The sequence below is a fragment of the Nicotiana tabacum genome, chromosome 20 (genome assembly GCF_000715075.1).
Source record: "Nicotiana tabacum cultivar K326 chromosome 20, ASM71507v2, whole genome shotgun sequence".
Lineage (NCBI taxonomy): Eukaryota > Viridiplantae > Streptophyta > Magnoliopsida > Solanales > Solanaceae > Nicotiana > Nicotiana tabacum.
Window position 1 is genome coordinate 73,085,206 of NC_134099.1, and position 72,089 is coordinate 73,157,294.

The 72,089-nt window shown below is 40.8% G+C and overlaps 1 protein-coding gene across 1 annotated transcript; it reads left to right on the forward strand.

Moving 5' to 3' along the window:
• The first annotated feature begins 47,703 nt into the window (after positions 1-47,703).
• On the forward strand, positions 47,704-59,934 carry LOC107828638 (tubulin gamma-1 chain-like). Its single transcript, XM_016655989.2, has 11 exons — positions 47,704-48,031; positions 55,250-55,450; positions 56,130-56,241; positions 56,371-56,771; positions 57,549-57,602; positions 57,685-57,789; positions 58,114-58,188; positions 58,312-58,356; positions 59,015-59,143; positions 59,595-59,699; positions 59,777-59,934. The coding sequence occupies exons 1-11, from the start codon at positions 47,903-47,905 to the stop codon at positions 59,843-59,845; spliced, it is 1,425 nt and encodes a 474-aa protein (XP_016511475.2). The 5' UTR covers positions 47,704-47,902; the 3' UTR covers positions 59,846-59,934.
• The last annotated feature ends 12,155 nt before the right edge of the window (positions 59,935-72,089 follow it).

The following is a 72,089-nucleotide window of genomic DNA, read 5'->3' on the forward strand; positions in this document are numbered from 1 at the left end:
AATCTCTGAGTTGAGATTTTTAGACATAGGCCTCCATTACCTAGTCGCCCTTTTGCCAACATTAGAGTTCCAATCCCCGAGTTGAGATTTTTAGACATAGGGCCTCCATTCCCTAGTCGCCTTTTTGCCAACATTAGGGCTCCAAACCCTGAGTTGAGATTTTTAGACATAGGACCTCTATTCTCTAGTCGCCTTTTTGCCAACATTAGGGCTCCAATCCCTAAGTTGAGATTTTTAGACATAGGGCCTCCATTCCCTAGTTGCCTTTTTTTGCCAACGTTAAGGCTCCAATCCCTCAGTTGAGATTTTTAGACATAGGGCCTCCATTCCCTAGTCACCTTTTTGCCAACATTAGGGCTCTAATCCCTGAGTTGAGTTTTTAGACATAGGGCCTACTTCCCTAGTTGACTTTTTGCCAACATTAGGGATCCAACCCCTAAGTTGAAATTTTTAGACTTAGGGCCTCCATTCTATAGTCGCCTTTTTTTATCCAAAATTAGGGCTCCAATCATTGAGTTCAGATTTTTAGACATAGGGCCTCCATTCCCTAGTCGCCTTTTTGCCAACATTAGGGCTCCAATCCCTGAGTTGAGATTTTTTGACATAGGGTCTCCATTCCCTAGTCGCCTTTTTTCAACATTAGGGCTCTAATCCCTGAGTTGAGATTTTTAGACATAGGGCCTCCATTCCCTACTCACCTTTTTTGACAACATTAGAGATCCAATTCGTGAGTTGAGATTTTTAGACATAGGGCTTGCATTCCCTAGTCACCTTTTTTTGGCAAACATTAGGGCTCCAACCCCTGAATTCAGATTTTTAGACTTAGGGCCTCCATTCCCTAGTCACCTTTTTTACCAACATTAGGGCTCCAGTCCCTGAGTTGAGATTTTAACACAGAGGGCCTCCATTCCCTAGTCACCTTGTTTGCCAACATTAGGGCTCCACTCCCTGAGTTGAGATTTTTAGACATAGTGCCTCTATTCCCTAGTCGCCTTTTTGCAAACATTAGGCCTCCAATCCTTGAGTTGAGATTTTTAGACTTAGGGCCTCCATTTCCTAGTCGTCTTTTTTGTCAACATTAGGGCTTCAGTCCCTGAGTTGAGATTTTTAAACATAGGGCCTCCAATCCCTAGTCTTCTTGTTTGCCAACAATGGGGCTCCAATCCCTGAGTTGAGATTTTTATACATAGAGCCTCCATTCCAGTCGACTTTTTGCCAACATTAGGGCTCCAACCCATGAGTTGAGATTTTTAGACATAGGGCCTCCATTCCCTAGTCGCCTTTTTGCCAACATTAAGGCTCCGATCCCTGAGTTGAGATTTTTAGACATAGGGCCTACATTCCCTAGTCGCCTTTTTTGCCAACATTAGGGCTCCAATCCCTGAGTTGAGATTTTTAGACATAGGAACTCCATTTCCTAGTCGCCTTTTGCCAACATTAGTGTTCCAACCCCTGAGTTGAGATTTTTAGACATAGGACTAACATTCCCTAGTCGCATTTTTGCCAACATTAGGGCTCCAATCCCTCAGTTGAGATTTTTAGACATAGGGTCTCCATTACCTAGTCGCCTTTTTGACAACATTAGGGCTCCAACTCCTGAGTTGAGATTTTTAGACATTGGACCTCCATTCCCTAGTCGCTTTTTTGCCAACATTAGAGCTCCAATCCCTGAGTTTAGATTTTTAGACATAAGGCCTCCATTACCTAGTCGCCTTTTTGCCAACATTAGGGTTCCAATCCCTGAGTTGAGATTTTTAGACATAGGGCCTCCATTCCCTAGTCGCCTTTTTGCCAACATTTGGGCTCCAACCCCTGAGTTGCTATTTTTAGACATAGGACCTCTATTCTCTAGTCGCCTTTTTGCCAACATTAGGGCTCCAATCCCTGAGTTGAGAGTTTTAGACATAGGGCCTCCATTCCCTACTCGCCTTTTTTGCCAACATTAGGGCTCCAATCCCTGAGTTGAGTTTTTAGACATAGGGCCTCCATTCCCTAGTCGCCTTTTTGCCAACATTAGGGCTCCAATCCCTGAGTTGAGATTTTTAGACATAGGGCTTCCATTCCCTAGTCGGCTTTATGCCAACATTAGGGCTCCAATCCCTGAGTTGAGATTTTTAGACATAGGGCCTCCATTCCCTAGTCGCCTTTTTTGCCAATATTAGAGCTTCAATCCCTGAGTTGAGATTTTTAGACATAGGGCCTACATTCCCTAGTCGCCTTTTTGCCAACATTAGGGTTCCAACCCCTAGGTTGAGATTTTTAGACTTAGGGCCTCCATTCTATAGTCGCCTTTTTTAATCCAAAATTAGGGCTCCAATCCTTGAGTTGAGATATTTAGACATAGGGCCTCCATTCCCTAGTTGCCTTTTTTTTATCATTAGGGCTCCAACCCCTGAGTTGAGATTTTTAGACATAGGGCCTCCATTCCCTAGTTGCCATTTTTTGCCAACGTTAGGGCTCTAATCCCTCAGTTGAGAATTTTAGACATAGGGCCAACATTCCCTAGTCGCCTTTTTTGCCAACATTAGGGCTCCAATCCCTGAGTTGAGATTTCAACACATAGGGCCTACATTCCCTAGTCGACTTTTTGCCAACATTAGGGTTCCAACCCCTAAGTTGAGATTTTTAGACTTAGGGCCTCCATTCTATAGTCGCCTTTTTTATCCAAAATTAGGGCTCCAATCCCTGAGTTGAGATATTTAGACATAGGGCCTCCATTCCCTAGTTGCCTTTTTTTGATCATTAGGGCTCCAACCCCTGAGTTGAGATTTTTAGACATAGGGCTTCCATTCCCTAGTCGCCATTTTGCCAACATTAGGGCTCCAATACATGATTTGAGATTTTTCTTTATATCGCGCCTCCATTCCCTAGTTGCCTTTTTCTCCAACATTAGGGCTCCAATCCCTGAGTTGAGATTTTTAGACATAGGGCCTGCATTCCCTAGTCACCTTTTTTTGCAAAACATTAGGGATCCAACCCCTGAGTTGAGATTTTTAGACTTAGGGCCTTCATTCCCTAGTCGTCCTTTTTTGCCAATATTAGGGCTCCAATCCCTGAGTTGAGATTTTTAAACATAGGGCCTCCATAGGCTCCAATCCCTGAGTTGTGATTTTTGGACATAGAGCCTCCATTCTCTAGTCGCCTTTTTTTCCTACATTAGGGCTCCAATCCCTGAATTGAGATTTTTAGACATAGGGACTACATTCCCTAGTCACCTTTTTGCCGAAATTAGGGTTCCAATCACTGAGTTGAGATTTTTAGACATAGGGCCTCAATTCCCTAATTGCCTTGTTTGCCAATATTAAGGCTCCAATCCCTGAGTTGAGATTTTTAGACATAGGGCCTCCATTCCCTAATCGCCTTTTTTGCCAACATTAAGGCTCCAATCCCTGAGTTGAGATTTTTAGACATAGGGCCTACATTCCCTAGTCGCCTTTTTTGCCAACATTAGGGCTCCAATCCCTGAGTTGAGATTTTTAGACATAGGGCCTCCATTCCCTAGTCGCCTTTTTGCCAACATTAGGGCTTCAACCCATGAGTTGAGATTCTTAAACATAGTGCCTCCATTCCCTAGTCGCCTCTTTGTCAACATTACAGATCCAATCCCTGAGTTGAGATTTTCAGACGGGCCTCCATTCCCTAGTCGGCTTTTTGCAAACATCAGGGCTCCTACCCCTAAGTTGAGATTTTTAGACATAGGGCCTCCATTCCCTAGTCGCCCTTTTTTGCCAATATTAGGGCTCCTATCCCTGAGTTGAGATTTTTAAACATAGGGCCTCCATAGGCTCCAAACCCTGAGTTTCGATTTTTAGACATAGGACCTCCATTCTCTAGTCGCCTTTTTTTCCTACATTAGGGCTTCAATCCCTGAGTTGAGATTTTTAGACATAGGGCCTACATTCCCTAGTCACCTTTTTGCCAACATTAGGGTTCCAATCCCTGAGTTGAAATTTTTAGTTATAGCGCCTCAATTCCCTAGTCGCCTTGTTTGCCAATATTAGGTCTCCAATCCCTGAGTTGAGATTTTTAGACATATGGCCTCCATTCCCTAGTCGCCTTTTTTGCCAACATTAAGGCTCGAATCCTTGAGTTGAGATTTTTTAACATAGGGCCTACATTCCCTAGTCGCCTATTTTGCCAACATTAGGGCTCCAATCCCTGAGTTGAGATTTCAACACATAGGGCCTACATTCCCTAGTCGACTTTTTGCCAACATTAGGGTTCCAACCCCTAAGTTGAGATTTTTAGACTTAGGGCCTCCATTCTATAGTCGCCTTTTTTATCCAAAATTAGGGCTCCAATCCCTGAGTTGAGATATTTAGACATAGGGCCTCCATTCCCTAGTTGCCTTTTTTTGATCATTAGGGCTCCAACCCCTGAGTTGAGATTTTTAGACATAGGGCTTCCATTCCCTAGTCGCCATTTTGCCAACATTAGGGCTCCAATACCTGATTTGAGATTTTTTTTTATATCGCGCCTCCATTCCCTAGTTGCCTTTTTTGCCAACATTAGGGCTCCAATCCCTGAGTTGAGATTTTTAGACATAGGGCCTGCATTCCCTAGTCACCTTTTTTTTGCAAAACATTAGGGATCCAACCCCTGAGTTGAGATTTTTAGACTTAGGGCCTTCATTCCCTAGTCGCCCTTTTTTGCCAATATTAGGGCTCCAATCCCTGAGTTGAGATTTTTAAACATAGGGCCTCCATAGGCTCCAATCCCTGAGTTGTGATTTTTGGACATAGAGCCTCCATTCTCTAGTCGCCTTTTTTTCCTACATTAGTGCTCCAATCCCTGAATTGAGATTTTTAGACATAGGGACTACATTCCCTAGTCACCTTTTTGCCGAAATTAGGGTTCCAATCACTGAGTTGAGATTTTTAGACATAGGGCCTCAATTCCCTAATCGCCTTGTTTGCCAATATTAAGGCTCCAATCCCTGAGTTGAGATTTTTAGACATAGGGCCTCCATTCCCTAATCGCCTTTTTTGCCAACATTAAGGCTCCAATCCCTGAGTTGAGATTTTTAGACATAGGGCCTACATTCCCTAGTCGCCTTTTTTGCCAACATTAGGGCTCCAATCCCTGAGTTGAGATTTTTAGACATAGGGCCTCCATTCCCTAGTCGCCTTTTTGCCAACATTAGGGCTTCAACCCATGAGTTGAGATTCTTAAACATAGTGCCTCCATTCCCTTGTCGCCTCTTTGTCAACATTACAGATCCAATCCCTGAGTTGAGATTTTCAGACGGGCCTCCATTCCCTAGTCGGCTTTTTGCAAACATCAGGGCTCCTACCCCTAAGTTGAGATTTTTAGACATATGGCCTCCATTCCCTAGTCGCCCTTTTTTGCCAATATTAGGGCTCCTATCCCTGAGTTGAGATTTTTAAACATAGGGCCTCCATAGGCTCCAAACCCTGAGTTTCGATTTTTAGACATAGGACCTCCATTCTCTAGTCGCCTTTTTTTCCTACATTAGGGCTTCAATCCCTGAGTTGAGATTTTTAGACATAGGGCCTACATTCCCTAGTCACCTTTTTGCCAACATTAGGGTTCCAATCCCTGAGTTGAAATTTTTAGTTATAGCGCCTCAATTCCCTAGTCGTCTTGTTTGCCAATATTAGGTCTCCAATCCCTGAGTTGTGATTTTTAGACATATGGCCTCCATTCCCTAGTCGCCTTTTTTGCCAACATTAAGGCTCGAATCCTTGAGTTGAGATTTTTTAACATAGGGCCTACATTCCCTAGTTGCATTTTTTGCCAACATTAGGGCTCCAATCCCTGAGTTAAGATTATTAGACATAGGGCCTCCATTCCCTAGTCGCCTTTTTGCCAACATTAGGGCTTCAACCCATGAGTTGAGATTCTTAGACATAGTGCCTCCATTCCCTAGTCGCCTTTTTGTCAATATTAGGGCTCCAATCCCTGAGTTGAGATTTTTAGACTTAGGGCCTCCATTCCCTAGTCGTCTTTTTGCCACTATTAGGGCTACAATCCCTGAGTTGAGATTTTTAGACATAGGGCCTCCATTCCCTAGTCGCCCTTTTTTGCCAATATTAGGGCTCCAATCCCTGAGTTGAGATTTTTAAACATAGGGCCTCCATAGGCTCCAATCCCTGAGTTGCGATTTTTAGACATAGGGCCTCCATTACCTAGTCACCGTTTTGCCAACATTAGGGCTCCAATCCTTGAGTTGAGATTTTTAGACAAAGGGCCTCCATTCCCTAGTCGCCTTTTTGCCAACATTAGGGCTCCAACCTCTGTGTTGAGATTTTTAGACGTAGGGCCTCCATTCCTTACTCGCCTTTTTTGCCAAAATTAGGGCTCTAATCCCTGAGTTGAGATTTTTAGACGTAGGGCCTCCATTCCCTACTCGCCTTTTTTGCAAACATTAGGGCTCTAATCCCTGAGTTGAGATTTTTAGACATAGGGCCTCCATTCCCTAGTCGCCTTTTTGCCAACATTAGGGCTCCAATCCCTGAGTTGAGATTTTTTGACATAGGGTCTCCATTCCCTAGTTGCCTTTTTTTGCCAACGTTAGGGCTCCAATCCCTCAGTTGAGATTTTTAGACATAAGGCCTCCATTCCCTAGTCGCCTTTTTTGCCAATAATAAGGATCCAATCCCAGAGTTGAGATTTTTTGACATAGGGCCTATATTCCCTAGTCGCCTTTTTTGCCAACATTAGGGTTCCAACCCCTAAGTTGAGATTTTTAGACTTAGGGCCTCCATTCTATAGTCGCCTTTTTTTATCCAAAATTAGGGCTCCAATCCCTGAGTTGAGATATTTAGACATAGGGCGTCCATTCCCTAGTCGACTTTTTGCCAACATTAGGGTTCCAACCCCTAAGTTGAGATTTTTAGACTTAGGGCCTCCATTCTATAGTCGCCTTTTTTATCCAAAATTAGAGCTCCAATCCCTGAGTTGAGATATTTAGACATAGGGCCTTCATTCCCTAGTTGCCTTTTTTTGATCATTAGGGCTCCAACCCCTGAGTTGAGATTTTTAGACATAGGGTCTCCATTACCTAGTCGCCTTTTTGACAACATTAGGGCTCCAACTCCTGAGTTGAGATTTTTAGACATTGGACCTCCATTCCCTAATCGCTTTTTTGCCAACATTAGAGCTCCAATCCGTGAGTTTAGATTTTTAGACATAAGGCCTCCATTACCTAGTCGCCTTTTTGCCAACATTAGGGTTCCAATCCCTGAGTTGAGATTTTTAGACATAGGGCCTCCATTCCCTAGTCGGCTTTTTGCCAACATTAGGGCTCCAACCCCTGAGTTGCTATTTTTAGACATAGGACCTCTATTCTCTAGTCGCCTTTTTGCCAACATTAGGGCTCCAATCCGTGAGTTGAGAGTTTTAGACATAGGGCCTCCATTCCCTACTCGCCTTTTTTGCCAACATTAGGGCTCCAATCCCTGAGTTGAGATTTTTAGACATAGGGCCTCCATTCCCTAGTCGCCTTTTTGCCAACATTAGGGCTCCAATCCCTGAGTTGAGATTTTTAGACATAGGGCTTCCATTCCCTAGTCGGCTTTATGCCAACATTAGGGCTCCAATCCCTGAGTTGAGATTTTTAGACATAGGGCCTCCATTCCCTAGTCGCCTTTTTTGCCAATATTAGGGCTTCAATCCCTGAGTTGAGATTTTTAGACATAGGGCCTACATTCCCTAGTCGCCTTTTTGCCAACATTAGGGTTCCAACCCCTAGGTTGAGATTTTTAGACTTAGGGCCTCCATTCTATAGTCGCCTTTTTTAATCCAAAATTAGGGCTCCAATCCTTGAGTTGAGATATTTAGACATAGGGCCTCCATTCCCTAGTTGCCTTTTTTTTATCATTAGGGCTCCAACCCCTGAGTTGAGATTTTTAGACATAGGGCCTCCATTCCCTAGTTGCCATTTTTTGCCAACGTTAGGGCTCTAATCCCTCAGTTGAGAATTTTAGACATAGGGCCAACATTCCCTAGTCGCCTTTTTTGCCAACATTAGGGCTCCAATCCCTGAGTTGAGATTTCAACACATAGGGCCTACATTCCCTAGTCGACTTTTTGCCAACATTAGGGTTCCAACCCCTAAGTTGAGATTTTTAGACTTAGGGCCTCCATTCTATAGTCGCCTTTTTTATCCAAAATTAGAGCTCCAATCCCTGAGTTGAGATATTTAGACATAGGGCCTTCATTCCCTAGTTGCCTTTTTTTGATCATTAGGGCTCCAACCCCTGAGTTGAGATTTTTAGACATAGGGTCTCCATTACCTAGTCGCCTTTTTGACAACATTAGGGCTCCAACTCCTGAGTTGAGATTTTTAGACATTGGACCTCCATTCCCTAATCGCTTTTTTGCCAACATTAGAGCTCCAATCCGTGAGTTTAGATTTTTAGACATAAGGCCTCCATTACCTAGTCGCCTTTTTGCCAACATTAGGGTTCCAATCCCTGAGTTGAGATTTTTAGACATAGGGCCTCCATTCCCTAGTCGCCTTTTTGCCAACATTAGGGCTCCAACCCCTGAGTTGCTATTTTTAGACATAGGACCTCTATTCTCTAGTCGCCTTTTTGCCAACATTAGGGCTCCAATCCCTGAGTTGAGAGTTTTAGACATAGGGCCTCCATTCCCTACTCGCCTTTTTTGCCAACATTAGGGCTCCAATCCCTGAGTTGAGATTTTTAGACATAGGGCCTCCATTCCCTAGTCGCCTTTTTGCCAACATTAGGGCTCCAATCCCTGAGTTGAGATTTTTAGACATAGGGCTTCCATTCCCTAGTCGGCTTTATGCCAACATTAGGGCTCCAATCCCTGAGTTGAGATTTTTAGACATAGGGCCTCCATTCCCTAGTCGCCTTTTTTGCCAATATTAGGGCTTCAATCCCTGAGTTGAGATTTTTAGACATAGGGCCTACATTCCCTAGTCGCCTTTTTGTCAACATTAGGGTTCCAACCCCTAGGTTGAGATTTTTAGACTTAGGGCCTCCATTCTATAGTCGCCTTTTTTAATCCAAAATTAGGGCTCCAATCCTTGAGTTGAGATATTTAGACATAGGGCCTCCATTCCCTAGTTGCCTTTTTTTTATCATTAGGGCTCCAACCCCTGAGTTGAGATTTTTAGACATAGGGCCTCCATTCCCTAGTTGCCATTTTTTGCCAACGTTAGGGCTCTAATCCCTCAGTTGAGAATTTTAGACATAGGGCCAACATTCCCTAGTCGCCTTTTTTGCCAACATTAGGGCTCCAATCCCTGAGTTGAGATTTCAACACATAGGGCCTACATTCCCTAGTCGACTTTTTGCCAACATTAGGGTTCCAACCCCTAAGTTGAGATTTTTAGACTTAGGGCCTCCATTCTATAGTCGCCTTTTTTATCCAAAATTAGGGCTCCAATCCCTGAGTTGAGATATTTAGACATAGGGCCTCAATTCCCTAGTTGCCTTTTTTTGATCATTAGGGCTCCAACCCGTGAGTTGAGATTTTTAGACATAGGGCTTCCATTCCCTAGTCGCCATTTTGCCAACATTAGGGCTCCAATACCTGATTTGAGATTTTTTTTTATATCGCGCCTCCATTCCCTAGTTGCCTTTTTTGCCAACATTAGGGCTCCAATCCCTGAGTTGAGATTTTTAGACATAGGGCCTGCATTCCCTAGTCACCTTTTTTTTGCAAAACATTAGGGATCCAACCCCTGAGTTGAGATTTTTAGACTTAGGGCCTTCATTCCCTAGTCGCCCTTTTTTGCCAATATTAGGGCTCCAATCCCTGAGTTGAGATTTTTAAACATAGGGCCTCCATAGGCTCCAATCCCTGAGTTGTGATTTTTGGACATAGAGCCTCCATTCTCTAGTCGCCTTTTTTTCCTACATTAGGGCTCCAATCCCTGAATTGAGATTTTTAGACATAGGGACTACATTCCCTAGTCACCTTTTTGCCGAAATTAGGGTTCCAATCACTGAGTTGAGATTTTTAGACATAGGGCCTCAATTCCCTAATCGCCTTGTTTGCCAATATTAAGGCTCCAATCCCTGAGTTGAGATTTTTAGACATAGGGCCTCCATTCCCTAATCGCCTTTTTTGCCAACATTAAGCCTCCAATCCCTGAGTTGAGATTTTTAGACATAGGGCCTACATTCCCTAGTCGCCTTTTTTGCCAACATTAGGGCTCCAATCCCTGAGTTGAGATTTTTAGACTTAGGGCCTCCATTCCCTAGTCGCCTTTTTGCCAACATTAGGGCTTCAACCCATGAGTTGAGATTCTTAAACATAGTGCCTCCATTCCCTAGTCGCCTCTTTGTCAACATTACAGATCCAATCCCTGAGTTGAGATTTTCAGACGGGCCTCCATTCCCTAGTCGGCTTTTTGCAAACATCAGGGCTCCTACCCCTAAGTTGAGATTTTTAGACATAGGGCCTCCATTCCCTAGTCGCCCTTTTTTGCCAATATTAGGGCTCCTATCCCTGAGTTGAGATTTTTAAACATAGGGCCTCCATAGGCTCCAAACCCTGAGTTTCGATTTTTAGACATAGGACCTCCATTCTCTAGTCGCCTTTTTTTCCTACATTAGGGCTTCAATCCCTGAGTTGAGATTTTTAGACATAGGGCCTACATTCCCTAGTCACCTTTTTGCCAACATTAGGGTTCCAATCCCTGAGTTGAAATTTTTAGTTATAGCGCCTCAATTCCCTAGTCGCCTTATTTGCCAATATTAGGTCTCCAATCCCTGAGTTGAGATTTTTAGACATATGGCCTCCATTACCTAGTCGCCTTTTTTGCCAACATTAAGGCTCGAATCCTTGAGTTGAGATTTTTTAACATAGGGCCTACATTCCCTAGTCGCCTGTTTTACCAACATTAGGGCTCCAATCCCTGAGTTGAGATTTCAACACATAGGGCCTATATTCCCTAGTCGACTTTTTGCCAACATTAGGGTTCCAACCCCTAAGTTGAGATTTTTAGACTTAGGGCCTCCATTCTATAGTCGCCTTTTTTATCCAAAATTAGGGCTCCAATCCCTGAGTTGAGATATTTAGACATAGGGCCTCCATTCCCTAGTTGCCTTTTTTTGATCATTAGGGCTCCAACCCCTGAGTTGAGATTTTTAGACATAGGGCTTCCATTCCCTAGTCGCCATTTTGCCAACATTAGGGCTCCAATACCTGATTTGAGATTTTTTTTTATATCGTGCCTCCATTCCCTAGTTGCCTTTTTTGCCAACATTAGGGATCCAATCCCTGAGTTGAGATATTTAGACATAGGGCCTGCATTCCCTAGTCACCTTTTTTTTGCAAAACATTAGGGATCCAACCCCTGAGTTGAGATTTTTAGACTTAGGGCCTTCATTCCCTAGTCGCCCTTTTTTGCCAATATTAGGGCTCCAATCCCTAAGTTGAAATTTTTAAACATAGGGCCTCCATAGGCTCCAATCCCTGAGTTGTGATTTTTGGACATAGAGCCTCCATTCTCTAGTCGCCTTTTTTTCCTACATTAGGGCTCCAATCCCTGAATTGAGATTTTTAGACATAGGGACTACATTCCCTAGTCACCTTTTTGCCGAAATTAGGGTTCCAATCACTGAGTTGAGATTTTTAGACATAGGGCCTCAATTCCCTAATCGCCTTGTTTGCCAATATTAAGGCTCCAATCCCTGAGTTGAGATTTTTAGACATAGGGCCTCCATTCCCTAATCGCCTTTTTTGCCAACATTAAGGCTCCAATCCCTGAGTTGAGATTTTTAGACATAGGGCCTACATTCCCTAGTCGCCTTTTTTGCCAACATTAGGGCTCCAATCCCTGAGTTGAGATTTTTAGACATAGGGCCTCCATTCCCTAGTCGCCTTTTTGCCAACATTAGGGCTTCAACCCATGAGTTGAGATTCTTAAACATAGTGCCTCCATTCCCTAGTCGCCTCTTTGTCAACATTACAGATCCAATCCCTGAGTTGAGATTTTCAGACGGGCCTCCATTCCCTAGTCGGCTTTTTGCAAACATCAGGGCTCCTACCCCTAAGTTGAGATTTTTAGACATAGGGCCTCCATTCCCTAGTCGCCCTTTTTTGCCAATATTAGGGCTCCTATCCCTGAGTTGAGATTTTTAAACATAGGGCCTCCATAGGCTCCAAACCCTGAGTTTCGATTTTTAGACATAGGACTTCCATTCTCTAGTCGCCTTTTTTTCCTACATTAGGGCTTCAATCCCTGAGTTGAGATTTTTAGACATAGGGCCTACATTCCCTAGTCACCTTTTTGCCAACATTAGGGTTCCAATCCCTGAGTTGAAATTTTTAGTTATAGCGCCTCAATTCCCTAGTCGCCTTGTTTGCCAATATTAGGTCTCCAATCCCTGAGTTGTGATTTTTAGACATATGGCCTCCATTCCCTAGTCGCCTTTTTTGCCAACATTAAGGCTCGAATCCTTGAGTTGAGATTTTTTAACATAGGGCCTACATTCCCTAGTCGCCTTTTTTGCCAACATTAGGGCTCCAATCCCTGAGTTAAGATTATTAGACATAGGGCCTCCATTCCCTAGTCGCCTTTTTGCCAACATTAGGGCTTCAACCCATGAGTTGAGATTCTTAGACATAGTGCCTCCATTCCCTAGTCGCCTTTTTGTCAATATTAGGGCTCCAATCCCTGAGTTGAGATTTTTAGACTTATGGCCTCCATTCCCTAGTCGTCTTTTTGCCACTATTAGGGCTACAATCCCTGAGTTGAGATTTTTAGACATAGGGCCTCCATTCCCTAGTCGCCCTTTTTTGCCAATATTAGGGCTCCAATCCCTGAGTTGAGATTTTTAAACATAGGGCCTCCATAGGCTCCAATCCCTGAGTTGCGATTTTTAGACATAGGGCCTCCATTACCTAGTCACCGTTTTGCCAACATTAGGGCTCCAATCCTTGAGTTGAGATTTTTAGACAAAGGGCCTCCATTCCCTAGTCGCCTTTTTGCCAACATTAGGGCTCCAACCTCTGTGTTGAGATTTTTAGACGTAGGGCCTCCATTCCTTACTCGCCTTTTTTGCCAAAATTAGGGCTCTAATCCCTGAGTTGAGATTTTTAGACGTAGGGCCTCCATTCCCTACTCGCCTTTTTTGCAAACATTAGGGCTCTAATCCCTGAGTTGTGATTTTTAGACATAGGGCCTCCATTCCCTAGTCGCCTTTTTGCCAACATTAGGGCTCCAACCCTGAGTTGAGATTTTTAGACATAGGACCTCTATTCTCTAGTCGCCTTTTTGCCAACATTAGGGCTCCAATCCCTGAGTTGAGATTTTTTGACATAGGGTCTCCATTCCCTAGTTGCCTTTTTTTGCCAACGTTAGGGCTCCAATCCCTCAGTTGAGATTTTTAGACATAAGGCCTCCATTCCCTAGTCGCCTTTTTTGCCAATAATAAGGATCCAATCCCAGAGTTGAGATTTTTTGACATAGGGCCTACATTCCCTAGTCGCCTTTTTGCCAACATTACGGTTCCAACCCCTAAGTTGAGATTTTTAGACTTAGGGCCTCCATTCTATAGTCGCCTTTTTTATCCAAAATTAGGGCTCCAATCCCTGAGTTGAGATATTTAGACATAGGGCCTCCATTCCCTAGTTGCTTTTTTGTCAATATTAGGTCTCCAACCTCTGAGTTGAGATTTTTAGACATAGGGCTTCCATTCACTAGTCGCCTTTTTGCCAACATTAGGGCTCCAATACCTGAGTTGAGATTTTTTTACATCGGGCCTCCATTCCCTAGTCGCCTTTTTGCCAACATTAGGGCTCCAACCCCTGAGTTGAGATTTTTAGACATAGGGTCTTCATTCCCTAGTCGCCTTTTTTTCCAACATTAGGGCTCTAATCCCTGACTTGAGATTTTTAGACATAGGGCCTCCATTCCCTACTCACCTTTTTTGCCAACATTAGGGTTCCAATCCCCGAGTTGAGATTTTTAGACATAGGGCCTCCATTCTATAGTCGCCTTTTTTTATCCAAAATTAGGGCTCCAATCCCTGAGTTGAGATATTTAGACATAGGGCCTCCATTCCCTAGTTGCCTTTTTTTGATCATTAGGGCTCTAACCCCTGAGTTGAGATTTTTAGACATAGGGCCTCCATTCCCTAGTTGCCATTTTTTGCCAACGTTAGCTCTCCAATCCCTCAGTTGAGATATTTAGACATAGGGCCTCCATTCCCTAGTCGCCTTTTTTGCCAACATTAGGGCTCCAATCCCTGAGTTGAGATTTCTAGACATAGGGCCTACATTCCCTAGTCGACTTTTTGCCAACATTAGGGTTCCAACCCCTAAGTTGAGATTTTTAGACTTAGGGCCTCCATTCTATAGTCGCCTTTTTTATCCAAAATTAGGGCTCCAATCCCTGAGTTGAGATATTTAGACATAGGGCCTCCATTCCCTAGTTGCCTTTTTTTGATCATTAGGGCTCCAACCCCTGAGTTGAGATTTTTAGACATAGGGCTTCCATTCCCTAGTCGCCATTTTGCCAACATTAGGGCTCCAATACCTGATTTGAGATTTTTTTTTATATCGGGCCTCCATTCCCTAGTCGCCTTTTTTGCCAACATTAGGGCTCCAATCCCTAAGTTGAGATTTTTAGACATAAGGCCTGCATTCCCTAGTCACCTTTTTTTTGCAAAACATTAGGGATCCAACCCCTGAGTTGAGATTTTTAGACTTAGGGCCTTCATTCCCTAGTCGCCCTTTTTTGCCAATATTAGGGCTCCAATCCCTGAGTTGAGATTTTTAAACATAGGGCCTCCATAGGCTCCAATCCCTGAGTTGTGATTTTTGGACATAGAGCCTCCATTCCTCTAGTCGCCTTTTTTTCCTACATTAGGGCTCCAATCCCTGAATTGAGATTTTTAGACATAGGGACTACATTCCCTAGTCACCTTTTTGCCGAAATTAGGGTTCCAATCACTGAGTTGAGATTTTTAGACATAGGGCCTCAATTCCCTAATCGCCTTGTTTGCCAATATTAAGGCTCCAATCCCTGAGTTGAGATTTTTAGACATAGGGCCTCCATTCCCTAATCGCCTTTTTTGCCAACATTAAGGCTCCAATCCCTGAGTTGAGATTTTTAGACATAGGGCCTACATTCCCTAGTCGCCTTTTTTGCCAACATTAGTGCTCCAATCCCTGAGTTGAGATTTTTAGACATAGGGCTTCCATTCACTAGTCGCCTTTTTGCCAACATTAGGGCTCCAATACCTGAGTTGAGATTTTTTTACATCGGGCCTCCATTCCCTAGTCGCCTTTTTGCCAACATTAGGGCTTCAACCCATGAGTTGAGATTCTTAGACATAGTGCCTCCATTCCCTAGTCGCCTTTTTGTCAATATTAGGGCTCCAATCCCTGAGTTGAGATTTTTAGACATAGGGCCTCCATTCCCTAGTCGTCTTTTTGCCACTATTAGGGCTACAATCCCTGAGTTGAGATTTTTAGACATAGGGCCTCCATTCCCTAGTCGCCCTTTTTTGCCAATATTAGGGCTCCAATCCCTGAGTTGAGATTTTTAAACATAGGGCCTCCATAGGCTCCAATCCTTGAGTTGCGATTTTTAGACATAGGGCCTCCATTCCCTAGTCGCCTTTTTTTCCTACATTATGACTTCAATGCCTGAGTTGAAATTTTTAGACATAGGGCCTACATTCCCTAGTCACCTTTTTGCCGAGATTAGGGCTCAAATCCCTGAGTTGAGATTTTTAGACATAGGGCCTCCATTCCCTAGTCGCCTTTTTACCAACATTAGGGCTCCAATCCCTGAGTTGAGATTTTTAGACATAGGGCCTCCATTCCCTAGTTGCCTTTTTTCAACATTAGGGCTCCAACCCCTGAGTTGAGATTTTTAGACATAGGGCCTCCATTCCCTAGTCACCTTTTTGCCAACATTAGGGCTCCAATACCTGAGTTGAGATTTTTTGACATAGGGCCTCCATTCCCTAGTCGCCTGTTTTGCCAATATTAGGGCTACAATCCCTGAGTTGAGATTTTTAGACATAGGGTCTGCATTCCCTAGTCGCCTTTTTTGCCAACATTAGGGCTTCAACCCCTAAGTTGAGATTTTTAGACTTAGGGCCTCCATTCCCTAGTCGCCTTTTATGCCAACATTAGAGCTCCAGTCCCTGAGTTGAGATTTTTAGACATAGGGCCTCCATTCCCTAGTCGCCTTGTTTGCCAACATTAGGGCTCCAATCCCTGAGTTGAGATTTTTAGGCATAGGGCCTCCATTCCCTAGTCGCCTGTTTGCCAACATTAGGGCTCCAATTCCTGAGTTGAGATTTTTAGACGTAGGACTTCCATTTCTTAGTCGCCTTTTTTGCCAATATAGGGCCTCCATTTCCTAGTTGAGAATTTTAGATATAAGTCTCCATTACCTAATCTTCCCTCTTATTTTATCGCTTTCAAAAATATCTAGATTTTAGTTACAATTAACTCATGAAATTTTTTTAGTGAAAACTGGGGCAGAAAAATTTCGTTCGTTTGTTTGTTTTGGTATTTTAGCAGTTTTGACCTTGAGGCCCAAGATTCGAGATGACCAAAAGAATGAGTCTCAATCCAGAATAAAGAAAAGAAGAAAAAGAACAAAAGAAGTGAATTCAAAAGGTTGAATCGGAGAAAGATGCGGACTGCTCAAGATATGATTGAAGTCACAAGCTTCGCATGTCCCGCCTTGATCCAAAACTGAAGAAAGAACTAGCACTTACAGCTGACGAGCATCGAGATTCAGATCGGAGTCCACAGTAAGAACACTCAAGATCAAGCTTCAAGAGATTTATAGATAGGAATCTTGTAACTCGTAGTCGATAGTCTTAGCTAGTTTAGCTTTTTATTTTCCATTTTTGGTGTAATAAGGAGTTCAGCAAGCAGTAGCAGCAGCAATAACAGTGAAATCACAGCTTCCCGGTAGTCCCAGCTTCCAAAACATCTTGAACTACACATGACCTGATTCCTTTATGACCCGAGATATGTCGGTTGTCCAAAATCAGGACTCGGTTGCACCATTTCCTTTGTTTATTTTCCCTTTTAAAAAAAAGTCTTTGTTTAAAAATTAGTCACATGGCTCATCTTATCTTTGCTTGAAAACTCTTCACGTTTTCTTTCTCAAATGCACGCCCCATTTTCAGTCATGAACAACCACACAAAATACCATGAAAATCAACACCAAACACAAAGCCAACAAAAAACCATCCAAACTCAGTAGAGATGAGTCCATTCGAGGACATCGATTTCGATCGCCGGTGAGTGCTCTGGATGTAGTTCTGTCCCAATTTTGGTTCGGTTCGTGTCTCCATTTGGTCGTCGAGTTTCGCCCATGTACACCAGTTGATTCTTAATAAAAGAAGGCTTCTTCTCCTTAAAGGTTCATTTTTTTCTCTTAAATTCATTCTCTGTTCATGAATGGCTCAACATCATATTTTTTTTCATCCATCAAATTTTGGTTAGCTCTGTTTGGTTGAATGCTAATTTAGTTCTCTGTTGCTCCATTCTTATGGAATATTTTTAACATCTTATTAACAAAGTCTATGTTCATTAGAAAATACATTGTTGTAGTGATGATTTGGATGTTATTGAGAGAAGTTTTGGTCCATTCTTTTCCACTGAATATTGTTGAACATGTTTATAGTGAGGAGCATGATATTTTTTATTGTTTGTTATATATTTGAATATTTCTTTGGGCTTAGTTTGGTTTTGTTAATTTCTTTTCTCAAAGTTAGGAATAATAATTAGAGGAAAACCACAATTTGTTTAAGGCAAAACGGACCATGCTCACCTATAAAGCGAGTTTGGGGTTTGAGATTTGGGTCATCATGAACACCTAGAAAGAGTTTTAATTTGACTACGGAGGAGATTTCAATTCATAAGATGAAAAATCCTCCTCCCTTGGTTTATATAATAAGAAGAGGAAATTAAGCTTTTTTTTTATTATGTACAGTGTAGAGTTAGAAATTGGTAGTAGGGTGATAGTAAGTTAACAGTGGATAAGCTTGTATTTGTTGAAGAAAAGGAAAAAAGATATAACTTTTATAGATATTTATTTGGTAGTACTAGTTTGTAGGAGTTGCTTTAAAGTTGTTATTCTTCTATTTATTTACAACTGTGCAGTTGGTAATTTGAAAAGGAAAATACTCTTATGTCTCTTATTATACTGTTATATGCTTTCCCTTTTGTTCTTTTGGAGTTTCTTCACAAGTTATTAACCAATGAGTAATTTTCTTTCCACATGCCTCCCTTCATTCACATTTGTATTTTCTTATCTTCAGCAAAAATAGATTTTTGACTAGCTACTATACGTTAATAGAATATAATTCCCAACTCGGATGTGCATTTCATGTGACCCTACCATAATTTTGGATAATGATAGTAGAAATAAACATGTTACAAATCCTGGTGTGCATTTCTTGTGACCCGATTCTAATTTCCAACAATGTTAAATAGAGTGTGTCGCGAACCGCGGGTGTATTTTATGTGGCGTGGTTCAAGGCATGTTTTAAATAACGTTGAATCTTCCTAAAATAATTAAAAGCGGTTAATAAGTCAAAAATGCACCATAGGTTAAAACATGTATTAAAATCGGGTAATAGGCCAATTCTAATAGTTTAAGCGCCCGTGCTAGAACCACGGAACTCGAAAATGCCTAACACCTTCTCCCGGGTTAACAGAATTCCTTACTTCGAATTTCTGGTTCACAGACTTCAAAAGGAAAGTCGAATTTCCTCGATTTGGGATTTTAAAATAAACTGGTGACTTGGGACACCAATTAAAATATTCCAAGTGGCGACTCTAAGAATTGAATAAATAATTTCATTTCGAATAATGTCACTTAAATTGGAAAAACTCCCTTATATACCTTCGGGTGTGTTAAAAAGGAGGTATGACACACATCTACTCTATTGACATGCCACAGCAATACCACCTAAAGCCACAAATCGTGCAATCCGTGCACCAATAAGCAACAATTCAAATGTACTCAATCATGGAAAATGAGTCAAATGAGAGGACCATCCTGCAAGCTTAACAAGTACCACCACAATGCAATGCTATGAACTCATCACACATTTTAGGACCAAGACACATGAATCTATCACAAAGAATCATATCCCAACATAACCCAGCTGCAATGTGTGACCCCATCCAAACACCAGTCCATATGAAATACCTCAAGCCACAATGCTCAAAATAAACAACCATGCGCAATTCGACATCAAGTACATAAAGTGCAAGACCATAACCACGGATAAGCAAATAACACAATATACCACAACCCAAAAAGATCATAACCAAGGCACAATCAACAATTCCACACTCCAGTCACCTTTACACTCGAATTTCGTCATAAGGCCCAAACAGAACCACACCATGTGTGCGTATAACCAACGAATCACAACCCCTCGTATCATGGAAGAGTAACACATATAACATATCAGAATACGAACAAGCTCAACTCTAACTGAATGACACACCTTTCAACAATAATAGTATTGAGTCAACAAATTCTATCTGGTATAGAATACACATCCTCATTGGGCCTACCAATAGGACACCAAATCAACTCCGGTCATCCCTAAATGGATAAATGGCCCTCCAAAAGTCCATAATGACCTAACCATAGCACATACTACAATCTATCTAACTCTGGCCACATCTTCACAGTCCGCAACCCCGAAACAATCTACTTCTGAGAACACCCAGTCTCCAAATCCATAGAGCACATTAATCACCATAGACGATCCCAACTCCACCACTCTAATGACTAACACATTTCTCATGCATAATCATCCCTACAAGAAATACTTCTAAAATTCTTCCATGCCACATAGCAAAATCTGAACATCAACAGTTGATCAACCAGGCGAGCATCGCAATACCAATGAAGCGCCCATAATTCAAAACACATTGCACCTTCTGAAATGTGCACTTTTCTCAGGAAATACCAAGTAGTAATAGCAGTCATGTAGTCATCTAAAACCGTCCATGTTGTCTAAGAACTCATGTCCTTCCCTTCAAAACTGTACTGTAACCTTGCACATGCAAATCTCAATCCCACACAACACCAATGCATTTATCATGCCATCATATGAAAGGTACGAGAATCCCATAATCAACTCTGAGTCACCACCAGAATACATACCCAATCAGTGAGAAACCTTCCATTTGATCTCATGCAAGAGAAAATCACAATATGCAACACGCTCCTTATCCTAGTAGGGAATATCCATCTCAAACCGTGGTAGAAACCATCAAAAACTCTTCGAAACCCATTTACACATACCCAAACCATCAGAACTGAATCTCTCTAACTCAACCAAGCCACGCAAGTTGCCAAACCCAAGAATATTTCCACAAAACTATAGAGACTTACCACATCATAAGTACCCAAAGAACAGATCATATCAATTACCGTGATGATCCAGCATACTACCAAGCTGCTCTATTTCTCCAAGTTCCTTCCGAATTACCCTCAAGATGACACTTCTCCTTGCTAGAACACCACTATCCTTACCCAAAGCTCACCACAAGAGATCTGAGCATAAAACCACGCCACCTTAAGGCCCATAGGCCATTATATTCCCTCTTAATCACCCCAAAAGTACCAGATTCGAGGCACCCACTTTGAAGAGCCCTTGTGTAAATCTAAAGTCATTTCATTCACCTTTCTAACACTAAAATGTAGAATCCATAATGATATACAAATACCACGAATCTTGACACCATCCAATGTAAATCTCATATTCTAGCCATATACAAATCCAAAACATTCTTAATTGCCACACATAAATCTTAAATCCATTAGAACCTTCTCGAGAGTCATCCACTCTGCTCAAATCTCAATTGCATTGACAAAATGGACCGAATGACTTGTGCCCCATTAGCACGACAACATCCCAAGAAATAATCCACACCTCCAAGAAATCGAGTGAATCCTTTTCTTGGTACATTACATCCATCACGAACCAAAACCCTATACCATTTCCAAGACTCCCATATATCTATAAGGTGTAATACATCATGCATCCAGAAATTTCTTACTCAAGTCATCCTCAAAACCAACCTCTGCAAGTCATAACTAATTCACATGTATGCATCAAACCGAAACCAATACAACACGTAACCATGCAATCAAATCATCGATAGCAGAATCCCCCACTTGTCTCAAAGCCAAAGATCAAACACTCGATAACTCACAATGACATACTCTATTACTACCATCTACTAAGCTCGCATTCATCCTTATGATGGTTAGGTCAACTTTCTCAACCAATCCAGACCCAAATGCAACACCTATAACCCACTTGTAGAAAATAAAGGCTTTAAACAACATTATAAGGATCACACATCCGCAGATTACCTCGAAGGTGGTAACCCACTTGCTTAGCCTCAAACTGACATCTCTCTATACCCTTTCACAGCCATAACTACTACGTAATCACTTAATCTTCCTGAGTCTGAACTCATAAAGAGGACATGAAAATCCACTTCATTCCATAAATGAAATAACACAAAAGGATCTCTCAAAGAACTTCATAACTCAGGACTGTATGACACATCCACAGAAGTCGAGCATCTAATAGTCCTTTTCAAATCTCAAGAAAACTATTCTCGTCATATTCAAACCATCTGAACACATCATACAGTCATATCTTACTCATCATATAGCCACCCAACCACTCATCGAGCCACAACTTTCACCCATAGGAACACTACTGGATATATAAGTCCAAAAGCACATGCTCACACAACCAAAATCGCAATGCTCAAGCTACATTCAGAACCCGACCTTAAGTCTTCCAAACTAACCCATCCTCAGCAAACAGAAAACACATCTTGCACCTCATCCATGGAATCTACAAGCTGTCGATATACAGCTGATAGCAAGCGCTCACATGTGCATACAAGTGAGTAGAATGAACTTAAAGAGATATGTTTCAAGCTAAATCAATATCGCACGATAAGGAAAGAAATATGGGAAGTTTATCCTAAATGCTATGTAGCCTCTTGAAGATTGGTATGGACGTTATCATACCGATTCGCAAGACCCTACTAGGAACTTGCTCATGACTCATAGAACCTATGAACCTAGATCTCTAATACCAACTTGTCATGACCCAAAATCCAACTACTCATGATGGCACCTAACCCAACCTGCTAGGTAAGCCAATTAACAATAATCCAATACAAATGAGATTTACAGAGAAAATAAATAATGAAATAACTGGACTTTTATACAACTTCCCGAGGACTGGTAGTATAAATCATGAGATTCTACGACTTAGAGTTTACAAAGCTAGTATGAAGTAAATACATCATCTATTCAAAATGTACATGAACAGATTTATAAATCTAAAGCTACCAAGAATAAGAGACTATTACAACTGGAACACAGGTACGTCTTCAATGCCAACTCCAATCATACACAACAACATCACCATCCAAAATCTGCATGCAAGGTGCAAAAGTGTAGTAGAGTACAACCGACTCCATGTACTCAATAAGTAGAAAACCTAACCTAGGTTGAAAGCAATGACAAGCTTGGACAATAGTCAGAGTCAAACACCAATAGCCAACAACAACTCATAACAATGTAATAAAAATAGCACAAGAAACAACTCAAAGATATGATGCTCAACTCGTTCATAGTTACGGAAAAATATGCTTTACAAGTATAATACTAAAACCCAAATCTTTCACCGAAACTACCAAAATATGAGTGAGTCCGAAAATCATAGTCAGAATTCTATGATTTTTCTCAAAAACTTCAACAATAGATAGGATGTTTCAATCTCAGATAGCATGAGGAAAGTACATGTCAATGTGCATGTGAAGTCATGAATGTCACAATATCGTGTAGCATGAGAAAATACATCTTTAGGACTGTATTTCAAATATACATGTCAATGCAATGCATCACAGTGATGGACTCATGTACTCATACTCTCAGAATACTTAATGTCTCGCACTCCTACTCATCATGCTCAATCAATGAGTACACTCAGTCACTTAACACACTAAAATCCCTCAGCATTGTACGGTGCTTGCTGCAGCATGCAGCACGATCCCATCAATAATAATAAAACATATAAGGCTTGTTGCAGCTTGCAACCTGATCCACGTATAGCCATAAGGCTTGTTGCAGCATGAAACTCGATCCACATATAGTCATAAGGCCTGTTGCGGCATGCAAACTGATCCACAATAGCCATAAGCCTTGTTGCAGCATGTAACCCGATCCATATATATCCATAAGGCATGTTGCGGCGTGCAACCCGGTCCACATATCTCACTCACAACATGGCTCTCAGGCCCCAACTCAGTCATCAATATCTCCAGTCTTTGAGCTCACAAATCTCATGCCAATTATGCCAACAATGATAACATGATGTGATAACAAATAATAACAGTGACTGAGATATGATATTCAAATGAATGAATATGACTTACGTGCATGGTCGAGTTCAGTTACCAGATAATTCGGAGTCAATTTCAAAGAAGGATTCTAGTTATGAAAGCTTAAGCTGTAAGAGTAGACTAGAATTTGACTTTTGTGTAAACAACTCTGGAATGGGGTTTGGATGGTTCCAATAGCTTCGTATGGTGATTTTTACTTAGTTATGCATCCGTATTTGGATTTGGAGGTCCGTAGGTTAATTTGAAGCATTTCGGTGAATGTTGGAAAAGTCGAAGTTTTGGAAGGTTGAGAGGTTTGACCAAGAGTTGAATTTGGTGATATCGGGGTTGAAATGTGATTTTGAGAGTTGGAACAACTCTTTTATGTCATTTGGTACTTGACTGTAAAATTTGACGTCATTTCGGGTTGATTTACTAGGTTTCGACGCGAGTTTTAGAAGTTGGAAGATTTGAAAGTTCATGAGTTCGATTAATGGTGGGATTCATAGTTTCAACATTGTTTGATGTAATTTTAGACCTTGAGCGAGTTGTGTTAGGTTATGGAACTTGTTGGTATGTTTAGACGGGGTCCCGGGGGCCTCGGGTGTGTTTCAGATGGGCTACGGGCCATTTTCTTCTATTTTTGGGCTGTTGATCTGCTGGTGTCTGGTGTTTTTCATCGCGTTTGTGATGAAGCAATCGCGTTCGCATAGTGTTATTGGAGGCAGACAGCATTTTCCCTTCACGTTTGCAAAGAGAGGCTCGCATTCGCGAAGGTTTGAAGATCTTTGCCTTAGAGTGCGTGCTCACAGGTCCGCGGTCGTGTAGAGGTAAGGCGGATTTAGGGCATCAAGCAATTTTCTCTTCGCGTTTGCGAGTACACAAACACGTTCGCGTAGAGTCTGGGTTCTTGTTCACCGCATTCGTGAGCATGCTGTCGCATTCGCATAGCACAATTTGGGCAGCCTTCATTTTTCTTCTTCGCGATCGCGAGTGATGTTCCGCGATCGCGATGCAGTAATCACTAGGCAGAATATATAGTACTCTATTTTGAGGGTTAGCCATTTTTAACATTTTTGGAGTTCTAGAGCTCGGTTTTGAGCAATTCTTTGTGGATTTTTCAAGCAAATCAATTAGGTAAGTGTTCTTCACTTAGAGTTTATTATATTCCATGATTCTATCTTTATTTTTATCATTAAATTAGTATTTTGAGTAGAGGAAAAATGGGGATTTTGAAGAAAACTTTCAAAATATAAAATGATGATTGGAGGGACGAATTGGTATCAGAATTTGATAATTTTGGTATGGTTAAACTCGTATCGGAATGGGTGTTCGGGTTTTGTAAAATTTATCGGGTTCCGAGGTGCGGGCCCGAGGCTGGACTTTTGGGTTGATTTTTAGTTTTTGATAAAGATTGAAGCTTTAGTATTCGAAATAGTTTCTTATGAGTTTTATTTATGCTTTGAAACTATTTTGGCTAGATTTGAGCCGTCTAGAGGTTATTTCACTTGAGAAGATCATTTTAGAGTAACGGTCTATCTTCTTTGAGGTAAGTATCTTGCCTAACTTCGTGTGGGGGAACTACCCCTTAGAATTTGAGTCTTCTATGCTAATTGTGTCATGTAAAGTCCATGTACGCGAGGTGACGAGTGCGTGCTCGAGCTTATTTGTGAAAAGTTGAGTTTTAGGGCTCTTAGGTACTTATGTTCAATAGATATTACGTTGTTTTATTATGTTATTTCCCCCATTTATTTGTTCCACCTCCACGTGTTTTTAAATGGAATTAATTGCTTCATGTTCCACCCTTATTGCATATTTGACTCTCGTGTGCCTTAACTGAAGTTGTCGCTTCTTTAATTACCATGCTATCTTTTCTATTGCTTATACTTAATTAAGGTGTTGTATTGTTTCCGTAATTTTCTCAAGCCTAAAAGAAGTTAGTTATCCTTTATCATAGTGCCTCATCCTTATTTGGAATTAATGACTTATGTTACCTCACTTGTTGTCGAATTGTGCTTTTGTGATGTTATTGTTGCATGTTAATTCTCCCTTGTTGTGCTATGTTTATTGCGTGTATTCTTTCTAAAGCTCTTAAGTTGATTTACTTGTCGTATTCTCGTGTATTGTTGTTGTTGTTGCTGTTGTACTCAGTTTGTTGAGCCAAGGGCTATGCGTAGTTGTGGTATTGAAACTGTTTAGAGGAAATGTTGTGGAATGTGGGCACATGTTGTGAAGGCCATTCTATTCTGTTGTTGGCACGTGATATTGTTGGGAAAATTTGTTAGGGTATTTGCATGAGGTTTCTGCCGTGCTATTGTTACTATTGATTTTGCACATGAGGCGTGACAAGGAGGGCTATATCTATGTGTTGGCATGTGGCGAGACAAGGTGGAAACATTACTATGCGCGTGTGGTGAGACAGAGGGCATTTACTTTATTATTGCGCACGTGGAGAGATAAGGTAGGCTATGTCGGGGATTGATTTGTGATATGTGATGGCCTGGGGACATTGTTGTTGTTGATATTTGTGTAGTGGCATACTTACCCTATGCGAGTTATACCGTGTACATTTCGTGGTGATCGTTTCTTATGTGTCATTCATTGTTTCTATTCTTATTAATTGGCCTAAATTGTGATAGAACACTAGCACAAGCATATACATAGTTAATCACCCCTAACGTTTTAAGAAGATGGATTTTGATGTTATTGATCATTTCTACTCTCCCTTGTCTACATGCCTTATATGCGAGAATGGCTCTATTAGCACGTGAGTCATCCGTGTGGTTATAAATTTGTAATGAGGGCACAAGATGCCAAGTGTTTAGGGCTCAAGAATTGGGACCTGTGAATTGTGAATATTCTGAGGTTCAGTACCTCGTGGAGATTATTGGCTAAAAACCTGGTGTGAAAGCGGTCGTTCTTGTTGAGTTGCTACTTGCCTTTCCTTTATCTATGTTCACCGGATTTAAACTATGTTCAGCTTACTCTACTGTGTCATTATTTGTAGTGTTCCACTGCTAATTGTTGCTTCCCTTTTCTTACTACAATTACCATGTTATTGTTGTCATTACGCTTAGTCTTTATAGAGATATACTACTCTGTTGGTTCTGCACTTATACTTGTCCAAGTTATCTAGTCCAGTAGGTGTCTTGACTGTCCCGCGTCACTACTCCACTGAGATTAATCTTGATACTTATTAGGTACCGCTGTGGTGTCCAACTTCTACCCTTTTACACAATTTTTATACAAATCCAGGTATTTCAAAATCAGTCAATCGTTAGCTAGCTGTGCAGATTTTTGCTGTGGAGACTCAAGGTAAACCTATTACTGCGTTTGCAGGCTTCGAAGTCACCTTATGATGTTGTTTTTACACTGTTTATCCTTATTTCAAAATAGTTGTATTTAGAGATTTCTAGCAAACTCTGTAGAGCTTATGACTTGTACTACCGGATTTGGGATTGTAAACTTTGTATCGAGATTTCCACTTCGCACTTGTCAATTGTTATTATTTCAGTAAATGTTAGGCTTACCTAGTCCCTAAGACTAAGTGTCATCATGACCTCCTATGGAGGAAATTCGTGTCGTGACAAACTACAATTTAAACAAATAACTCAATAGCCAAAGTGACCTAAGTGGGTCCCAACAGAAAAGCATATAGTCTAAACATGATTTCTAACATGGATCACAACACGATTACTCTAGCACGTAGGAATTTTATGGATAAAGACAAGATTAGGTATTCCACAATACCGCATAATCAACCGAGTGATAATTCATACGGTGCACGCCCACATGCCCGTCACCCTAGCATGTGCGTCACCTCAACACCAAACACATAACACGTATGTTCAGGGATTCATACCCTTAGCACCAAGTTTAGAAGTGTTACTTATCTCGAACAAGCCAAATCTGATACCGAGCAAGCAAAACAATACTCTAGAAACACCATCCCACACGTACCAACCTCCGAACGGCTCGAAACTAACCAAAAGCAACTCAAATACATCAAATAATGCCTAAGGAAACAAACCCAATCGATAAAGGTCGAATAATCAATCAAAATCCCAAAGTCAACGAAATAGTCAAACCTGGGCCCGCATCTATGAACTCAATAAAACTCACTAAATCCGATGACTCATTCAATTACGAGTCCAACCATACTAGTTTTACTCAAATTCAACTTCGAAGTGATGTTCAAAACTCAAAAATATATTTTATGAAATTTTAGACAAAAACCCCCAAATTTCACTTTGAATTCGTCAATCAAATACAAAAAACGAAGATAAATTCATGAAATATAACCAAAACCAAGTAGAGAACATTTACCCCAATCCATGTGGTGAAAATAGCTTCCAAAATCACTCAAATCCGAGCTCCCTAACTCAGAATATGACCAAATGAACAAACCCTAGATATTATAGGTTTCTATCCAGCCATTCTATCTCATTTCTTGTACCAAACGATCCTGAAACTCTCTTTTGATACCCCCGATGGATCTTGTGAAATTCCAGTCAAGTTAGGATTTTAAATCACTCCATTTGACCTTATAATGAAGGAGATATATTGGTTTTAATATTTGAAAATAGTGCAGATTTTTAAATACGAACTCAGTGGCAATATCGTAATTAATCTGGAAAAAAACTAGCAACCCAATTCTTAGTAAAATGACCATAAATTCCTCTTACGATGTTGAACTTGATGATTCCAGTTGCTATTATTCCAAAATTACGATACGGATCTACTGCTTCAATCAAGACAGAAATTAGAGCACATTTGCTTAATGTGGTACCATTTATGCATGAAGAAACGACGTTGAAACATAAAAAAAAAATAAGCACAACACAACCCAAACTTATCTGAAACTCACACAAGCACCTCGGGACCCCCATCCGAACATACAAATAAGTCCCATAGAACAATACGGATTTACTCAATGCCTCAAATCACGAATAACAACATCAAAACCATGAATCACACCTCAAATTGAACTTATGAACTTTGAATCTTTCAACTTCCAAAACTAGGGCCGAATCTTATCAAATCAACTCGGAATGAACTCAAATTTTGTACACAAGTCCCAAATGACATAACGAAGCTATTCCAATTCTCGAAACCACAATCTGAAACCAATATTACAAAGTCAACTTCCGGTCAAACTTATAAACATTCCAAACCTTCAAATTTCCAACTTTCGCCAAATAGTGCTATACCTTCTAGAAATATCCAAATGCAAATTCGGGCTTACGCCCAAGTCCAAAATCACCATTCGGACCTAATGAAACCATCAAAACTCTGATCCGAGATCAAGTACTAAAAAGTCAAACTTGGTCAACTCTCCAACTTAAAGCCTTAATCATGAAATTCATTTTTCCTAACTAATTCAGAAACACCTAAAACCAAAACCGACGATACACACAAGTAGTAATACATCATAGCCGGTTACCTTTTTTCATATTCCTATTTATATACACTGTAACAATTGTTGGGACGGACTTTCATGGAAAAGAAATAAAAACCCTTTATCGGATTGGAAGCGATAACTTAAGGGAGCTGCTCATGCCCTTAAACCATTGAGCAAAGAATAAATGCTTAAAACGACCGGTCAGATCGTTACACCGTCCTATCATACCAACAAGTCCAAAATAATTTATTAAAATTTATCCAAAGACTCGAAACGCCACAAAAAACATCAAAACCGTGAATAAAAACCAAAACTCATCATGCAACCTTCAAACACTAGAAGTTCAAATATTCACAACCAAGCATCCAATTCATACTAAATCAACTCGGAATGAAACCAAACTTTGCACACAAGTTCCAAATGACAAAATGGACATATTTTAAGTCTCATAATAACAACCCAAACCCGATAGCTACAAATTAAACTCATTGTCAAACTTATGAAACTTCTAAACCTTCAAATTGCCAACTTTCGACAAAAAGAGCCAAATCATCCTAGGAACCTCTAAATATAAATCTGGACATATGCCTAAGTCCAAAATCACCATACAAACTTATTGAAACCATCAAAACACGAATCCAAGATCATTCACCCAAAAGTCAACATTTGTCAACTTTTCCAACTTAAAGCTTCTACATTGAGAATTACTCTTCAGAATATATCCCGAACTTTTCGAAAATCAAAATCAACCATGCATGAAATTGTAATACATCATATGAATTTAATCAAGACATCAAGCCACTAAACATAATTCTAGCACTCAAAATGATTGATCAGATCATTACATCCGAGGGGCTCGGGTGAGTTGTGGGAGGTTTCACATCATTTTGAACCACTTTGAGGTTGCTAGTTTTCTGGTGGTCAAGAATGCGTAGAAAGATTCTGACGTGGAGGAAGAGGCCGGTTGGAGGTTGTTTTTCGCGTCCGCGTTAGAGGCAGAGCTGGAAAGCTTCCCGTTCGTAAATAGGAGGTCGCGATCACGGACGCTTATTTTTGGGCAGCGGTGTTCTGTGTTTCCCAATCGCGAAGTGTTTGACCATGATCATGTAGGTTTACCTAGGGCAGATTATAAGCGTTATATTTTGGGACTTTAGCTCATTATTTCGTATTTTGAACCCTATACTTCAAGAAGAGGAAAACTTGAAGAGTAATTTCACTACTATATTGGAGGTAAGCAATTTTCACTTGGATTTGGCTTTATATCTTGATTCTCCATGGATTTCTACAGCTAAAACTTAGAATTTAAAGTAAAACTTGGGGTTTTGTCGACAACTCAATAGAGCATAATTTAGGGATTTTAAGGTCGATTTAGATCCAGTTTTTGAATCAAATCACATAGTTGGAGTCGTGGGGTTATGGGTAGCAAGGATCTACCCCTTGACTCGGATTTTTAACATGTGTGCTTGCATTGACTTTTGTTGACTTTTGGAATTTAATAAAAGATCGAAGCTTGTTTGGAGTTATTTTCCATGGCTTTATTTTGATGTTATTCAGTTGTATTTGACTATATGCAAGTAGTTTAGAATTGGATTTGGATGGTAGGCAATTGTTGCTTGATTTTAGCTTATCGGATGGAGGTAAGTCTCTTGTCTATCCCTGTAAGAGAGAATTTTCCCCATAGGTGAACTATTTGCTACTTGATACATGATTTAGGAGTCAAGCATATGCGAGGTGAAGAGCATATATGTGTAGCTAGGTCTTGACCATATCTAGTATTGTTGACTTGAATTGTACTTTGTTGAGTTTTGTAAAGTTAATATCCATGTTAAATTGATTATATGACAACATGATAATTTATATCCATGACTTAGGAGGTCATGACTTGTGTCACGACCCAAAACTTGACCCGTCGTGATGGCGCCTATCATGAAACTAGTCCAGCCTCAACTCAATAATCAAACATCGCAAAAATATTTTAAATAACAAATACGGAAGCGACAATCCATCAAGGAACATTTTTGAAAACATAATAAAATCCAAATTACAATAAAACTGCCCAAAACTGGGGTGGCACTGAGTGCATGAGCGTCTTGAGGAGAACATAATCTATTACAATGTTTAAAGGAACAAACTAAAGTATATATGGAGATAAAGAAGGAGAGTCAAGGACTGCGAACGTCGTGCAGATACCTTGATAGTCTCCTAAAGCTTGAAGCCTCGATCAGCGACTGCCAGTGGGACCAAAAGTGCCTGAATCTGCACATAAGGTGTAGGAGGTAACATTAATACACCAACTCAGTAAGTCACGAGTCCAAACTATGGACTGAAAGGTAGTGATGAAACCAACCGCAACAGAAATACTAGAAATAAATGTGTAGAAATATAGGCATGCTTTCAATTAATAGGCAGCGCGAATAGAAAAATAGAGCAGATACGAACAAGGTAAAGAATAAAACTCTACACCATCTACATGACAATGCACATGCTATATGTGATGCGCCATGCTAAATATCTCATGTACTCACCCTCTTAAATGTTCGTCCACTCAGTACTATATATAGCTTATACGGTCGAAGGACGTTCCATCCCTAATTATATACATCTCCGACAACAGTCAATCAGTACTGAGGAAGGACAATCCAGCCCTATGGAGAAGATCCATCTCCAGGTAATAATAATAATAATCTCTCAACCACTTGATATTGTATATGGCTCACACGGCCCAGGGAAGATCCATCCCAAAATATATACATCATTGATCATCAGTCTCCAATACCAAGGACATAGGCCAATCTGGCCTCATGGAGAAGATACATCTCCAATAATAATATCAATTGCGCTCACTGGGGGTGTGTACAGACTCCGGAGAGGCTCCTTCAGCCCAAGCTCTATCACAAATCAATACAACCGTTGCGGCGTGCAACCCGATCCCATAACTGTCACTCATAATTAGGCACTTAGCCTCACTCAGTTATCATTCCCCAATCTCACCCATGGGCTCGCAATGCCATGAAAACTAGCACGGAACAATGATATTATGTGCCAATAAATAACAACTGAGACTGAGATATGATATGAAATGCATGAATATGAGAGTATAGAATATTAATGAATTAGTGAGCTGACAACAAGAAACGACCACTAGGGGTCCCAACAGTATCGGCGTAAAGCCCTAACATGATATCTAGCATGATTTATAGCTCATTTACTTTATCACATAATGGAAACACAGATATCAACAAGAAAGAGTCACTAAACGGTGCCATGGAATGAACCAGGTCATGATTCTCGCAGTGCACGCCTGCACACCCGTCACTTGGCATGTGCGTCACCTCAATACTAACCACATAACACGTAGTTCGGGGTTTTGAACCCTCAGAACCAAGTTTGAAAGTGTTACTTACCTCAAATCGAGCTAAATCCTACTCTGCAATGCCCTTTCCTCTCAACTCGGCCTTCGAACACCCCGAATCTAGCCACAAGCAATACAATATGATCAATATAGGATAAAGGAATAATTCCACAAGAAAAACACCAATTCATAGCCAAAATCCGAAATCGGCTCAAACCCGGCCCCTAGGCCCACGTCTTGAAATCCGACAAAAGTCACAAAACGTGAAAGTCCATTCACTCATGAGTCTAACCATACTAAATTCATCAAAATTTGACATCATTTTTGTCACACCCCAACCTCGGGAGGCACGACCGCCGCTCAATCGAGCAGCCCCCAGCTGAGTAAGCCTTATCAAACACTTCCTACCCAACTCGATAAGAATGAGGAAACCATGATTTCATTCATTTATTTAGACGAGGAAAGAGGGTGCATTCTACAATGTTAGCTCATTTTAAATCACAACATTAACCATCGATAAGTTCCAAGATTCCATACAAATACACTTTAGCAAAGCGAGAATTTGAATTACATCATAGTTCATAGACCCATCCAACGCCCGTACATAACCTACACATATGTCTACATAGCTTTTAAGGATGTAAAAGACAAGTATGGCAATGCCAGCAACAAGGCCCCGGATATACCTCAAAAGTAGAAGTCTACAATAAAGGATGTGCAATACAACCCCTCGAAGGAGAAAGAGGCTCACCAAGACTTCGAGAAGAAGGTACTCCGCTACACGCGATCCACACTATCTGCAATAGAGCCACCTATATTCATTTAAAAATGTAGCGCCCCCGGCAAAAGGGACGTTAGTACCATGGAATAGTACTAGTATGTATAACTAAACACCATCTAGTTAGAAAGAACTTTCATATAAGAACAAGAAATCACAAGTATAACTCAAGCTTTAAACGATCGCCGCATTTTCAAATAAAAGAATCATACAACTTCCACATCATTTTTACATAGCTTTTAGTTTGGGGCATTTCACACTATTCATCATTATTCACAGTACCACCGCTATCTTGAGCGGTGTCCGATCTCGACCCGATCGGCTAAGTCGCCTCATTTGAGGTATATATTTCAATCACAATCTCATTTTCCTTTCCGAAATTCATTCACAATACCAATGCTATCTTGAGCGGAGTCCGATCTCGGCCCGATCGGCTAGGCTGCCTTTCCAAGGCATTGTTCCCTTCGCATTAGTCACTTCGTTTCACATATATCATTTCATAGGCACTTGGGGCCACAACTTATCACATTATCCTTGGTACTAGGCCGCATTTTTACATCGTTCTCACGTTCAATATTAGCTTTGCCATTTAGGACAGTAGGTGCACACAATAGCAATTTAAATTGTAAGCGTAGATAAGGCTTCCCGTAGGTGGCACAACAATGCAACTTCAATCAACATTTAAAGTCCAAGCATTTCAATACATAATCCATATACTTGCCCTTTTCAAGTTATCAAGATAGCACGTTGATCATATTGAGACACATCTTTCACGCATATACGATTACAACATCAATTCATGTAAAATAACAAGCAATGCAACAATTCAGCTTTAATCTTACCATATTCACACAAACGCTGATGAAGCTCAATTTCTAAAAGATGGGGGTTTAGCCATACATACCTCAATAAGGCATTCCTTAGTTCTTACAAAATTTCGGGACTCTTAGCACCTCAATCTATAGTATAAGAATTACAAATCGAACCGAGAATTAGTGACATGGTTAAGATTTTAGCCAGTTCAAGTATACTATCAAGCACCAAGTGTGCATGGTGATCTTAGGTCCCTTTTTGAAAGAGATTTCTTCGATGTTATAATTCAATTGTTGTCTCTTTAGTTCTCATCCTCCCCATACCCCATTATCTCTTATACATGCAAGATTATTAGTTTTTCCAAGAACTCAATTGTTAATCACTTATTTTAAATAGAAAGTTCAAACTTACAAATTATGGAACAAGCTCTTACCTTTTTATGGTGAAGACCTAGCAACTCTCTTGATAATCCTCAAGATTTTGGGGTAAGAGTTGGGTGGGGATTAGATGAAGGTCACTCCCTCTCTCTCTAGAACTCCTTTTCTCACTCTGTCTTCAGTAAAAATAACATAGAGAAGATCGGATGGGGTGTTTTTAATAGGATGAGTCGGGTTTTAAAAATTAGAAAATAGGAGCCCCGATTCAGATCTGCGATCGCAAAGCTGACATGCGGCTCGCATAATGGACCGCAAAATGCTCCCCAAAACCTGAACACACTGCCTGGGTATGCGGCAGAAATGCAGTCCACATACCCGTTCTACGGTCGCATAATGCACCGCAGAACTGCCCCTTAAAAAATCCCAAGGGAATTATGCGACTACTTTGCGGCCCGCATATCGATTATGTGATCGCATAATTGGCCGCATAGTTGACATCAATTTGGCCAACACACTACTTCACTCTGCGGCGACTATGCGGTCCACATTCCTATTATGCGACCGCATAGTGGACCGCAAAAAAGGCACTTTTCTGGAAAACTTTTTAATGAAGAATTTTACGCATCTCTAACACATATTCCTAATTGCCACTACGAGCTTTCGGGTTTAGAGTCAAAATTTTCACGGGGCCTCACAATTTTCCCCTCCAAAACCCCACAATTCACTCTCTAAATTCTCAAGCCCTAACCCCCGATTTTCACTTCAAAACCTCACTAATTAAGTGGGAAATAGGAAAACATCATTGCTAGGGATAGTTAGGCTCAAGAAACTTACCTCATTGATAAACCTTAGATTCCCTTCAAAAAATCTCTACAAAATCTCTAAAACCCGTGTTCAAAAATGTGAAAATGAGAAGAATTCACGAAGTCATCTATTTATACTTTCTGCCCAGCAAAACCGTACCTGCGGTACAAATTGCGCATCTACGTGTCCGCATCTATGGAGCAAGCTCCGCTTCTGCGGAAAATCACTTAAAGTCTAGCCTTCGCTTCTGTGATCAGTTAACCACATCTGCGCTCATCGCAGGTGCGGAATTCCATTGCACATGCGGTCTAAACATGCACCTGTGCCCCATAATCTACTTCTTCAACCATCACAGGTGCGGGAATTTCATTGCACATGTGCCTTCTGCCCATCTCCTCCAATCTCGCATCTACGATCTCTTGCTCGCCTCTGCGGGCTCGCACCTGCGATGAGACACCCGCAAGTGCGATAATGATAGCTGAGTTCAACTTCAGCAATCTTCCAATTTCTAAACTTGTTCCGTTTATCACCCGATATCAACCCAAGGCCCTCGGGACCTCAACCAAACATATGAACATATCCCTCAACATCATACGAACTTAGAAAAATCATCAAATCACCTCGAACAACATCAGAAACACGAATTACACACAGATTTAAGCCTAATGAACCTTGAAACTTCCAAATTCTACAAACAATGCCAAAACCTATCAAATCACATCTGAATGACCTGAAATTTTGCACACAAGTCAAAATTGACCCCACGAACCTACTCCAACTTCCGAAAATCCAATACAAACCCGATACCAAAATTTCCATTGCCGACCAAAATTGCCAAAATTCTAACTTTCGCCAATTCATGCCTAATTCCACTACGGACCTCCAAATCACATTCTGGACGTGCTCCTAAGTCCAAAATCACCTAACGGGGCTAATGGAACCATCAAAATTCCAATCCTAGGTCGTTTACATATAAGTAAACATTCGGTCAACTTTCCCAACTTAAACCTTCTCACAAGGGACTAAGTGTCTCAACTTACCCAAAAATCACTCCGGACCCGAACCAACTAACCCGGTAAGTCAAAATTTAGCTGAAGAACACAAAGAAGCAGGAAATGGGGGGGACATGGCTATAACTCTTGAAACGACCGGTCGGGTTGTTACATCATCTCCCTATTAAACAAACGTCTGTCCTCAAATGGGTCTAGAAACATACTTGAAGCCTCAAGTAGGTGTGGGTATTTGCTCCGCATCTCCCGTTCGGTCTCCCAAGTAGCCTTCTCCACGGGATGACCACTCCGCTGCACTTTTCTGAAGTTATATCCTTTGATCTCAACTTTTCGACCTGTCACTCCAAAATAGCCATCGACTCCACATCATAAGTCAAATCACCATCTAACTGAACCGTGTTGAAATCTAAAACATGAGACAGATTGCCGATGTACTTTCGGAGCATAGAAACATGAAATACTGGATGCACACCCAACAAGCTAGGTGGCAAAGCAAGCTCATAGGGCACCTCTCCAATCCTCTGAATCACCTCGAACGGCCTAATAAATCGAGGACTCAACTTGCCCTTCTTCCCAAATTTCATAATACCCTTCATGGGTGAAACCTTCAAAAAAACCTTCTCCCCAACCATGTAGGACACATCACAGACCTTTTTGTTAGCATAACTCTTTTGTCTTGACTGCCCCATGCGAAGCTGCTCCTGAATCAACTTCACCTTGTCCAATGCATCCTGAAACAAGTCTGTACCAAAAAACCTAGCCTTACCCGGCTCAAACCAACCCACTGGAGATCTACACTGTCTCCCATATAAAGCCTCATACGGAGCCATCTAAATACTCGACTGATAACTGTTGTTGTAAGCAAACTCGTGAGTGGTAGAAATCGGTCCCATGAACCCCCAAAATCAATACACAAGCGCGTATCATGTCCTCCAATATCTTAATAGTATGCTCGGACTATCCGCCGATCTGAGGATGAAATGTTATGTTCAACTCAAACTGAGTGTCCAACTCTCGTTGCACGACCCTCCAAAAGTGTGATGTAAACTGCGTGCCTCTATCTGAAATGATGGAAACTTGCACCCCATGAAGGCAAACAATCTCTCTGATGTAAATCTCAGCCAATCGCTCTGAAGAATAGGTAGTGCTCATAGGAATGAAGTGTGCGGACTTGGTCAGTCGATCCACAGTCACCCAAATAGCATTGAACTTCCTTGAAGTTTATGGGCCCAACTACGAAATCCATGGTGATCCGCTCCCACTTCCACTTTGGAATCTCTATTTGCTGAAGCAAACCATCCGGCCTCTGATGCTCATATTTTACCTGCTGACAGTTGAGACGCCGAGCTACAAACCTAACTATATCTTTCTTCATCCTCATCCACCAATAGTGTTGTCTCAAATCCTGGTACATCTTCACGGCACCCAGATGAATGGAATACCGTGAGTTGTGGGTCTCATCTAGAATCAACTCCTGAAGCCCATCTACATTGGGCACACATATCCCGCCCCACATCCTTAATACCCCGTCATCACCAATAGTCACATCTCTGGCATCATCATGCTAAACCCTGTCCTTGAGGACAAGCAAATGAGGATCATCATATTGGCGCTCTAATATGATCAAACAAGGAAGACCGAGAAACCACACAAGCTAGAACTCGGCTAGGCTCCGAAATATCCAATCTCATAAACCGATTAGATAAAGCCTGAACATCAACTGCAAGAGGTCTCTCCCTAACAGGTAGGAACGCAAGACTACCCATACTCACTGCCTTCCTACTCAAGGCATCGGCCACCATATTGGCCTTTCCTGGATGATACAAAATGCTAATATCATAGTCCTTTAGCAGCTCCAACCATCTCTGTTGCCTCAAATTGAGATCCTTCTGCTTGAACAAGTGCCGGAGGCTAAGATGATCAATAAACACCTCACAAGACACACCATAGAGATAATGTCTCCAAATCTTCAATGCGTGAACAATGGTAGCTAACTCCAAATCATGAACAGGGTAGGTCTTCTCATGGGGCTTCAATTGGAGCGAAGCATAAACAATCACTCTACCCTCCTGCATCAAGACACACCCAATACCAATCTAAGAAGCATCACAATATACTGTATAAGAACTAGAAGCTGATGGCAAAACTAAGACTGGAGTTGTGGTCAAGGCAGTCTTGAGCCTCTGAAAGCTCATCTCACACTCATCTGACCACCTAAAAGGAGCACCCTTTTGGGTCAATTTGGTAAAGGGTAATTCAATATATGAGAAACCCTACACAAACCGACGACAGTAGCCAGCCAACCCAAGAAAGCTCCTAATCTCTATAGCTGAGGATGGCCTGGGCCAACTCTGGACCGCCTCTATCTTCTTCAGATCAACCTGAATACCCTTATCGGACACCATATGCCCTAAGAATGCCACTAAAATGAGCCAGAACTAACACTTGGAGAACTTAGCATAAAGCTTCTCCTCCCTCAACTACTGCAATACAATCCGCAAATGTTGGGCATGCTCCTCCTGGCTACAAGAGTACACCAGGATATCATCAATAAATACAATAACAAATAAGCCGAGATAAGGCTGGAAGACACTGTTCATCAAATGCATAAACGCTGCTGGGGCATTGGTCAGCCCAAAAGACAACACAAGGAACTCATAATGACCATATCGGGTCCTACAAGTTGTCTTAAGAATGTTCGATCCCCTAATCTTCAACTGGTGATACCATGACCTCAAATAAATCTTAGAGAACACCCTCGTTCCCTGAAGCTAGTCAAATAAATTATCAATACAAGAAGGATACTTGTTCTTGATTGTGACTTTGTTCAATTGCTTGTAATCAATGCACATTCTCATGGTGCCATCCTTCTTCTTCACAAATGGAACGGGTGCACCCCAAGGTGACACACTAGGCCGAATAAACCCGTTATTAAGGAGTTCCTGAAGCTGCTTCTTCAATTCCTTTAACTTCGTTGGTGCCATATGATACGGTGGAATAAAAATTTGCTGAGTGGCCGGCACCAAATCAACCAAATTTAATATCCATATCCGGCGGCATGCCCGACAGGTCTGCAGGATACACATCTGGAAAATCTCTCACCACCGGAACTGAATCAATAGTAGGAGTCTCTGAACTAACGTCCCTTATAAAGGCCAAGAAAGACAACCATTCCCAACCATCCGCTGGGCCTCCAAGAACAATATCACTCTACTAGGGACATAATCCGACGAACCTCGCCACTCAATCTGTGGCACTCCTGGCATAGCCAATGTCGCCATCTTAGCGTGACAGTCCAGAATAGCATGACACAGAGACAACCAATCCATGCCCAATATCACATCAAAGTCAACAATATTAAGCAGCAACATATCCACTCTAGTCTCCAGTCCCCTAATAATCACTACACACGACCAGTATACACGGTCCATAATAATAGTATCACCCACCGACGTAGATACATGAACAGATGAAACAAGTGACTCGTGGGGAATATCCAAATAATGAGCAAAATATGACAACACATATGAAAAGGTAGAACCAGGATCAAATAATACAGAGGTATCCTTGTGGCAAACTGAGATAATACCTGTGATCACAGCATCTGAAGCAATAGCATCTGGTCTGGCAAGGAGTGCATAGTGTGAAACAACAGTTCGGGTATAGAACACTCGGGTCATCCAAAGTTATGGGGTTTTGAAAATCAGTCAGAAAGTCAAGCAGTTCAGGGAAGCCAGTCAAAACAAAACAACATAGCGGAGAGACTTTCAGCAAGAATGCCATTAATTAACCACCACATTTTAAACTGACAAAATTTTTCTTTTGATTAAGATAGGGGCAGGAAATTTCGATTGTTTCGGAGAAACCCTCCGTGGAGAAAGGCAGTCACCAAACAGGTTTGATTTTTAATTTTTCAGGACCCTCCTGGAAAATGGGACCTAGTTTAAAATTCAGAAATAGCATAATCTAGCATAAATGTATCCCAAAGGAATATAAGTTGGCTTAGAAGTTTGCATGTTCGAGATAGGATTTAATTAAGAGTTCCAGGACCCTCCTGAATAATGGGACTTAGCTTTAAGATTTCGATTAGATAACAACATTTAGCGTAAATTCTGTTGTAGGGTAGTATAATTCAACCATAAAAGTTGTCATTCGTAAGATAAAATTTGACTTCTAATTTTCAGGACCCTCTTGGATAATGAGGAGTAGTTAAAAAACCCTCTTAGATAACAAGATTTAGCAGAAGTCACACCTTTAGAAGATATAACGTAGATTTAAAATTGTCATTTAATTAAGAGTTGTCAGGACCCTCCTAGATAACGGGACCTAGCTTTCAAATTCTTAATAGCCTTTTATACCCTTTCTTTCTAATCTCATCCAAAAGCCACATTACGGTCCAAAGAAAGACCTTCCGATCAGTCTTCGAGAAATGCTAAGTCGAGCAGGTAGAGATGATTCATATCAGGGGCAATACTCTGGTCCAAACAAGGAAAAGAAATAAAAAATGAGAGAGTCTTATTGGTGAAAACCCTCATGGGCACCGTAAGGCGACGGGAGCCGAGAGAAATAAAAAATGAGAGAGTCTTATTGGTGAAAACCCTCATGGACACCGTAAGGCGACGGGAGCCAAGAGAAATAAAAAATAAGAGAGTCTTATTGGTGAAAACCCTCACGGGCACCGTAAGTCGATGGGAGCAGAAAGAAATAGAAATGAGAGAGTCTTATTAGTGAAAACCCTCACGGGCACCTTAAGGTGAGAGTGAGTTGACAGATGAACGAATGAGAGAGGTCTGCTGGTAAAAACCTTTCAAGGCACCGCAGGATGAACAAGGTCAGGATTTGGGTGAAGAAATCAGGCTATGGAAATTCCGGAGCAACAAAGTATGGTAACTGAAAGTTGATTAGTTGGACAGATTGGGCCGATTAATCCGAAGTGCATGTCATGATCATTGGTGCCAGCTGCTCCACTCAGATAAGTCTCTTTTTCTTTTTCCTCTTCAGACAGTCTTCCAGTTTTGGATTTTCTTATCCTTACTCTGAAAATCATTGCATTTCATTTCTTTTGGGTTTATCCCTCTAAGATGTTCCCAACGTCAGTTCTGTTTAAGCAAATGAGAATGAATTTCAAAGCTCACTACCAGCTTCAAGATTACCAAGCACAGTAAGGCTAGAACATACCAAAGATAGCATGATGTAAAGTGGGATAAAGTGCCAGCAAAAGTCCCATTGATAAAATAATTTAGTAATTTCATGGGAGATGCAGAGGTTCAGTAAAAGGGGTCAGAAGTGTGAAACAACAGTTCGGGTATAGAACACTTGGGTCATCCAAAGTTATGGGGTTTTGAAAATCAGTCGGAATGTCAACCAGTTCAGGGCCAGTTCAGGGAAGCCAGTCAAAACAAAACAACACAACGGAGAGACTTTCAGCAAGAATGCCATCAATTAACCACCACATTTTAAACTAACAAAATTTTTCTTTTGATTAAGACAGGGACAGGAAATTTCGGTTGTTTCGGAGAAACCCTCCGTGGAGAAAGGCAGTCACCATAAAGGTTTGATTTTTGATTTTTCAGGACCCTCCTGGAAAATGGGACCTAGTTTAAAGTTTAGAAATAGCATAATCTAGCATAAATGTATCCCAAAGAAATATAAGTTGGCTTAGAAGTTTGCATGTTCGAGATAGGATTTAATTAGGAGTTCCAGGACCCTCCTGAATAATGGGACTTAGCTTTAAGATTTCGATTAGATAACAATATTTAGCGTAAATTCTATTGTAGGGTAGTATAATTCAGCCATAAAAGTTGTCATTCGTAAGATAAAATTTGACTTCTAATTTTCAGGACCCTCCTGGATAATGGGGAGTAGTTTAGAAACTCTCTTAGATAACAAGATTTAGCAGAAGTCACACCTTTAGAAGATATAACGTAGATTTAAAATTGTCATTTAATTAAGAGTTGTCAGGACCCTCCTGGATAACGGGACCTAGCTTTCAAATTCTTAGTAATACTTGGTAATATGACTTAGTTTTACACTTACATATGTGCCCAGATACCCAAACTGGGGCAGGAAAATTTTCTTTGTTTTGTCTATGTTGTTGAAGTCAGGAGCCCGCCTGGAGAGCATGAAATACATTTCAAGTCAGCAATTAGAAGCCCGACTGAAGAGCAGGGAATACATTTCAAGTCAGCAATCAGAAACCCGCCTGGAGGACAAAGGAGTATAATTCAAGTTTTAGCTTTCAAGTTCTTAATTTGGTAGTATGATCCGTTTTACACTTACATATGTGCCCGGATTCCCAAACTGGGGCAGAATTTTTTTTTGTTTTTGTCTATTTTGTTAAAGTCAGGAGCCTGCCTGGAGAGCAAGGAATACATTCAAGTTTAGAAGTCAGGAGCCCACCTGGAGAGTAGGGAATACATTTCAAGACAGCAGTCAGGAGCCCGCCTGGAGAGCATGGAATACATTCAAGTTTAGCAGTCAGGAGCCCGCCTGGAGGGCAGGGAATACATTTCAAGTCAGCAGTCAGGAGCCCGCCTGAAGAGTAGGGAATACATTTCAAGTCAGCAATCAGGAGTCCGCCTGGAGAACAAGGGAGTACAGTTCAAGTTTTAGCTTTCGAGTTCTTATTGATATTTGGTAATATGATTCGTTTTACATTTACATGTGTGCCCAGATACCCAAACAGGGGCAGAAAATCTTCTTTGTTTTTGTCTATTTTGTTAAAGTCAGAAGCCCGCCTGGAGAGCAGGGAATACATTTCAAGTTCAGCAATCAGGAGCCCGCCTGGAGAGCAGGGAATACATTCAAGTTCAGCAGTCAAGCATCCACCTGAAGAAAAGAAAACTTCTCAAAGTGTAGTTGGCAGTCAGGCATCCACTTGGAGAAAAGGAAAACATCTCAAATTATAATTCAAGGCGGTAACAAAGGGATTCCACCGAGAGAACACAAGTCAACAAGGCAACAAGAACCACAAGAGCAAGTTTGAAGATATAGATAGGATTTTGTAATGCATAGATCATAGTCTAGTCTAGCTTCTTTTATTTTATCATGGTGTAATAAGGAGTTCAGTAAGCAGTAGCAGCAACAACAATAGTGAAATTACAGCTTCATTGGTTCGAACTTCTTTTATTTTTTCATTGAGCCCAAGACCTCATGAATCTTTATGACTTGGTAGGTCATTTAGGCCGATAAAATTTGTTTGTTGATTTCGTAATTTGGGTTTGTCATAATTCAATTGGACTTGGACCCTGAAAATTTGAAGTCCAAGATCTCGGTATACAGACCCATACCAAATTGATTTGGATCAATTTGTCCCATACTCTGTCCGGTTTCTTAAGGTAAAAAACGGGGGTCCTAAGGGGTAAATTAGGAAATCTAGGTGAAAGAATCTCATTCAATTGAATAGGAAGCTTCCTAGAAGCTGGGGAATGGGACTAGATTGAAAATCTGATTTTTACACTAAGGACTCTTAAGTAAAAACCAAAATGTAAAAAGGGTCAAATTGCAAATCTAACTTCTTTAAGTTGCCCTAATGCCTTGCCTATAAAGGCACCTTTGCTTGGCATTCAAGACAGATGGGGGAGGAGATTAAAACCACTAAAAAGGACCGAAACGGCTGATTTTTTGAAAAAACTCTAAATAAACACTGAGATTCATCACATTTCTCTGTTGAAAATAGCTAAAATGCTGCTTGGTTTAGGTTTTCTGATCCTCCCTATCAGCTAGAATTTTTGAAGCTGTTTGGGTTGGAAAAATGGTTTGATTCTGGGAATTTAAAAGCTTGATTTGAAGCTGTTTGGTTTCGGGGTTGCTGTTTCATTGCTGGAAATCAGAACTAGGTTTTGTTGCTGCTGCTTACTGAATCCTCATCTCTTTTTGCTTCCTTCTTATATTCAGGTACATGATTTCTGAATTCTACCTCCTCGCGTGAAGCTTGATTTGAAGAATGAAATAAAAATGACAGTTTGGAGCCCAACATTAAACCAGTTGTTCATAGTTTAGTTTAGTTCTTTTCCTGCCCACTGAATCCCTCTGTGCTTGAAATTACTTCATCTGTTTCGCTACTCTTTCAACATGTAATGGTGAATCTTGTATTACATTTTGTTACTTAAGCTCCTTCTGCTGCTAGTCATGTATTGTGAAAGTTGAAATTATGTCTTGGAAAGTTTAGTATCATGATTGGATTTGAGTGATAGGGAAATCCATGTAGTAGTTACCTGTTAGCTTCAGTTTTCTTTTCCATACTCATTTGGTAAAAGAACAAATCCATGAGGTTGAAAATCTTAGTATGATTTTGGAGTCCAAGTAATTTGTATGATGGTTCTTTAGATTTGTTATTGTTTGGTATTTTGAAAGAACTAATTGGTTGGAGGTTCCAAGTCATGTTCGTAAGTTAGTTTTAGGTTTGAATTCAAGCATAAATAAGTGTTGATTTTATTGCCAGTGTATTTTAACGTGGAGCATATATTTTAATTTCTTTGGAAATTTCTTTACATCCCAACTAACGAGGGAAGTCTGAAGTTTATCATTGCTTCGTTGGGTGTAGTTGACGACTTGTGGCTGGTTGGGGCTCGACCCTGAGTCTTGAGCCTCTGTTTTGACTTTGACAAAGATTTGGGCTTTACTGGGCCAATGCTTATTTTTCAAATAAAGGGGCCATATGAGTCTAAGGCAGACTCAGGCCCAAATCACGTTAGAAATTTAGAAATTCAGCTTTAGTTAATTTACTTAAATATTCAGTGATTCAGAAAATGAAATGTTAGTTTAATTACGAGTTCCATGTAATTTCAGCTGATGGATATCTAATGGTTTGTCTATGATTGTTGTCTTGTGAACGTTGGGCCTCAAGCCAGGCCCAAGCAATGCCCTTTAAATAATCCGCCCTTTCTTTGAAGAGGTCTTTTTATTTTAGATCATAATAGAATCTCTGCACCATTAATGTTTAGATGTTTAAGCTTCTTAAATAGTTTGAGGCGAGCCGTATTAAATAATACAAATAGTTATGGCCCTCTAAATGCAGTTGAATTCCTTTTCTTAAATTTGGAATTGAGGCGCGCCACGCCAAACAAAAATCTCAAAATGTGTGGCCCTTGCTTAATTAACTTTAATCCTCTAGAAATCGAGACGTGTCATTTAGCTGAATTTTCATGGCCCTCGCTTAATTAACTTTAATCCTCTAGAAATCGAGGCGTGCCATTTAACTGAATTTCCATGGCCCTCGCAGAGTTAAAAAAAATGCGTAGTTGTTTTAAGCGCGTTATGTTAATAAATTATATTTCTAAACTCGGGTGCACATTTATGTGACCCAAATCCAAAATCTCAACAATGTTAAAATATGTCGAAGACCACGGGTGCATTTATGTGACGTGGTTCGAGACATGTTTTAATACCGTTGCAATCTTCTTAAAAATGAATAAAAGCGGTTAAGGTTGAAAATGCACATAGGTTTGAACATGTACTAAAATCAGATAATTAAGCCGAATATAACAGTTGAGCGACCGTGCTAGAACCACATAACTCGGGAATGCCTAACACCTTCTCCTGGGTTAACAGAATTCCTTACTCGGATTTCTGGTTCGCGAACTGTTAAACAGAGTCATTCTTTCCTCGATTCGGGATTTGAACCGGTGAATTGGGACACCATAAATTATCCCAAGTGGCGACTCTGAGTTTAATAAATAAATAATCCCATTTCGATTGTCACTTTAAGTTGGAAAAAACTCCCTTATATACTCTCTTTCGGGGGTGTAGTGAAAAAGGAGGTGTGACATTTGTAGAGCAGAATTTTTTTTATTGAGTTAGATAAATGTGATTAACGTACAACATAATTCTCAGGAATTTGGATTTTTAATTTTTTTATCATTCAGAACTTTTGTGAATAATAGCTATGTAATTTTTCTAAAATTTGACTTTATTGTATGAAATACACGCGCAACGCCCGTACTATAAGACTAGTATTTATAAGTTTGCTACTTAAACTATTCAGTGTCCCCAAAATCCTCCTGAACTATATTGTCATTTATATTAAAAATCTCTCGTTGTTGACCTGCCATAACGTGTGTAAATACTAGCTTGGAAGCGTGTGGCAGCTGAAAAAAGCCATCAAAATTGACCGCCTGATAGAAAATAATGGCTAATTAGCCTAACCTTTTTTCAAATTGATTTTTTAAATAAATATTCTCCTTGTTTCATTAATATTATCCACTTTTCGTCCTCTTTCTTACACCATTCTTCCTTATTTTTTTTACCTTTCTTCTTTATTTTTCACTTTCTTCTTCAGTTTTTAACCTTTTTTTCTTTAGTTTTCCATATGGGTTTCCTCTGAAAATTTTTCTCCCTCTCTTGTTTCCTCTGAAATGATTTATTCTCTTTCTTGTTTTAGTCTTCTTTCATGTATCACATATATTGTTGAAAGAATACAAATTTAAATCTTCTTATTAAACTTAGCACCTAATAGAGAATAAAGTTGAATCTCTTCATGAAACTTCTTTATGTAATCTGGAATTAGAGAATATAATTGTTGGCCAATTGATTTTTTATTTGTGAAATATGTTGTATAATCTTTTGTATGTAATATAAGATGATTTTTAAGAAATGCAGCATTATATGCCTTTATTTATATTTTTAATGTGCTACAAAGTGAATACAAATAAGGACTTATTCAATTGTAGTCTAGCATAAAGCACAATCAAACGTAAAATTTAACACAGTACGTTATATATTATTTTGGCTAAAACTCCTAGCTAGAGTTAATCATTCATTCGAGAGTAATACATTATGAATAAACTATATAAAAAAATTATACAAACCATAAGTGATTATAGTTAGACAAACGCACCTTTAAAAGTCCAACATGAGTTTTAATATACAGGGGGATATAGTTAGGGGCAGGGAGAGGAGGGAGATTAGATAATTTAAGTAGGTAACTGACAAAATAGTGATAGTTTAGGCGGATTTTAGGCTGAGTTAAATAGCCATGTGTACTAGAATGCGATGAGTAATGTACTACATGTCCTTATCCGGATTTTAGGCGGATAAGGACTACATGTCACATTTTTTAGATAATTAGGAGCGTGTACTAGATGCACCTCTAAGAATGCGATGAGGGTGATTTTAATATAAAGAGCAATATAGTTCCGGGAGGTTTTGAGGGCACCAAATAATTTAAATAAAAAACTGACAAAAATATGATAGTTTAAGAGAATTTGAGAGTGTTAACTCTTCTTTAAATGTATGGGACCTCAAAATAGGACATACCAAATAAAAATAAGTAATGTTGGTTTTAATTAATACAGGTATTGTAAAAAGGATAAACAATTTACCCGCATTTACATCAAATCAATGGTAGAACATTTATTACTAGTATATGGTAAAATATATTAATTTATGGAAACACTAACTACATGTAAATATTTACAAAAACAACCAAACAAAGAATAACTAATGCTGAATAAAAAAGAAGCTATCTAACAGAACAATGCAAAGAAGAGAGACGTTCAAAATTATTATGTTTGGTACGGAGGAAAATTAATTCTCAAAAAAATGGTATCCTCAATAAAATAATTTTATGTGTACTACATAGTGTATGGAGTAGTTGTTTTTACATCATCAAATTAAATTATTTACAACAATAAGTAATGATTTATAATAAATTTATATAGTCTCTTAAAAAATAAAGTAAACTTTTTTAACAATAACACCTTAAACTAAACTGATATTACATAGGAGTATTGTTTTTCTACAGTATTTGCATATGTAAATCAAATCCAAAAATTAAGCCGGCAGGCGCGCCCCGCCACTTCAACTCTAGAAAGAGTGAGCTCATAATTTCCGAAGACTCACCTTTTCCCTCTTCTTTTTTTCAATTCAAAAAACATAAAAAGAAAAAAAAAATTCGCACATATGTAAAAGCCAAAGGTCGATTACTCTTCTCCTCTCTACCAGATCGAAAATCTGGTGCAGTTACTGTTCAAGTAAGAGTATAATAAGGGACAAAGGAAAATGCCTCGAGAAATAATCACATTGCAAGTGGGACAATGCGGGAATCAAATCGGTATGGAGTTCTGGAAACAGCTATGCCTTGAACATGGTATCAGTAAAGACGGCATTCTCGAAGATTTTGCCTCTCAGGTTTTTCTAACTTTTCTCATTTCTTTTGTATCAAAGTACTATTACTACTGCATGAGGTACTACATTTTGACTTAATACATACTGCTTTCAAATTGGTACTACTACTACTACTACTTTGCTCTGGCTGGACTAAGAGTAATCTGCTTTCCAAGTTTTGTGTGTATTTGTAATTTATCGTCTGGAAGGAAAGACATGATTTAGGTTTTTGGATTCAACTCCTCTTTTGATAAGATAAAGTAGATTTAGTGGGTTTGTATGATACTATTTGCATATGGTGGAAATCGACGGCTCGATTTCACGGCATCTCGAGGGTTTCCAGTAATCGACTACGAGAATTCTCGACAGTTCCACTTCGACAGTATAAGTAATTGACAGGTCTCGAGGCAATGAAATTAACGGTCTCGACGGATCAGGGTGAAGTTCCCAAGGCACGTACGTATAGCTGGCCAGGTCTAGTGGTCAAGTCGGGAAAGCGAATCAAGACATTAAATGGTTGTACCAGCCCATATCTTTGTAATTAATGTATTTGTACTATGTTGGGATTTCCCCTCTTATATAAAGGGGATCCTTGTCATTTTGTGAACATTTGTTGTTCCATACTAAAAATACAAGAACATTCTCTCTGCTCTCTAACACATTCTCTTGGTTTCGTTACCTTATTTATTGCTTATATCTATTGTGTTCTATTTATTGTTCATCATGTATTGCTTATTATTAGCCATAAAAAGCCGTCTTTGATTTGTTTATAACTGTTATTCCCCATCGACCACCTTCGATAGCTCCCGGCCGAGCTTCAGACTCGACCCCGAGGCCCTCAAATAGGCAAGCTCGAGACCCCGATTGATAGTGATTCGGTTTGATTAACACCTCGCTCTTAAGCTCTTATTTCGTTTCTAAGTCTTTCACGTAGCATCAATTGCCTAACAACTAGCATAAAAATTGATCACGTACGTTTAGAACCATTAAATCAAATTTAATTGTTATTACCATTTTCACGGTAAACACTATTGCTTGAAAATTGAGTATTTGGCTCTTAATTGGGCTAGTTTTGTGGAATGTTGACCTTTGAAGCTCTGTAATACTTTTACGTGCTATCTACTTTGCATTCCGTATAATATGCAAGCGGCAACTAGTATAAGTGGTTAGTTCAATAAAGTGGGTTGAGAACCATGGGGTCACCTGTTGCTAGTGGGAGCTAGCAGGTATGCAAACTGCATGAGTACAAAGGAGTTGGCTATTCCTAAGAAATATGAAGTTTTCATATTCAACAAGATAAAGTTTTGATGATTGGTCCTTGTTTTTGTGATGCCTCATGCTTTAATTTGTGAATTGGTTCAGTCAATTAATCAATCAACTGTGTCTCAATCCCAAGCTAGTTGGCGTTCAAAAACATGAATCTTCTGTATCCAACGGGTTTATCATAATCTGATTATGTTTGCGGTAGCCATCAACCTATTGCGACATGTGAGAAGGCACGGGAGAAAATATGATATATTGATATTGTGTGTGATGCAATACAAGAGGTGCTATTTATAGCTACTCTATACAAAGGGGATACTACTCCTATTCCAATGTGGGACAATTACATAGCTATCTCTAACATTTACATAGCTATCTCTAACACTCCCCTCAAGCCGGAGCATATAAATCATATGTACCGAGCTTGTTACATATATAATCAATGCGAGGACTAGTGAGGGACTTGGTGAAAATATCTGCAAGTTGATCATTCGATCTCACAAACTTCGTAGTAATATCTCCTGAGAGTATCTTTTCTCTGACGAAGTGACAATCAATCTCAATGTGTTTAGTTCTCTCATGAAACACCGGATTTGATGCAATATGAAGTGCAGCTTGATTATCGCACACAAGTTCCATCCGACTGATTTCACCAAATTTCAACTCCTTGAGCAATTGTTTGGTCCAGACTAGTTCACATGTTGCCATAGCCATTGCTCGGTATTCTGCTTCTGCACTAGACCGAGCAACTACATTCTGTTTCTTACTTTTCCAGGACACCAAATTTCCTCCTACTAAAACACAATATCCAGACGTAGAACATCTATCAGAAGGTGATCCTGCCCAATCAGCATCCGAGTACCCAACAATCTGCTCATGACCTCGATCCTCAAACAGTAATCCTTTACCTGGAGCCGATTTTATATACCGGATAATGCGGACAACTGCATCCCAATGACTATCATAGGGAGAATTCATAAACTGACTTACAACACTCACAGGATAAGAAATGTGGGGCCTAGTCACTGTGAGATAATTTAATTTACCAACCAGCCGCCTATATCTTGCAGGATCGCTAAGCGGCTCCCCCTGTCCAGGCAGAAGTTTAGAATTCGGATCCATCGGCGTGTCAACAGGTCTATAACCTGTCATCCCTGTTTCCTCAAGAATGTCTAACACATATTGAGAAATAACAATACCTGAACTAGATTGAGCAACCTCAATACCTAGAAAGTACTTCAATCTGCCTAGATCCTTAGTTTGAAAGTGCTGGAAGAGATGCTGCTTCAGATTAGTAATACCATCCTGATCATTGCCCGTAATAACAATATCATCAACATAGACTACCAGATAAATACATAGACTTGAAGCAGAGTGGCAATAAAACACAGAGTGATCAGCTTCACTACGAGTCATGCCAAACTCCTGGATAACCGTGCTGAACTTACCAAACCAGGCTCGAGGAGACTGCTTTAGACCATAAAGTGACCGACGCAAGCGACATACAAGGCCACGAGACTCCCCCTGAGCAATAAAACCAGGTGGTTGCTCCATATAAACCTCATCCTCAAGATCACCATGAAGAAAGGCATTCTTAATGTCCAACTGATAGAGGGGCCAATGACGAACTGCAGCCATGGATAGAAAAAGGCGAACTGATGCCACTTTAGCCACTGGAGAGAAGGTATCACTGTAATCTAGCCCAAATATTTGAGTGTATCCTTTGGCAACAAGACGTGCCTTAAGTCGATCAATCTGGCCATCGGGACCAACTTTGACTGCATAAATCCAACGACAACCAACGGTAGATTTACCTGAAGGAAGAGGAACAAGCTCCCATGTACCACTTGTATGTAAAGCAGACATCTCGTCACTCATAGCTTGTCGCCATCCTGGATGAGACATTGCTTCACCTGTAGACTTAGGGATGGAAACCGAGGACAATGAAGATATAAAAACATAATGGGGAGATGACAGACGATGATAACTCAAACCAACATAATGAGGATTAGGGTTTAGTGTGGTCCGTATACCTTTTCGAAGTGCAATCGGTGTACTAGGAGCAGGATCCGCAGTAGGAGCCGTGTCAGGTGCAGGACGAGAACCAGATGGGCCTGATGTAGGGCGCGAACGACGATGATAAGTCAAGAGTGGTGTTCCTGTGGCTGGGGAACTAGGAGGGATAACACTGGACTCCTCAAAAGTTGGTATGGGTGAAACCTCTGTGGTTGAAGGTGGAGGAGGATTACTAAAATCCTCAAAAGTCGGTATAGGTAAGACCTCAAATATGTCATGGTGGTCAGCAGAAGTGACATCAGTTGTGAAGAAAGGTTTAGACTCGAAAAATGTGACGTCAGCTGACATAAGGTACCTATGAAGATCAGGTGAATAACAACGATATCCCTTCTGAACACGATAATAACCAAGGAAGACACATTTGAGAGCACGAGGAGCTAACTTATCTTTCCCCTGGGCTAAGTTATGAACAAAACATGTGCTCACAAAAACCCGAGGTGGAAGAGGGTATAAGGCTGACTGGGGAAACAATATTGAATGTGGAATCTGACCCTTGATGGGAGATGAAGGCATCCTATTAATCAAATAACAAGCTGTGAGAACTGCATCGCCCCAAAAACGCAGCGGAACACGAGACTCAATTAGAAGTGTGCGAGCAGTCTCAATAAGGTGCCTATTCTTTCTTTCTGCAACCCCATTTTGCTGAGGGGTATAAGGACAAGATGTCTGATGAATAATTCCATGAGAAGACATAAACTGCTGAAACTGAGAAGATACATATTCTAAGGCATTATCACTGCGAAAAATGCGGATAGAGACACCAAATTGGTTTTTGATTTCAGCACAAAAACTCTGGAATATAGAGAATAACTCAGAACGATCTTTCATTAAGAAAAGCCAAGTACATCTTGAGTAATCATCAATAAAGCTAACAAAATAACGAAATCTCAAGGTTGAACTGACTCTACTAGGACCCCATATATCAGAATGAACCAAGGAGAAAACAGACTCTGCATGACTCTCAACACTACGCGTAAAGGAAGCTCGGGTATGTTTCCCAAGCTGACACGACTCACATTCTAATCTAGACAAACTGGATAAACTAGGCACCATCTTTTGAAGTTTGGATAAACTCGGATGTCCTAAACGTCCGTGGATTAGATCTGGAGGATCTGTAACTAGACATGTTGTGGAAGGACTGAGCGAGTTAAGGTAGTAAAGACCTTCTGATTCACGACCTGTACCAATTGTCCGTCCCGTACTGCGGTCCTGCATAATAAAAGAATCATCAATAAAATATATACCACAATTGAAGGCACGAGTCAAACGACTAACAGATGCAAGACTAAAAGGACAACCAGGAACATAAAGAACGGAATCTAGGGTGATAGAAGACAATGAGTTGGCTTGTCCAACTCCTTGTGCCTTAGTTTGACATCCATTGGCCTGTGAATATACAATATTCGACAAAAGTGATTTATTACCAGAGATATGATCAGAAGCGCCTGAGTCCATGACCCATGGTCCAAGAGTACTAGACTGGGAAACACAAGCAAAAGAATTACCAGCAATAGGAGTGTCAGTCTGGGCAACTGAGGCTACTTGTGGAGATGTTTGCTTACTTGCTCGATACTGAAGGAGCTCATTATATTCTTCTTTAGATACAGAAAAGCCCTGGTTACCTGTAGTCTCGCTCTGAGCAACGTAGGCATTTTTGGGTGGACGGCCATTTAAGGAATAACACATTTCGCGAGTGTGTCCAAGTTTGTGAAAATAAGAACACTTGGGTCTAGATCTCCCAAAACGACCGCCTCCTCGTCTATTCTCCATAGCTTAAGATGCCCGAACATCCACTGTCTGGGATGCAAGAACAGAGGAATCAAGTATCTGTGATGAAGTCACTGGGTGACTTGGTGCTGCAGCAAGGCGAAGTAATCGAGAGAATAATTCATCAACTGTAAGGACAGTCGGACTCGCTAAAATCTGGTCTCGTACTGAATCAAGATCATGAGGAAATCCAGCGAGTGTAAGAACTAGAAACATTTTCTGTCGCTGCTCTTGTTGTTTTGACACACTAGCAGAAACTGACATCAATGTCTCAAATTCCTCCATGACTGCCTGTACCTGACCCAAGTAAGTAGACATATCTAATTCTTGCTTCTTTAAGTTTGTCATCCGTGATATCACATCATAGAAGCGAGATATATCATTAGTGTATAATGTACGAGCCTTTGCCCAAACCAAATAACATGTCTGGAATGGCCGAAACAAAGGCATCAACTTAGAATCAATAGAACGCCACAAGATGCTACATAATTGAGCATCAATTTTTGCCCAAAGCGCTATCGCCTTTTCATCTCCTTCGCTAGACTGTTTAATCAGATGATCTTGCACACCTTGACCTTTACACCACAACTCGACAGATGAAGCCCAAGCTAAGTAGTTTGAACCTCCCATTAAAGGTTCCGAGGTAATCATAACATTAGAGTTTCCAGAACTCATGCTTTTAGACCCAAAAACATCAATTCCCAAAGACATCTTGTAAATTATTACCAAATAAGAGAAACAATCAACTGTAATCCACTGAAAATAGAGTAAGGAACACTGAACCAAAATAGTAAACTACTGTAGCAGTTGGAAAGTTACTGTTGCAGCCGGAAAATTTTCAAAGTTGTCGGAATGAAATAAAAACAGTAGGGGTAGGATCGGAATTACCAGAAGACCCAACTGTTCTGAAGGAACTTTTTCAAAAAATGGCCGGAAGTCAACTTTTTGAAATCACTATTCACGCCGGAAAAATAAAAAAGTGATCGGAATTTGGTGTAACCTGGATGGGTAGGCTCGGAATTGCAAGGGAAACAATCTGTCCTGAAGAGTCGTCGCCAAAAAATGGCCGGAAGGTGGCCCACGCAATGTTGGAACTTCGCCGGAAAATTTTCTTTGGACAGCTACAGTACCGCCGGAGATTTTCACTGGGATTTGGTCGCCGGACAGTGACTACTCTTGTGGTAGTGTTGGATTTTGTGCACAACACTGACCGAGACAAAGCAGACGCAAAACAACTTTGAAAGTCGCCGGAAAAAAGGGTTCCGGTGACTGATTTTACTTCCCGGAATCGCTGGAATTTATGCACAGCGATAAATCTCTCACGATAGCTCTGATACCATGTGAGAAGACACGGGAGAAAATATGATATATTGATATTGTGTGTGATGCAATACAAGAGGTGCTATTTATAGCTACTCTATACAAAGGGGATACTACTCCTATTCCAATGTGGGACAATTACATAGCTATCTCTAACATTTACATAGCTATCTCTAACACGATCCTCCCATATCCGGGTTTTGAGCGGCTATTGCTTTGCTCATAAGTGAGTTTTGTGAGGATCGGTTACTAGAAATTTGTGTTGTGTGCTGCATGTCTGTAGATAATAGAAGCGGTGTTTCCTAAGAATCAAAAGCGTTGGACCAACTAAATGCTAAAATAGCATAAAAGAAGTTTTGAATAGGGTCTATCTCCATTTATTTGTGCGCATTGGTGAATATCTATGTATACACTATCTCTTTTTTGTTTCCCTAATATGCTAACTAATGCTCCTCCATAGCCAAGGATGTCGATATAGTGTATATACACTCACATTCAAAGGTGCAACACTTCTATGTGTATTGTGTATGGTGTGTGGATTTACTGCCCTCATCTACTCAGAAAAGATCTTTTAATGTTTTAAATTCTCTTTTATATTGTTATTTGCTTGTCTATGATTACATCCTTCTATTCACATTTTTATACAGTCTCTTATTTTGCATGAATAACCAGATTTTCATTTTAACGGCTGAAAATAAGCACCTAATCTTGAAGGGAGGAAAAGTGATGTATGAATAAATTGATAGCTTCCTGCCATACAGAGACAAGTTTGAGATTGGTTCAAGGTGCTTATTCTCTATCTTTCAACTGCTTCAGGGAGGTGATAGGAAAGATGTGTTTTTCTATCAAGCTGATGACCAACACTATATACCTCGAGCTTTACTGATGGATCTAGAGCCTAGAGTCATTAATGGTATACAAAATGGTGAATACAGGAATTTGTATAACCACGAGAATGTATTCATCGCTGATCACGGAGGTGGTGCTGGAAATAATTGGGCAAGCGGATATCATCAGGTTACTTCATTTGGATAGTTATTGTTTTGTTCACACACACCACATGTATTACGTTATCAAAATAAATATGCACGCTCATGCTAGCTCATTTTTTTCTTAATAAGTTTGGTAGTGAGCACATTACTTTCCAAATCTAAGACATGGCATGTGCGGAAAAAGGAGTTATTTGGCAAAAAAAGAACATGCATTTATGTCGCTGCCTTCACATTTTTCAATTGGATATCGTGTGTTAGTTTGATTGAAGACACCAGTAGATGTCATCGACCTCTTTCTCTGTCCACCTTCAGAATCTGCTCCGCATTCTCTGCTAGTTCAGCATACTTCTTTTGTTCTGTACTTCTAGTGTCCAGAAACCTCTGTTCGGCAAATGTTCTTGAAGTTCTTCATGTCTCCTAAAGTCTTTTAGACCTGAAAATTGCAATAAAGTGTCTACTTTACCTATTGCTGTATTTGGGTATGAATTAGTCAATATATGCATTTAATGGGATGTACACTAATTAATGCAAGAAATTGTTCGATGCAGTTATTGTTTTTGGATATCAAGCTTGCATTAACTTTCTTTTATCCTACATCTAAAAGATCTGGATCAACAACAACTACACCTTACTCTTAGAGTTGGATCTAAAAGACCTGGAATAGTTGTTTCTAAATGTTTTGTTACAATCGTTCGTTTGATCAGGGTAAGCAATATGAGGAGGATCTGATGGACATGATTGATAGGGAAGCAGATGGAAGTGATAGTCTTGAGGGTTTTGTTCTATGTCATTCTATTGCTGGTGGAACTGGCTCAGGTTGATTCTTTTTGTTGAGTTGGTGAAAAATGTGATAATGTTCGAAAAATGAGTGGTTGCTGAGACCAACTGTAAGAAGTTGTGTGAATATCTAATTATTTGTTTGTCTAATGACTGTATTTAGTGCAGGTATGGGCTCGTATCTGTTGGAGGCTCTGAATGATCGCTACAGCAGAAAACTTATTCAGACATACAGTGTGTTTCCTAACCAAAATGAGACAAGTGATGTGGTTGTACAGCCTTACAATTCCCTTTTGACACTCAAGCGACTGACATTAAATGCAGATTGTGTAGTTGTCCTTGACAATACTGCACTCAACGGAATTGCTGTGGATCGCCTGCATATTCCAACTCCCACCTTTGCTCAAACAAATTCATTAGTTTCTACTGTAATGTCAGCTAGTACAACTACCCTACGGTATCCTGGATACATGAACAATGACTTGGTTGGTCTCCTTGCCTCTTTAATTCCAACACCAAGATGCCATTTTCTGATGACAGGGTATACACCGCTCACTGTAGAGTGCCAAGTAAGCTTTCTATTTCATCAAGTGGTAACGTTTCGCTGACGTTGCATTGAAAATATAAGTTGTTGGTCGTTGCTGATTATTATACTTTGAACAAGCTCTTTTAGTAACTGGGCTTGGTTTATTCTCGAGAAAGAAGAACAATTCCAATATGGACTTAAGTAACCAATGCCAATGGACATGCTGTCCGTCAGCTGATTATTTATGACATATTTAATGCGGGAGTAATTATATTTTCATGCTAGAGTTATTATACTAAAACTATCACTTGAAAAAAAAAATAGGAGGAACTTTAGTGAGGTTTGATGTCTGATACTAAGGGATTAAATCCCAAATCCTATCTGTTAACTTGTTTTAGAAGTACTGTTTACATGTAAATCCTGTCCGATAACTTGTTAGCATTTGTAACATATTGTGAAATCATATCTGTCAACTCATTAAGAAGTGCTACTTATCCTGGATATACTCTATTCCATTGCCACTGTAAGGTTACTGGATAAACTTGTTCAAGTCATCCTACTCTTTTTGGTTCTTCCACAGTTTTTAGGTCTTGTTATTTTCTAGAATCCTATTGCAGTGGGACCTCATTTTAGTAATGATCTCTTTCGATTTAATTTTCTAGTTATGATTTTATCATCCTGGATTTATGCTCTATATTGAAAACTTATTGGAGGAGCAAATGTAGCCTGTAAAGGAAATGGTGCCCACTTCATTTGTTTCATATAATAAAAGAAAACAGGAAATGTGAATTAATGCAAAGTGCTGATAATCTTTTTACAGGCTAATGTAATTCGGAAAACAACTGTACTTGATGTGATGAGAAGACTCCTTTCGGTCAGTAAAACTTTCCTTTAGATTGTTAAGTAGGAAGTGTGTTCAGATACGCCCAATAACTCAAAAATGTTTCACTTTGCAGTCCAAGAATATCATGGTATCTTCTTATACGCGAACGAAGGAAGCCAGTCAGGCAAAGTACATATCCATATTAAACATTATTCAAGGAGAAGTTGATCCTACTCAGGTATTCTTGAAAATAGCTTAACAGCTTTTGTACTGTATTTCCTTTTTTCCCTTTGCTGCTTCATTGCTGCTGCAATAAAAGTTGCCAATAGTTTAAACAAATTGCTTTGAGTGCTAAGAACTGGTTGAGGCATTTCAATTTGGCAGAAAGCTATTTTGATTGCTAACATACCCAATGATAATCTTTTGGGTATCTTCCAACTTTGTTGAGCCTGTGGTACACACTAACAGACTATATGAGTACATAAATGCAAATATGGTCTCATTCAGCAAAAAAGATCTTACATCAGCTGCTTTTTTACTCATTTGATATTTCTGAAATCAGGTCCACGAAAGCCTGCAGAGAATACGGGAAAGAAAGCTTGTTAATTTTATTGAATGGGGCCCTGCTAGCATTCAGGCATGTGTTTTGTGTGTGTGTGTGTGTGTGTTTTTTTTTGTTTTTTGTTTCTTGAATTGCCATAATAAGCGCACAGCTTATGCTATTTCTGTTATATTTTTCTTACCCCTACATTCTTTGCAGGTTGCTTTATCAAGAAAGTCTCCATACGTCCAAACAGCTCATAGGGTGAGATTTACTTTTAAAATACATGTTCTTTTCTTTTCTCTTCAAGGCTTCTTTGTTAGTTGTGCTACATGGGAAATTCTTAAATAACTCACTGAGATTAAATAGGCTCAGTATGTAAAACCAAAGCTTGAAACTGATGCTTATCCACTAGATATTGTTGCTGCAGCAAAAAGTTCTGCAAGGTTTTTAACTTGAACTTCGAAAAGGTGAAAATTTATAAGAAGTTTTTGAAGAGGTGAACATTTGTAAGAAGCTTTTGAAAAGGTGAACAATTGAACATTTGTAAGAAGTTTTTGAAAATGTAATTTACTCATGTTTGAAGGGCGTGGACCAAAAGCTTCTTAAGCTCAAGCATCTACCTTTTGGAGATTAACGTCTATGTCTTGTTATTGGCAAATATATTTGAATGAGTAGCTGATTTGAGAATTACAAAATATCAGCTGAGGCAGGCTGAGTACCATCGGTTTGCTTATCTTGGTTCCACATTCTTCTGTAATCTTGTTTCTCAAAATAGTCTATCCATTAGGAACTTTTCAGTTTAATGTTTGTTTTCTTGTCCGTATTGGAGAAATCTGAATCATGTGATGCTGCATCTATAGTATATTCTTCAAAAAATTTGGTGTATAATTTATTATTATGTGCTGCTTCAATTGGTCAGGTTAGTGGTCTCATGCTGGCAAGCTACACGGGGATCCGCCACTTATTTTCCAAGTGTTTGAGCCAGTATGATAAATTGAGAAAGAGACAAGCCTTCCTTGACAACTACAGGAATTATCCAATGTTTGCTGTAAGTCCTCAGCTCTGCCTTTCAGATGTAACCTACCCAGGAAAGAGATTAGATGGTGCATGGTTTGAGTTATGTTTTTACATCTCAACTGTCTGCTTGAGTAGACGAGAATACTGGGTAAACTGAACTGGACAAACCTCATTCTGCTTAGTCATTTCCACAAAATCTAAGCTCAAACCCAGAGTATTCTGGATCAAAATACGTGTTTGAAATCAGTTTACAACAATAATTGCTATGTTTATAAGTGAGGCTACATGTAAAGTGATTAAGACCAAATGGAAGAATATTCAGCGATGATATTCTATAACTAACCAAGTACATCGTAAGATAGAATTATCTCTTATTGCGGGAACAAATGTCATTTGAAAAACTTTTGTTGGTAGGATTATAAACAGATATTTTTCTAATTCCCCTAACTATTATAGTCTGTACAAAATTGGTAATTTGACAGGATAATGATCTATCAGAATTTGATGAATCTAGAGATGTGATTGATAGTCTTGTTGATGAGTACAAAGCCTGTGAGTCCCCTGATTACATCCAGTGGGGAATGGAGGTAAGTACTAGACTGGTTTCATTTGCTTTATAATTCATGTGTAGCAGCATCGCAAAGGCACTCTTCTGTATGTGCAGGATCCGGATCACGTTCTAACAGGCGAGGGAAATGTCAGCGGAACAGTTGATCCAAATATAGCTGTGTGAATAAACCAACTTCCTTTTTTTCCAGCCAACAGAAAGAACATATTTGTTCACTATCATTTTGAATATAATGGCAAAACTTCTTGTAGAAATCCGCTTTTCTTAGCCAGTTGATGGTGAACGGAGAGTCAAGCATTTTATTTTCCTTTTTAGTCCTCTTATCTTAAATTTTTCAGGCCAATGATGGCAATAAGTAAAATCTGAAAATTATCCACTTGCCTGAGTTGAGTTCCAAAAGCTATTGTGCAAGCCGTGCCTTTGTTAGGTGGTTTTAATGTTCAAGTTGGAAGTACGAGCCAGTCTAAAAAGAAAAGTAGGTAAATCCTTGTTTTGGACCTAGATAATTTATGAAATCTTACATACATAAATAATTATTGGCTTGTACTAAAAAATTACCATGACTATGGATTATTTTCTCAAATGACTAGGTTGATTTAGGTGCCAGAATTGTAAGACGCTGAGCTTCAGCACTAAATTTATATTTGCGAAACTGATAGGCCTAAACATTTTAACGTTAAGAAGTTTTTATAAATTTTTTTTCTATTTATCAGGGAAGGGAAAAGATTTGTGAATCAACTTACATGTGTTGGGAAAACTTCTCATCATACTACTATGCTTATTGCTTAGCAACAAACATCTTCAGTTGCATGTAATACTTCTCGTGATACACAGAAACAGTTGCATGTAATACTTCTCGTGATACACAGAAATACCGTATATATACATCGGAAATTTGAGTTTACCAGACGGGCTGGATGAGAAAAAAATAGCCTGTCCAGTTATGGTGTCGGGTTGGTTAGTGGGCTGTGGGGCTGGGTTGGGATTTTCTGGGTAAAAATAGCACGGGCTAGCCAGTTTTTGGACTGGTCATTCGAAAATAGCCAGCGTTTGCAAAGTCATTGAAAAATAGCCACTATTTTGCTGCAACACAGAAAATTCCAGCATAATATACTGGAAATCGGTGCACCTGTGTATGAACTTCCAGCATATTATGTTGGAATTCCAATACGCGGAAAGTTCCAGCATAATATACTGGAGATTGGAGCACATGTGTATAACTTCCAGCATATTATGCTGGACCGGTATATTATATTGGAACTGTGTACGGCGAAATCGAGGGGACCAATTTCTTGTTGATAAAGTACTTCAGGATATTGCCTCGGAGGCTCAAGACCTCGGGTTGGGTACTTCCTTCAAGAACTGTCGACACCCGGCCTGGGGACAATGTTGGCCGAGACCCCGATGAGCATGGGAGGCTTCCGAAAAATGCATCCGGGACCGGTTAAGCCTGCCAGGGCAGTCTAACGCTGGTCTACACCTACATCATGAAGCTAGCTAGTTGTCCCATCTTGCTTCCTTTATCATTTAATATATCTTGTACTAAGTTTGGATTCCCCCTCTTATAAAAGGGGAATCATTGGCACTCTGTAAGCAAGTTGCTCCAACTATCCTACACAAGATCACTAACAACTCTCTCTCTCTCTCTCTCTTTTCTCTCTAACTTACTCGCTCGAGACCACCTCTTTCATTTATTGCTTTCATACTTGTTCTTCATTCATTGCTTGATAACGGCTATAAAGAGCCTTCTTTTAATTATATCCTAATTGTTAGTCCCTTCCCGGTTACCCCGATAGCTCGACCTTGAGCCCAGGTATCGACCTCAAGGCCCTTCATCGGTTAGCCCGAGGCCCGGACAGCTAGCTCCTCGGTTTGATTATAACCCTGTTTTAGTTCGTATTTCATCGTTAAGCTACACACATCTAGCATCAATTGCTCTAACAACTAGCATAAAAATAGATCACGTATTTTTAGAGTCTCATCAACAAATTTAATTGTTATTACCATTTTCACGGTAAATAGTTTGGCGCCCACCGTGGGGCTAAAAATAATAGTGATTATTTTCTTGTTGGTTTCATTTCACAACGCAAGTTATCTTTCACACTTTTTCTTGTCCAAGATCTTCGATTTCAGGTTAAAATGTCTGGCTCAGTAAACAGAGTTGAGAACAACAACTTTGAAGACCACGGAGAAAACGGTGTGGTTGTTCCAATTATTGGTGCACCGCCACAAAACACCGACAATGCGCCTGGACCAATTCCAGCGGACGCGGGTTCGCAAGACGCACAACAAGTCGACGAAACCACACACACTGACAGGAGCATATAGCATGACGACCAACAGGAAGCCCAAAGAACCCCAACTCGGGAAGAACGGGAAGTTAGCCTTCATGTTATTTTCAAAATGTTGCGGGCAAAACAGCTGGATGTCGCTCAACTACAAAGCTACCCAAGACTCCCAGTACGGTAGCACCGGGGACAGCTCCCCAGCCGAACAAGTACCTGAGAGATCGAGCAATAACGGATCGATAGTCGACCCTACCATCGTAAAAATGCTCGAGGATCTCACCAAAAGGATCGAATCGGGCGAGAAAATGATAGCAGCCAACGACAAGAAGGTCGAGACCTACAACTCCATGGTCGACCAGATCCCGGGCACACCCCCAGTCCTCAATGGTATGGATTCAAAGAAGTTCATGCACAGGCCTTTCCCCGAAGAGGCAGCCCCGAAACCTATTCCGAAGAAGTTCAGAATGCCGTAACTCCCTAAGTACAAAGGGCAACGATATAAAGAATGACGAGATTGAGTCCGTATTACGGAAAAAATTCGGGGAAACACTCTCAAAGGGGGCCATGATGTGATATCACAACTTGGCTCCTAACTCCATAGATTCATTTGCCATGCTGGTAGAATCATTTGTAAAGGCACATGCCGGTGCCATCAAAGTAGCGACGAGGAAGTCTGACGTTTTCAAAATCAAGCAAAGGGAGAACGAGATGCTGCGGGAATTCGTGTCTCGCTTTTAGATGGAACGGATGGAGATACCTCCAGTCTCCAACGACTGGGCAGTGCAGGCCCTCACTCAAGGTCTGAACGAACAAAGCTCGGTGGCTTCAAAATAGCTGAAATAGAATCTAATTGAGTACCTAGTTGTGACCTGGTCAAACATCCACAACCGGTACCAGTCGAAGATCAGTGTCGAGGATGACCAGTTGGGAGCCCCTTCGGACTCAGTATATCCGAATAGGCTCCTAGTAAAGGAACAAAAACCTAACAAAGAAAGGTATCAGTCATACATCGAAGATAGGAGGAATGCCCCGAGGCGCAACCTACCTCACAATGATCGGAGAGTAGATCGCGGACAGGATCCTCAAGGGCTCATCAACAGAGCCAGATTAGATAGGAACGTGGTGCCGACGGGTGCGCCCCACTTGTCAGAATACAACTTCAACGTCGATGTGTCGGACATCATGTTCGCCATCAGTAAAATCAGAGACGCCAAGTGGCCCAAGCCTATACAGTCGGATCCTTCGCAAAGGAATTACAACTTAGTGTGCGAGTTCCACAACATGCACGGCCACAGGACCGAGGATTGCCACCAACTACGAGATGAGGTAGCTAGACTACTCAATAAAGGGCATCTCTGGGAATTCCTTAGTGATAGAGCCAAAAATCAGTTCCGGCAAAGGGAAGCGACCAAGAAGAACGAGGCAAACGAGCCACAACACGTCATCCACATGATCATAGGAGGCGTCGATGCCCCACAGGAACCCGTAATGAGAAGGACAAAATATCCATTACCAGAGAAAAGTGGACCCGGGGATATATCCCCGAGGACGCCCTCACGTTTAGCGAAAAATGCATTGAGACCTTGTCTCAACCTCACAACGACGCACTGGTAATTTCTTTCCTTGTAAATTCTTTTCAAATAAAACGTGTACTCATGGATCTAGGTAGCTTGGCCAACATCATTAGGTCGAGGGTGATAGAGCAGCTCGGACTGCTCGATCAAATCGTGCCCGCCACTCGAGTCCTCAACGGATTCAACATGGCAAGCGAAACAACGAAAGAAGAAATCCTTCTCCCAGTCACCGTGGCCGGCACAACCCAAAACGCCAAATTCCATGTCATCGACAGAGACATGAGGTATAACGCCTTATTTAGACAGCTGTGGATACACTGTATGAGAGCGGTACCATCCACCCTTCACCAAATGATGAAATTCCTGACAAAAGACGAAATTAAAACCGTGTATGGGGAACAACATGCGGCAAGGGAAATGTTTGCAATGCAAGATGTGGCACCCCTGCTCGCACCCCTGCCCGCAAAGGAGCAATAAAGCCATCGAGCCACACCATTGATCAAGCCCGATTAAACAAAATAAAGGATCGTACTGCGTCCTCATCTCGAGTGATTGAAACATATCGATTCTCGAAACATCGCCGGCGAATCTCACATCAAGGTATGACCATCTCCTTTTTAATTCCGTATTTTAGACTAACCTTCATGCAAGCGCCCAATCGAAGCGGTCAGAACGCTAACCCAGCTCGAAGACCTTAAGCTTTTAAAGCATCCGTTGCACTTTTTTCCTTCGACCTAGTTTTTATCCCGAAAAAGTGTTTTTACCGGCAAGGTTTTAACGAGGCAACATCTGCATGCTACCTAAGGGAAACTCAACAAATGTTCGAGGTTTCTTTCACTGAGGGGAATCCCCCCAGAAGCTACCCGCTCAAAAAAACCAAGAAAACACCGAACGGGGTCCCTATAGGAAATTAATGTACCGGGTCAAACGGTCAAAAGAACCGTGTCCATATAGCCGGGCCCTCGACGGCGAATACATGTACACTTGTATCAGATAAATCGAAGGGCATATTCTATCAAGGCATCTTGCGCTCCAAAATAAGACTCAGCGCCTTCGCAAAAACAATTCCTCCTTCGGAAACGTCTCGAATACTCGGGGACTGGTGTCAAAAAGTCAACACTTAAAATGACCCCCGGGTCGGGACTCCAAAATCATAAGCCCTCAGGTAAGGGCAACGCAGAGAGCGTTGAACATCTCCAACACCAAAAAAATCTCAAGTAATCGGGGACTGGCATCAAAATCTCAAAAGAAAGGCGCACGACCCCAGGGTCGGGATCTCCAAAATCGTAAATCCCCGACGAAGCAATGAAAAGTTTACGAAAAATGGCTCCCGAGTCAAAGAAACTCTTGACGACTCGGGGACTGCCGTCAAAGCGTCATCTCTGTTGACTCATCAAAACATGAGGCCATAAGACCCCGAGCGGGCAAACTCGGTCCTGTAAGACCCCAACGGCATGAAAAAACTGTAAGACCTCAACAGGCATGAAAAAATTGTAAGACCTCAACATGCATGAAAAAACTGCAAGACCTCAACATGCATGAAAAAACTGTAAGACCTCAACAGGCATGACAAAACTATAAGACCTCAATAGGCATGAAAAGACTGTAAGACCTCAACAGGCATGAAAAAACTGTAAGACCTCCACAGGCATGAAAATTTTGTAAGACCTTACTACAGGCATAAAACTCGATCCCGAAGTTTAGGCGATATGTCGCATTTGTAAGACTCCCGAAAGGGCATACCCTCGATGTAGACGCCTAAACTACCATACTCGGGATCAAAAATGGATCCGGCCAAACATAAATGACTATGGTCAATACGGCTGCACCAACCAAATTAACGCGACTCGGGGACGCCCGACCATCGCTATAAAATCACAGGCCATTACTTCGAATCTACTTCAAAAAGAACCGGTTAAACAGGCTACCCTCGACAGGAAAATGAGCTTCGACCATGTCAGCTCCAAATCACAAGGCTTCGAGCTACTCAGCCTATAAGATAAACCTTCCAAAGTGCTCGAACATCGCCGCAAACGACTTGAAATTGAGGTTCTTCCCGAACCGACAACGGGTCAGGCAAAAATATTTCAAAAAAGTCCTTAACGAGAGGAAAACAAAGCCTACATATGCCTAAGGGCAAAAGCATAAGAGCCATTGTCGCTAGCTAAACGAGCCTCAGGGCCACACACTAAAAGGCCGCAACGACTAAAAGCGTAAAAGCCACTGTCGCCAGCTTAAAATTTGAAAGCTTGAGGATCAAAATGAGCTCGAGTTGTAACCCGATTTGAAGACCGAATCCAAAATAGCTAACTAACATATGCCCAAGGGCAAAAGCATAAGAGTCATTGTCGCCAGCTAAAACGAGCCTCAGGGCCACACACTAAACGGTCGCAACGACCAAAAAGCGTAAGAGCCACTGTCGCCAGCTTAAAAATTTGAAAGCTTGAGGATTAAAATGAGCTCGAGTCGTAACCCGATTCAGAGACCGGATCCAAAATAGTTAACTACACATGCCTAAGGGAATAGCGTAAGAACCATCGTCGCCATCTTCATAAGCCTTAGGGCCACATACACAAAAGGTCACTTCGACCCAAGGAATAAGAGTTGTTGCTACCAGCCTATGAAAATACAGAACTTGAGGGTCGAGTGAGCTCAAGTCGCAACCCGACTCAGAGACTGAACCCAAAATAGTTAAAATACAAGTGCCCATAGGCAAGGCGTAAGAGCCATCATCGCCCGCCCATGCAGACAAAGCTTGAGATCAAAAGGGCTCGAATCAAAGCCCGACTCGGAGACTGAACCCAAGACAGTCAAGCAAAACGTAAGGGCTCCAACGCCAGCTTACACTAAAGATTGCATCAATCGAGCGCGTAAGAGTCTCTAGGCTTGCCTAATGAGCCTCGAAGCCATATCACGAGTCTAAGGATTCTCACCAACTCCGAAACTAGCTCATCGGGTCAGAAGCAAAGCAAAAGGAGGTATATAAGAAATAAAGCTTTAGGCTTTCTTTTATTTACATACACAAAAAAGTGCATTCTCCATCTACCAACATGCTCTTCAAATATCACATACAAAATGGCAAAACCTACGGCCCGCCCTAGAAGGCTACGGCCTACCAGCCTTATCTTCACTCTCCACAAGGTCAGATAGAAGTGACCGGGCATCACGCTCTTCCGCTCTCGCTCGAGCCAGCTCTTTCGGGAGAACAAAACCCCGAGCGCCAATCTCTTCAAGTACCCTCCTTCGGGATCTGTAACGGACATATTCCTCAATCCTCTCTTTACGATCGAGGGCCTTCTTCAACTCAGCTTGGGCATCAGTAGCATCCTTCAAATGAATCACCATCTCCTGATTAGCCTTAGTCCGTATCAATGCTGCTTCAGCCCGAGCATTGACGATCTCAGCCCTGACCTTCAAAAGTTCTGACTCGAGCTTCGTGATCATATTCGTTTGAACTGAAGCATTGTCATGAGCCAAGCGGAGTGGGCCTCGAAGACAGAAACTTTAGCCAAGGCACCCTTCTCCTCTGAAGCTTGAGCCTGCACCTGAGCTCTTAGCTCGCCACAATCATTCCTAACTCGGTCGGCTTCACCCCTAAGGTGCTCCAAGGCCTCCATCTTTTTCTGTAACTGAGATAGGCAAAAAGTTAACCCAAGAGGTTAAAAACCAAAATGCATACCACGAGAAATTACTTGCTCCATCAAATAGCTCTCGTAATTCGAGCTCCGGTACACTTCATTTCGCCAGCGTGTCAACTCAACTTCCTTCTCCTCGCAAAGGAGCCCGAGGGACCTACCCTCATCTAGTGCTTTCCGGAGCCTAGCTCCACAACAAGAAAACTCAGGAAGAAGTATAACGAAGGTATAATGCCAGCAGTCCGCACCCAAGCGAAGCGATACGTCCATGCCTGGTCTCTGTTGTCCTCGACAACAACAACGAAGGGCGTAATCAATCAACACCATGAAGTCAGCAGACCTCAATGATCCCGAAAATTGGGGATGAAGCTTTCCCTTCCCTCTCGGATAAACCCCAACGTATCCGCCATTGCGATCACAAAGTTGAAGAACTAAAAGGCGAAAAGATGTGCAGGCGTGTTAATGCCGGAATACCGAGAATATGGCGCAGAAAGAAAATGACAACTGCTTAAAATGGGGTAACCCCTGAGAAGGTAGAAACAACCTCATATTATACGTGGGAAAGACGGTGACGATTCACCTACCTCAAAGCCGGTCGGGAACACTAGTCGATAACATCCTCTCCAATCTCGAGGTGGCGCCCGTCCTCGAGGACCTCCATCAAGGTAAGGCAATGATCTAGGGAGCCGACAACGCCTTCGTCAACATAAGGGTGGCACCCGACCTCGAGGATCTCCATCAAAGGGAATCATGCTCTGAAGAAATGAGCGTTTTTTGAGCATCACCTGTATGGACTTGGCTCCGAGTGCCGTCCAAGGTCGGACAAACCCTCTTTCAGAGTCTATCTACAGCACTATAGGGCTATTCACACTAAAACGCGCTTTCGGGTGGTCCGAGTAGTAGCGAGTCTTCACTCGGAGATTGCTCTCAGGAGATCAAAAACAGCCCCCGCCCACGAGTCCTCGAGCAAATTTCTTCTCGAAGATTATTACGGAACTCAACTGGTAAGTCATGACTCCAAGGCCCAAAATGTTATTCTCATTTTGCGCAAAGTCAAGGTCCTGGCGGCCCGAGTTTATCGGCCTTATTCAAGCTCAATCCAAGAGATCGCAAAAGACCCCATGTGAAGCCGTTTTTCGTCAACCGAAGGCCAGAAGGAATACTCGCATCCGGGTTTAGTATTAGCAACAATAAACAGGATCGTGCATTCGGAGTTTCCGCAAACATAAAGGAATACGACAAGTATCAAAGGGAGAAGTCAAGAAAATATCTTTATATTCATAAATATTTGCTTACAATGGCCCTCGAGGGGTCCTTACATATGATTAAAAATCCCGCAAGGGGATCCTTACATAGGAACAAAGAAGCGGAAGGGTGTACATACAACAAAAGCCTAAGAATCTGGCCTATTCCCAAAAGTGTGTCCTCAATAGCGGCATCTTCGGCATCATCTCCTCAGGCGCGCGACCTCAAAGACAATATCTTCCAAGCCCAATCCCCTTGGGAGTCTCATATCGACCCTCCCCTAATGGCATCTTCAAAAAGAAGGATGTAGAAGAGGAAAGCGATGGAGAAGAGAAAAGTGGCGAAGGAAAAGCCGAAAGGAGACAAGAAGTGGCTGGGTGAAAAATCTGGTTAGTATGAACTTCGTCGGTATTATTATTATAAAGCCACTTCTTAAGACGTTGCCTCGGCCTGTGAGGCGACAGTTAGTAGAAAATGCCGCCATACCCCAAGGAATCTAAAGGGGGTATAATACGCCAAGCCGAGGAAGGAGGGTGAGTAGCGGTGTATAATCTGAGCCCCTTATTGAGCAGTGGTGTATAATCCAAATACTTCTTTGGGTCGGAGGAAGTTGGTCATTTGCTTTATCGCCCTGAGCTAGCGGAGACAACAACAACAACAACAATAGCAACAATAACATAAAGGCAGCATAACTTCGTTCGACCGGAGAAGGTCCGAGAGATAGGCCATAGCACACCTGATGTCACCATAAAATCTTAAGGCCCTGGGCCTCAAACATGGTAAAACAACAAAGAACAAAAATAGTAAGAAAGGAGGAAAGGATAGATATCGGAGGATGCTTGGATGAAAAACTAGTCACAAAAGGCCCCATTTATAGAGGAGCGGGGCAAAGTAACCGACGACGCCAATATCGCCCTCGAAAAATGTAATGACAGGTGCATTAAATACGTTCATAGGAGCTGAATCAACGGCGATGTTATGACCCCAAAGAACGAGAAATCACGACGTGTCAAATAGCCCCAAAAAAGCAAAACGATGAAATGTTTCGGTATTCATAGAGGCTTGCGTCATCAGCACGACATCATTATAGGAGCCCATAGAGTGGGATGTCAAAATCGTTTCTTATCACTTCTCTCTAAGAAATGCAGGGACTATCTGTGTACGACGAAATCGGGGGGGGGGGGACCAATTTCTCATTGATAAAGTACTTTAGGAGATCACCTCGGAGGCTCGAGACCTCGGGCCAGGTACTTCCCTCAAGAACTGTCGACACCCGATCTGGGGACGATGTTGGCCGAGACCCCGACGAGCATGGGAGGCTTCCGAAGAATGCATCCGGGATCGGTTAAGCCTGTCAGGGCAGTCTAACACTGGTCTACACCTACATCATGAAGCTAGCTAACTGTCCTATCCTACTTCCTTTATCATTTAATGTATCTTGTACTAAGTTTGGATTTCCCCTCTTATAAAAGGGGAATCATTGGCACTCTGTAAGCAAGTTGCTCCAACTATCCTACACAAGATCAATAACAACTCTCTCTCTCTTTTCTCTATAACTTACTTGCTCGAGACTACCTCTTTCATTTATTGTTTTCATACTTGTTCTTCATTCATTGCTTGATATCGGCTATAAAGAGCCTTCTTCAACACTGTCATCTTCCTCCATAGCATCAGATGCGGATGGGGATGTGAAAACCGAACTTGAAGAAATATTTGCATCTACAATAGAAGAAGCATCAACAATGCTAGTTTAATAATTATATAAAGCTTGTAAATGTTTGTTTAGATAAAAAAATACAAGTGTCAATATTTGGTTTTTCAGTTGGTTCAATATCCATAGAGGCATATAAAACATTGATTATCGTTGAGAAGTAGCCATATTAAAAGGGTTTAAAGTAGCACCAATTAGGTAAATAAGGGAAGTACGGTAGAAATATTTCTTGAATTTTTCTAGCATAGATTCAACAATAGAACTATATCTTCCTTTCTTCTTGAAATTATGGAGTAAAAGAGAAATTTCAACTATATGTACTAAACCATTTACAATAGTAGGATAATAAGCTCCAGAAAACTCAAGTGTTGCAACATAAAAATTTTGTACATTTTTTATAACATGTTTAATGACATTCCAAGTATTAACTGCTAACAAACGGTTATGGTCGGTACAATGGGAATTAGCAACTTCAGTTATAGACATTCTATATTTATAACAACATCTTGAGAATAAATAAGTATAACTCCACCTAGTAACTATTTCTTCAGGCATGAGTCTTGGTCTTAGTCTATATTGTTCACTCTTATCCTTAAATGCATTTCATCGAGAACTCCTATTATTTCCTTAAATTACACTAACAACTCTTCTAACTAAAGTAATATAACAACAACAACAAAAAATCGAGTGAAATCTCACAAGTAAGGTCTAGGGAGGGTAGTATATACGCAGACCTTACCTCTACCTTATAAAGGTAGAGAGGCTATTTCCGAGAGACTCTCAGCTCAAGAACAGTAAAATAAAGCAATAGAGAAACAATAGCAGCAACAAGGTATTAAGATAATGGAAGCAAATAATACAACGACTAATAACAGAAATCTAGGGATATGAAACTACAAAAATAGTGCCAATCCTACTGATAATAATGATACACCATATAAAAATAAGGGACTAAGAATAGGAAAATACACGACTAGTACTAATACTAGTACTACTACTACTACTGGTCAAACAAGGCGAAACTCTAGACTGTCTATCAACCCACCACTCTAATTCTCGACCTCCACACCTTTCTATTGAGGGTCATGTCCTCGGTAAGCTAGAGCAGAGCTGTAACGACCCAGCCGGTCGTTTCGAGAGTTATAGCCTCGTTCATCCATTTTTTGTTTCTTTTGTATTTTTCAGCTGTATTTTGACTTACTAGGTTAGTTGGTTTGGGCCCGGAGTGATTTTGGGGCGAGTTGAGACCCTTGTCTCTTATGAGAAGGTTTAAGTTGGAAAAGTTGATCGGATGCTGACTTATGTGTAAACGACCTCGGATTAGAATTTTCATGGTTCTCTTAGCTCCGTTAGGTGATTTTGGACTTAGGCACGCATCCGGAATGTGATTTGGAGGTCCGTGGTAGAATTAGGCTTGAATTGGCGAAAGTTGAAATTTTAACGATTTTGGTTGGTAGTGAAATTTTTGATATCGGGGTCGGATTAGATTTTCGGAAGTTGGAATAGGTTCGTGGTGTCATTTTTGACATGTGTGCAAAATTTGAGGTCATTCGGATGTGATTTGATAGGTTTTGGGCGTTGTTTGTAAAATTTGGAAGTTTCGAAATTCATTAAGCTAGCATCCGTGTGTAATTTATGTTTTTGATGTTTTTTGAGGTGATTTGATGATTGGACTAAGTTCGTATAATGTTATGGGATATGTCAGTATATTTGGTTGAGGTCCCGAGGGCCTCGGGTAGATTTCGGGTGTTTAACAGAACAAGTTTGAAAATTGGAAGATTGTTAAAGTTGAACTCAGCTGTCATAATCGCACCTGCAGATGTCTCATCGCAGGTGCGAGCCCGCAAAAGTGAGTAGGAAATCGCAGATGCGAGATTGGAGGAGCTGGGCAGAAGGCGCAGGTGCGATGAAGTTCCCGCACCTGCCATGGTTGTAGAAGCGGTTTATGGGGTGCAG

What these genes read in the sequence shown, in the direction of transcription:
- LOC107828638 (XM_016655989.2), top strand. Translation starts at nt 47,903, where the DNA reads ATGCCTCGAGAAATAATCACATTGCAAGTGGGACAATGCGGGAATCAA. An exon ending in GAGAAGTTGATCCTACTCAG is followed by an intron (nt 57,790 to 58,113) that starts GTATTCTTGAAA and finishes TTCTGAAATCAG; the next exon opens with GTCCACGAAAGCCTGCAGAG. An exon ending in GGGGCCCTGCTAGCATTCAG is followed by an intron (nt 58,189 to 58,311) that starts GCATGTGTTTTG and finishes CATTCTTTGCAG; the next exon opens with GTTGCTTTATCAAGAAAGTC.